Source organism: Vicia villosa, linkage group LG1 (assembly GCF_029867415.1).
Source record: "Vicia villosa cultivar HV-30 ecotype Madison, WI linkage group LG1, Vvil1.0, whole genome shotgun sequence".
Taxonomy (NCBI): Eukaryota; Viridiplantae; Streptophyta; class Magnoliopsida; order Fabales; family Fabaceae; genus Vicia; species Vicia villosa.
This window is the reverse complement of record NC_081180.1, coordinates 161556465-161628553: the sequence shown is the minus strand read 5'-3', so window position 1 is coordinate 161628553 and position 72089 is coordinate 161556465. Positions and strand designations below refer to the sequence as shown.

Below are 72089 nucleotides of genomic sequence, written 5' to 3'. Positions count from 1 at the left end.
GAACCATCACTGCAAAACTTGACCTCTCTGCCAAGAAAATAGCTGGGTCTGCCCAACTTCTTTAGAGGAAACACACTATGCAAATTGTTTATCACAGTTTGAATCAAAGTGGCATTTGATCCAGTAATAAGGATGTCATCTACATAAACCAAAGCATACAAAGAAGTGCCATGTTTAGAGTAAACAAATAAAAAAGTATCACATTTAGAGGATGTGAACCCAAATTGCAAAAGTGCTTGTGTCAGTTTCTCATACCAAGCCCTTGGGGCCTGTTTGAGACCATAAATGGCTTTGTGCAGTTTACACACAAGAGACTTATCAGTGTGCACAAAGCCTGGAGGTTGACTCATGTAGACATCATCTTGAAGTGTCCCATTCAAGAAGGCATTGTTAACATCTATTTGTTGAATATCCCACTTATATGTGATAGCAAGTGTGAGGATGACTCTAATAGTGGCAGGTTTCACAACAGGTGAGAAAGTTTCTGTGTAATCAAATCCTTGTTCTTAATGGAAGCCTTTGGCTACAAGCCTGGCTTTATATTTGCTGATACTTCCATCTGGATTTTCCTTTATTTTGAATACCCATTTGCACCCCACTGCTTGCCTATCAGGAGGAAGAGTGGTCAGGGACCAAGTATGATTGGCCTGGAGAGCATGGTACTCCTCTTTCATGGCTTTAACCCACTCAGGCTTGGACAAGGCTTGTTTAATACTGGTGGGTTCTGTCTCAGTGTGAGCTAGGAACACTTTGGGTTTAGATTTACCATTTTTGGCCCTTGTTAGCATAGGGTGAGAGTTAATAAGCAGTTGTGGAGGAGAGATGTTAGCTCCTATGGAAGGAGACATAGAGGACTGAGTAATGTTGTCTTCATCTGGAGTGAAGTTTATAGCATCCAGATCCTGGGAATTAGCAGTAGGCTGGGATATAGACTGGTGGTGAGTGGGAGAGGTACTCATATGACCAACCGACTCATGGGAATTGTTAGTAATAGGCTGCAGAGGAGATATGCTGGAAGTCTGAACTAGCTCATTGAAAGAAGAAGTAGGATGGTCAGAACCAGTAGGTGTACCAGGACTGCTAGACCTGTTACCAAAGCTTTGAGAGCTGTTCCTAGTGACAGTCTGTGGGACAGCAGAGTGTTGAGCTGGCACAGGAGATTGATCATTGTTCAACAGGGCAATAGTATTATCCTCTGGATTATTATTCAACAGGGAAATAGTATTATCCTCTGGATTGTGTGTGTCTATATTGGGAGTGGAGTTGGCAGCTAGCTCCAGCTCAGTAGGAACTTTAGGAATCCCTGATGGGGCAGTCACTAAAGGTACAGAAGGTGAGTAGCCTGGACTGGACAAATTACTAGTAGTATGGGATAGGGAGTTTGACCCGGAGTTTGTAGGATTAACCTTGGGAAATAGTTTGGGAAAAGGAAAAGATTTCTCATTAAAGGTGACATCTTTTGAGATGTAAATTCTCCCATTCAGACTTAAACATTTAAAACCCTTGTGTTGAGGGGAAACTCCAAGGTAGACACATTCCTGACTTCTAAACTGAAGTTTGTGCTTATTGTAAGGTCTGAGAAGAAGATAGCATGAACGCCCAAACACCTTCATGGTAGAGTATTCAGGATTTTTGGCATACAAGGCATGAAAGGGTGAGTTGGCTTGGAGTAAAGAGGATGAGGGAAGTCTGTTGATGATATGAACAGAGGTTGTAAAGCTATAATCCCAGTAGGAAATAGGAAGAGAGGCATGAGCAAGCAGGGTAAGTCCCATCTCTACTATCTGCCTGTGTTTTCTCTCAACTGAACCATTTTGGTGTGAGGTATGAGGGCAGGTGAGCCTATGGGAGATTCCTAAATGTGTCATGAACTTGGTAAAAGGTCGAAACTCACCCCCAAAGTCTGATTGTACAGCTTTAATAGTTGTCAAAAATTGAGTTTTAACAAAGGCATGAAATAACTTAAATGCTTGTAAGGCTTCTGACTTTTGTTTAAGCAAATAGATCCAGGTATATTTGGAATGACCATCAACAAAGGCTATATAATATCTGTAACCTGAGCTAGATGGACAAGGAGAGGGACCCCACAAATCAGTGTATATCATGTCAAAGGGCCTATGATAGATTGTGTGTGTGAGTGGAGCATGCAACCTATGTGCTTTCCCAAGATTACAGGCAGAACAGAAATGAAGACTTTTATTGGATACAGAAATATTACACAATTTTAGAATAGCATCAACAAAACTATAATTGGCATGACCAAGTCTATGGTGCCATAGTGATCTAGCATTACACACATCTAGTTTATTGACAGTAGAATGGGAAGCTATATAACTATGTATACCCGAATGAGGACTCAGCCTTTTTCCTTGGTTTGTACACTTTTGAGGCTCCAAATGTAGCTGGGGAAAATAGTACAGGCCACTGACATCAAGACTTCCTTCTGCAAGCACTTGTTTAGAATCCTGAGACATTATGTAGCATTTGTCAGGTAGGAACTGAAAGATAACATTATTGTCCTTAGCAAATTTCGAAACTGACAGTAAGTTTCTAGTGATAAACGGAACATGTAGGATATTGGTGAGGAGTAATTTATGTGCAGGATGTAATGTGGAGTGCAAGTGTGTGGATCCTACAGATGCTATGGTTAAAGATTGCCCATTTCCAACATACACCTTATTCGTGCCTACATAAGGTCTTTTGTTTTGTAATAAGTGAGCAAAAGGAGTTAGGTGATGAGAGGCACCTGAATCCGCAAACCAGGACTGAGATTCTAGTTCTGATGGTAAGTTGTACTCTGAAGTGTATCCAGATGCACGCCCAGTTGTGGCCATCATTGCAACAGTCTGAGTAGTTTGAGAAGTAGTAGCAGAATCATCTTGCTTAGTAGCCGTTTGAGCCGAGTTTGCAGGAACATTGTTGTTGGTGCTCGAAGGCATATAGTTCTCATCAAACCTATGCCAGCATGTAGAAACCTCGTGACCATATTTGCCGCATAGCTGACACGTTGGTCGATTTCCAGTGATAACTCTGCCTCGACCACGACCACGACTACATTGAAAGCGACCTCTGCCTCTAGTGCCTGAGTAAGCTCCTCTGGATCTTTGAGTTTCATGATGCATATGAGCCAAATTTTCAGCTATGGTCGATGCATTTTGCACCTCACGGAATTTATCCAATTGTGCTTCTTGCACATAGAGCAATGCTTCAACATCACAAAGGGTAGGAGGTGTGGGACAGCCATACATTTGCATTACAAAGGGATTATATTCCTCTGGAAGCCCTTGTAATATAGAATCAACCTGATCTTGTTCAGTTATGGAGTCACCAGCTGCTAGAAGTGAATTCGCAATTGCCTTGATTCGCAACACAAATTCAGTAACAGATTTGGTGCCTTTCTTGGTTGATTTCAATTCAATGCGCAATTGACGAACTCAAGCTTTCTTGGCTGATGAATTTTGTCCCAAACCTCAAATGCGTGTTTGCACGCAAGAACCCTAGGTAACACAGATTCGGAAATTGTAGACAACAGCCAAATGAATAGAGCTTGATCCTGTACAATCCAGTGTTCATACTCTTCAGAAATCGTACCTGTGACACGATCTTGAGCCGTCTTATATTTCTGCGGAATCACCGGATTGACCACAAGCTTGTGCATTTTCTGTGAGAGAATAACGCCCTCAACTTGTTGATTCCATAGGAGATAGTTGTTATCTTGAAGCTTGATTGAGAGTTTCGGTCCAAAGGTGTTGGTAGATTTTGTTGCAGCACCACCGGTGGAGAACTCTTGCGATTTGAGAATGGAATCGGAAGTACCATCAGACTCCATTGATGAGCTTCAAGAACGAGATCCAAGAACACAACTAGAGGACAAGAAGAACCTAAAGATTCGGGAAGCGCGGAAGATTGGAACAAGCGAATGATACCATGTTAAAGTTGAATCTGCACCATTCTTCACTCTGTGAAGATGAAGGGCAGTGAAGAAGATGAAGAGAAAAACGAAAAGAGAGAACGTGATTTTCACATTACATTGGCAAGGATCTAAAGCCCTGTACTTATACAATACGGTTTCCGTTAGTACACTTAACAGCTAACAGCTTTGCATATTACAAACATAACCATTAGTTAACAGTGTTAACTATATAACTAACCCATACACTTAGCTTAACCAATATCTCTAACAGCAAATAATGTCTTAAAGCACCTGTAGAAAATAAAACAAAGCATATGAATACAGATGAAATTAATCAATCCAGAAAAAAATGCATAGATCAACCTCTTTGATCTATGTGAATTGGAAAAGATTTAACTAACTTGATGAGACTTATTTTCAATCTGCAATATAATAGATATGTTGCTCATGTAGCTCCATTCTCAATAGTATGCTGTAGAAAACATACATTTGTTAGAACAAGATTTGTTCTGATCAATTATCTTAGTTTTGATGATAACAATAATATGAATTTTGCTTAAGATAATATGGTACTCTAATCCAATGCAATTTCCTTTTCAGGAAATATATAAAGAGTATGCATAAATCAGCGCTCAGAAGCTTTGACTCAGAAGGTTCAGCATGCAACATCAGAACATGGTCTGGCAAGACATCAGAAGATGGTCGAAGCAGAATCAGAACATGGGTCTATGGAAGCATCAGAAGAACATGAGATCAGAAGCACTGAAGTTCTGATGGTATCACGCTCAGAAGCACTTCAAGGTCAGAAGATCAGAAGATGCTTTGCACCAAGCTGTTTGACTCTGATGATATTCAAACGTTGTATTTACAAACATCAGATCAGAAGAAAGTACAAGTGGCAGGCTACGCTGACTGACAAAAGGAACGTTAGAAGCTATTAAAGGCAACGTCAGTAGACACAGCGTGAACAAGGCTCGAGGTAGTTGACAAAAGCGTATAACATTAAATGCAAAGCTGTACGGAACACGCAAAGCATTAAATGCGCTCAACGGTCATCTTCTCAAACGCCTATAAATATGAAGTTCTGATGAGAAGCAAGGTTAACAACGCTGAACAAAATTATTCTGAAAGACTTGCTGAAACGCTGTTCAATTCAAAGCTCAGAAACTTCATCTTCATCAAAGCTCACTACATTGCTGTTGTAATACATTAGTGAGATTAAGCTTAAACGTTAAGAGAAATATCACAGTTTGTGATTATAGCTTTTAAGAAGCATTGTAAAACTCTTATTAGATTACATTAAGTTGTAAGGAACTAGAGTGATCAAGTGTTGATCAGAATACTCTAGGAAGTCTTAGCTTGTGTCTAAGCAGTTGTAATTAGAGTGATCACGTGGTGGTCAGGATACTCTAAGAAAGTCTTAGCTTGTGTCTAAGCAGTTGTTCCTGGAGTGATCAGGTTGTGATCAGGATACTCTAGAAGACTTAGTCGTGGACTAAGTGGAAAACCATTGTAATCCGTGCGATTAGTGGATTAAATCCTCAGTTGAGGTAAATCATCTCTGCGGGGGTGGACTGGAGTAGTTTAGTTAACAACGAACCAGGATGAAAATAACTGTGCAATTTATTTTATCTGTCAAACCCCCCCTTTCTAAGTGTTTTTCTATCCTTCAATTGGTATCAGAGTGCCGGTTCTAAGGTGCAAGCACTTAACCGTGTTTAGAAAAGATTCAGGAAGAGAAAAACGCTTCAGTTAAAGATGGCTGGTGAATCTCAAGCAAATCCAACTCCATCTACATCTGGCTCTGCTGAGCGACACAACGGAAACAATGGTTATACTAGACCACCAGTATTTGATGGTGAAAACTTTGAATACTGGAAAGATAAACTGGAAAGTTACTTTCTTGGTCTAGATGGTGATCTATGGGATCTTCTGATGGATGGTTACAAACATCCGGTAAAAGCCAGTGGCGTAAAGCTGACAAGGCAAGAAATGAGCGATGATCAGAAGAAGCTTTTCAGGAATCATCATAAATGCAGAACTGTTTTGCTGAATGCTATCTCTCATGCTGAATATGAGAAGATATCTAACAGGGAAACGACCCATGACATATATGAGTCCTTGAAGATGACTCATGAAGGAAATGCTCAAGTCAAGGAGACCAAAGCTCTTGCATTAATCCAGAAGTATGAAGCCTTCAAGATGGAGGATGATGAAGACATTGAAAAGATGTTTTCAAGATTTCAAACTTTGACTGCTGGATTGAGAGTTCTTGACAAAGGCTACACCAAGGCTGATCATGTAAAGAAGATCATCAGAAGTTTGCCTAGAAGATGGGGCCCAATGGTGACTGCATTCAAGATTGCCAAGAATCTGAATGAAGTCTCTTTGGAAGAGCTTATCAGTGCCTTGAGGAGCCATGAAATTGAGCTGGACGCAAACGAGCCTCAGAAGAAAGGTAAGTCTATTGCATTAAAATCTAATGTTAAAAAATGCACTAACGCTTTTCAGGCAAGAGAAGAAGATCCTGAAGAATCAGAATCTGAAGAAGAAGATGAACTGTCCTTGATCTCCAGAAGGCTAAATCAACTATGGAAGAACAAGCAAAGGAAGTTCAGAGGCGTCAGAAGTTCAAAGAAATTTGAACGTGGAGAATCTTCTGATGACAGAAGATCTGACAAGAAGAAGGCTGTCTGCTATGAGTGCAATGAGCCTGGACATTACAAGAATGAGTGTCCGAAACTTCAGAAAGAAAATCCCAAGAAGAAGTTTCATAAGAAGAAAGGTCTTATGGCAACCTGGGATGAGTCAGAAGATGATTCAGACTCTGAAGATGAGCAGGCTAACTGTGCGCTGATGGCGACAGAAGATGACGGATCAGAATCTACATCAGAATCAGATTCTGAAGAGGTATTTTCTGAACTATCTAGAAAAGAGTTAGTTTCCAGTCTAACAGAACTTCTGGAACTCAAAGCTCATCTTAGTATCAAATACAAAAAGCTGAAGAAGCAATTTGAATTTGAAACTAAGAAGCTGGAATTGGAAAATTCTGAACTAAAGGAAAAAGTTTTAAATTTATCCAAAAACAGTGGATCTCCTTCTGAAACAGAAAAAGCCATTCCTAGCATGAATCATATTCTGAAAGAATATGACTTGAGCTTCAGAAATTTTTTATCTAGAAGCATAGGCAGAAGTCAACTTGCTTCTATGATATATGCTGTGTCTGGAAACAAAAGAGTTGGCATTGGTTATGAGGGTGAAATCCCATACAAGCTTGAATCTGTGGATGATATGAAAATATCATACAAGCCTCTGTACAACCAATTTAAATTTGGCCACTCCCATGATATTAGGCACACATCACATGCACAAAGCTTTCACGTTACACACACTAAGAAGCATGTGACACGACCTAGGAAATATCATGAAACTCACATTAAGAATAAGAAGTATCATTCTGTTCCTCCTGTTAAATATTTTGCTAAACCCAAGTTCCACCAGAACTTGAAGAGAACTAGCAAGAAAGGACCCAAGAAGATGTGGGTACCAAAGAAAAAGACTATTTCTTTTGCAGATTCTCTTGGTGACAAAGAAGATAACATACAACATGTCATGTCACCTGGACTCAAGATGTTCTCAACACTTGAAGAGAAGAAGGACTGTTTTCCAAGTCCTGATACTTAAATCTGCTGGAGAAGTTAAGTGTGAAGGAGATCAGAAGAGCAAGTTTATTAGATCTGGAACCATCTGTTTAAGTTTGTTTCTAAAGCAATGGTGTTTCGTTCTTGAGTATTCTGAATGCTCTAAAAGCTACAGAATATACAATAATTGAAACATTGATTGTAGAAGAATCAATCAATATCTGGTTTGATGATAAACTTGGTTTTTGAAGAATCAAAGCAGCTTAAGATTTTTGCAGATATAGTTTATCTTATCAGAAGCTGCAGAACAAAGAAGTAAATCTCCAGAAGCTATGTATATCAGAAGGAATGGATCAGAAGATCATTCAGATTTACATCAGCACACTTCAGAAGGAGCGTTTCCAGAAGAGAAACTTGATCAATCAGAAGCAGTGATCAGAATCAAAAAGGCGTAAAGTCTATTCATATTCTACAACTGACATCCATTATCTGATGATGAACACGTGTCTGTGCGGTTAGTACAAAGCGTGCAGTTGAAAAGACGCCGACCTAGGTAACTGCTTTAAATCATTTCATTTACCACGATCTCTCTCCTCACGTCACTCGTCATTTAATGAAAATGATTTCTTTTGATTTTGAAACTATTCATTCTGTCTATTTATTCTTTTTTATATTCGTCTCCTTATATTCTTTTCAAATCATATCATATATCTTTTTCGCTCTCTTGTTTCTCTTTCTTCTTGCATTCTCTCATTTGAAAAGTTCTTAGTCGCTTCCAAAACCCTAACCGAAAACCCAGAAGTTTGTTTTTTCCTAGATGTCCATTCTATTTCAATGGCTGCTTCTTCATCTCAAAATGTTGATTCATCTACCCTTCTCCATATTCAAGATGAAGTTAATCAGGAACTCACTCCAGTTATTGCGTGCTCCATTCCTAAGGAAAAATTAGATGTTTTATGCGAACTTATGGTTGATTTTGATAACATTGAAGAACATGGTTTTCATCTCAAAGAAGATATAATTTTTCAAGGATGGACTTCTTTGTTTGCTGAGTTCTGTGGACCAGTCTACCCAGATCTTGTCAAGGAATTCTGGGTACATGCAGTTGTCGCTCCAAAATCCATATTGTCTTTCGTTCATGGAAAGTTTGTGATAGTAACTGAGAACATCTTAAGGGTGATGTTTGATTTGAGAAACGCTGAAGGAGCTTTTGAAATCGATAAAAGGGAAGATTGGGAAGAAGTGTTATCTACTCTCTACCCAGACATAAATGAAACAAAGAATGTCAAGGATTTGAGAGATCTTTACAAAATCTGGACCAAAATTCTCCTTGGGTGTTTTTATCACAGAAAAGGGACACATGCTTCTGACTTCATCAACAATGAGCAAAAATACATTCTGTACTGCATTGCCACTAAGAAGAAGGTTGATGCTATCTACATTATCTTCAACCATATGTGGAAGGCTGTGAAGGAGTCCAGAAATGCTTTCAGAGAAAAAGGTGGAACAATCATTCCTTTTGGAAGGATTATTTCAAATCTTTTGGTTCATTCCAAGATTGTTGAGAACCTGGAATCTGAAGGTATTATCAAAGATCTTGCTGTCACAACTGGGGCCTGTCTGAATGCCTTCACTTTAAAGAAGATGAAAGTGATTAAGGCTATCATTAAAACTCCTCAACCTCTTGCTGGAACAAGAATCAGAAGAGAACCAGTTCTAGCTGAATTTAAAAACTTCTTCAATAGTGAGGTACCAAAGGTCAGAACTAGGTATCTGAAGTCTCAAAAAGAGGACAAAAGTCTTAAAGATCAAGAGAAAGGAGCTCCAATTATAGTGAATCGCAAGAAGGAAGAAAGGACCAAAAGAAAGTCTGATCATCCTGCTGCTACCACCGAGAAAGAAGTGGTTCCAGAAGAAGTCATTGCAAAAGTTGTTAAGGCTGTTTCTGATGACTTTGTAAAGAAAAAGAAGGAAGTTGAGAAAAAGAAGAAGAAGTCAAATAACAATGCTGAGATTGTTGAAGTTGTTGAGAAGAAGAAAACCAGAAAAAGGAAGATGATTCTTCAAGAATCTGATGAAGAAAATGTCTCTCAAGAGGCTAAGAATCAATCAGAAGTTCTGGCATATGTCAGAAGGAAAGAAATCTCTAGCGGCAAAGCAAAGATCATTGAAGAGCCGAAGAGTAAGAAGCAAAAGAAGACTGAGGATGTGGCCAAAGCTTTTCTGAGAGGTTCCAAAGGTATATGCATTTCTGAACCTGTTTCTGCTCCTGCTGTTCGTTCAGAAGTTGCACCAATAGAGGTTGTCCCTACACCTGAACCAGAAAAAGCCACATCAGAATCACCTGTTTTTGTCCATGTTCTTACATCTCCATCTTCTCCTATAACCATTCCTTCCTCTCCACCTACCACCAACCCTGTTCTGGATATACCACCCCTTCAAACTCTCTTTCCATCTCAATCTTTTCCCAATGCCACATTTGAACATACTCCCTCCACCTCTCAAAACAACCTTTGTGATTCTCCTCTTCCAACCTCTGCATCACATGAGCAGCTGCTCCGTGATTGCAACTACACTCCCAAGCCTCGTCCTGAAGCTGAAATGGTAGTGTTAGATTCTGATACTGAAGCAGAATCTTCTTATAGGTTGGATAGAGAACCTCATCCGTACTTCACTTCCAACCCTGTTTGTTCAAAAACCCAAATAAACTTCCGCCCTGAATACCCTATTGGTGTAGTTTTTGAAACAATAAAGAGGAATCTCAGAAGTACCTTTGATACTCTCAGAATTGCTGAAAGTTCTGGATTGAATGATGTTGCTATGCGGAACTTCTGGAGGATCTTTCGCAGAGAATCAGATGCTCTGTTTTTAGAACTTCAGGAAGCCTGTGTAGCTGCTGCCCCACGGCCTCGTGGAATTCTGAGGAATTTTGAAGACTTCTGGTTTGCTAGTCTCAAAGGAAGACATCTGTTGGAAGAGAAGCCCTTCTTGGATGAGATGGAACAATTAAGACTGGCTGTTGTAATAGAAGCAAATCCATGCAGGGATATGGTTATCTTTATTCCTGATCATCCTGTTCTGCTCGGAGACTTCAAGACACTCTTTAACTATCTAAGGGAAAACCCTTCTAAGAAAGGCCCAAGCGTGGTCATTCCGGAAGTTGTTGACCCACCAGAAGTTGAAGGTCCTTCTGCTCCCAGGAATCTAGCTGCCATTCTTCAGGCACTTGAGAATGGAGACTCGGAAATTCCTACTGCAGAATATGGAGATGCTTCTATGCAAGAAGCAAATGTTGAAGATCATGTTGCTGAATCAGATCCTGTTGAGGAAATCCCTGCAAATGATCTATCCATGGAAGCTACAGATCAAGTTGCTATTCCTGTGGTTGAAAGCGGTGAAACTTCTTCTGATCAATCTTCTCGTCTTGCAAGGACTCTGGAAGAAATTCAGAAGAGACAGGATGAGCAAAGCTCACTCAATGCTGAGTTTAGAACTTTCATGGTGAGGCAAGATGGACACAACAATGAAATTCAAGAGATGCTGGCCAAGATCCTGTCAAAGCTAGGGTCATAGATTGAGTCTGTGTTGTTTCTTTCTTTTTTGCTGCATCTGTTTTTGTGCATCTTGTCTTTCTTCTCTGTGTGTACTTCTGTACCTGGTGTTTGCACTTAAATGAAATCATCTTTTTCCTCCGTGTGTTTCTTTTTGTTTGTCTCTGAATCTTTTCTGTTTTTTGATGATATGACAAAAAGGGGGAGAAATATGTGATAAATGATTTGATTTAATCAGTTGCTTTTACTAACAAGAACTGCAAGTTCTATATGGTTTAAGTGTTTTGCAGGTATAAAGAAGTGAAGAAAATCTTCAAAGCAAACACAAGAAGCAAAACCATAAGAAGCGTTATTCTATAAAAAGAATAAGCTTATGGAAACTGAAGCAAGCTGAGTGCTGTCAAGCTTCAGAATCAGAAGCACCAATAATAGAATTTGATCCAAAATTTGTCTATTTGCTGTGACAAAATTCTATTTGCTCTGATACATTTTATGTTCTGACTCGTTCATGCTGACTTTTGTCGTTTAGTTTTTGTTCTGTAACATTTCAGGATGTAGAGATGCTCTGATGATGCTCTGGTACATTCAACAATGTTCTGATACAAATCTAGCATGAAGAGATGTTGGTAGAAATTCAAAGCTCTGAAGCTATCCGAGGGAAGCAGAAATCAGAAGCTGTGAATGTTCTAAAGATCCAGAAAACTCAAGTTCTGAAGCTGTCCTAAACGGAAGCAGAAATCAGAAGCTGTGAATGTTCTGAAGATCAAAGAAATTCAAGTTCTGAAGCTGTCCTAGATGGAAGCAGGAATCAGAAGTTGTGAATGTTCTGAAGATCAAAGAAATTCAAGTTCTGAAGCTGTCCTAAATGGAAGCAGGAATCAGAAGCTGTGAGTGGTCTAAGGATCTAATGAAATTCAAGTTCTGAAGCTGTCCAATGGAAGCAGAAGTCAGAAGCTATGAATTCTCTAAAGACAGAAGCTTATGTGATCGTCTCTACCGAAATAATCAGGGAAGTCTTTTATTAAAGTTCTTCGAGTATTTATTTCAGGGGGAGATTATTTATCTCAGGGGGAGATTGTTAATCTCAGGGGGAGACATATTCACATGCTTATGCTATAGCTGTGTAATTTGTCTTTTGCCGTCTGCTCTTTCTGATCGCAAATTCATATCATTTATATATGTTTTTGTCATCATCAAAAAGGGGGAGATTGTTAGAACAAGATTTGTTCTGATCAATTATCTTAGTTTTGATGATAACAATAATATGAATTTTGCTTAAGATAATATGGTACTCTAATCCAATGCAATTTCCTTTTCAGGAAATATATAAAGAGTATGCATAAATCAGCGCTCAGAAGCTTTGACTCAGAAGGTTCAGCATGCAACATCAGAACATGGTCTGGCAAGACATCAGAAGATGGTCGAAGCAGAATCAGAACATGGGTCTATGGAAGCATCAGAAGAACATGAGATCAGAAGCACTGAAGTTCTGATGGTATCACGCTCAGAAGCACTTCAAGGTCAGAAGATCAGAAGATGCTTTGCACCAAGCTGTTTGACTCTGATGATATTCAAACGTTGTATTTACAAACATCAGATCAGAAGAAAGTACAAGTGGCAGGCTACGCTGACTGACAAAAGGAACGTTAGAAGCTATTAAAGGCAACGTCAGTAGACACAGCGTGAACAAGGCTCGAGGTAGTTGACAAAAGCGTATAACATTAAATGCAAAGCTGTACGGAACACGCAAAGCATTAAATGCGCTCAACGGTCATCTTCTCAAACGCCTATAAATATGAAGTTCTGATGAGAAGCAAGGTTAACAACGCTGAACAAAATTATTCTGAAAGACTTGCTGAAACGCTGTTCAATTCAAAGCTCAGAAACTTCATCTTCATCAAAGCTCACTACATTGCTGTTGTAATACATTAGTGAGATTAAGCTTAAACGTTAAGAGAAATATCACAGTTTGTGATTATAGCTTTTAAGAAGCATTGTAAAACTCTTATTAGATTACATTAAGTTGTAAGGAACTAGAGTGATCAAGTGTTGATCTGAATACTCTAGGAAGTCTTAGCTTGTGTCTAAGCAGTTGTAATTAGAGTGATCACGTGGTGGTCAGGATACTCTAAGAAAGTCTTAACTTGTGTCTAAGCAGTTGTTCCTGGAGTGATCAGGTTGTGATCAGGATACTCTAGAAGACTTAGTCGTGGACTAAGTGGAAAACCATTGTAATCTGTGCGATTAGTGGATTAAATCCTCAGTTGAGGTAAATCATCTCTGCGGGGGTGGACTGGAGTAGTTTAGTTAACAACGAACCAGGATAAAAATAACTGTGCAATTTATTTTTATCTGTCAAGTTTTTAAAGCTACACTTATTCAACCCCCCCCCCCTTTCTAAGTGTTTTTCTATCCTTCAACATTAACAGTCACTTTCTCTTCAAATTTCATTTCATCTACAAAATTGATATTATAGAGTTTCAAAAGCCTAACTTATAAAAACTGGGATGTTCATTAAACTGTTCAGAACCGCATCACAATATGAAATTGAAACTGAAATCACAATATGATGAATCGAAAACCTAAATTGAAATGGAAATAATACATGAGTAAAAAACCACATTATTAATCACAATCAACACATGGACGAAGAACAAAATCGTCGAAGCAACATTATCGTGAAACCCATAGAAGCAACAAAATCGCATCTTGCCGAACAATGGAACAAAATCGAAGCAACATATAGAAGGATTAGAGGGACACAATAATTCTGAAAAGGAATTTGTCATATTTATAGACGGGCACAATAATCAGGAAATACCAATAATCAGGAAGAAACAATAAAAATTGGGAGATAAATAATTACCATTAAAGAGAATGAATCGTGAAACAGAATCGTCGAAGAACAATGGACGAAATGAATGGTCGGTTGAAAGGATTGAGAAAGATACATTGAATAAGGGGAATGAATTGATGAAGAAAAGAATAGGGTTTGTAGGCGGCCGATGTTTTGGGAAAAGCTAATGGAAACTGTGTGGTCATAAATCAATTAAAAGGGTGTTATCCAAGAGAATAGGAATCAATAATAATTTGAAAAATAAAATTGAATAATATAATTAATAAATTAAAAATAATGTTTTGGGAAAGGATAATGAGAATTGGGTGGTCATAAAACAACTAAAAGTAAAATTGAAAAATAACGTCCAAGAGCATAGGGAATAGAGAGTGAATAATAATTTGAAAAAAAATTGAATTATTTAATTAATAAATATTAAATAAACAAAAATAGAAACATTTCTTTTAATAGAAACAATTAAAATAGTAAGGGGTCTAGAAATTTGCCACTTGTCAAAATTGCCAATAAACTCATTTTGCTTTATTATTATGTATGATACTTTATAGTTAATTTATTATGATAATTTAACATAATATTTTTAATTATGATATTTAATTCTTTATAAATATATTTAAAAATAATTCTTATTTTTATCAACATATTCAAATCTTGATTTTTTTTTACATATCCGCATCAACTACTACCATATTTGTACTTATGTATTAGATTTGTAGCATATTCATTATAGAAACATTTATAAATAAATTGTTTTTATAATAAAAAACAAAATAAATCAATTTCATTTTCATAGAAGTTAAAACATAATTTTATAAATTATTTTGGAGAGTTTACATTAAAATTTGAAAACAATTTATATACATGTTTTACTTTTTAAATAAAAAAATTGTTTAATTAAATATATGATTGATATTTTATGCTGTGCATCATCCATTTTCTCATCACAATTTTCAAATACTTATATCAAACGATAAATTCAAACGGCTGTAAATAATTTATGTCTATTTTCATTTAAAACAAAATAAGGTGAAGTGTGAAAGTGGAACACAACTTGTGGCTTAAGTATTAGACATAAGTTAACTATAATTATTAATTCTATAGCACATCACATCATGTCGATGGAACTAGAAGTACCACAAACCAACAAAACAAAACTCCTAAAACAGAATCATAAACATGAGCTTTGGGCAAAGATGCTTTTCATGCCCTATTTGTCCTTATTATTTATTAAGCCTCTCTTATATAATAACCCTCTCTCACACGTGAAACTCAATAACACTCACAAATGGATGCAAAAATGATTACACATAACATGAGCCTAACACCAACTTTAGCTCATTGGAACCTAAGACTCAAACCAAAACCCACTTTTGTAGTTGGAGTTCTTGCACGTCCTACAGAAGAAACATTAAGCAAAACTCATGTATACAAAGATAATTGGTTTGATAAGTTAGCTATAAACCATTTATCAAAAAGTGTTCAAGCTGCAACAGGTAGTTCATTTAGAGTGGATTTTGTAATTTTTTTATTTTATTGTTGATGAATTTGTGATGAGTTTTGAATCCTGTGTGCAGGAATCAGTAATGATAAGAGTGGTTTTGATAGCCTTGTTGAGGCAGCTACTGTGGCTTCGAAGAAATTTAGTCCTGTTCAACAGCAAGAAGTTGTTTTAGATGCACTTGATAGAGCCTTTCCAAAGCCAATACTTTCGGTGGTGAGTTCTTTTCAATTTTGTGTGATCTTCTTCTTGTGCTTTCTCATGTCTCATGTCTTTTACAAGTTTCAAACTATTAATGATTAATGTTGGAATCTAAGTACGAATGATTAACTCCTACATCAACTAGTAGAGAAAAAGTTAGATATATAAGAGATTTCACCTATAATCCCTTTGGTTTGGAATATATTTGAATATCATAAAATTAACAAAAACATAAACGGAGCAAAGTCGAATGTAGCGGAATGAAATAGAGCGAAAAGAATATTCCATTCTATTATATGAAAATTTTATAATAGAACATTAGAAAGAAAAAATATAGTAGTAAATGATGGAATGAAGCGAAATTCTTACCACTCTATTCTAGTATGTTTTAATCGATTTTAAATAATTCAAATATTGAAATATCACTCCATTTCTATCTCATAGTACCCCCTTCATTCCGATTTTATCAATCCAAACAAAACTTTAAAATTTTAAATAAATATAAAGTCTTTTAGATCTTGAATGCTTAATTCATTGCCACTTCTAATACTACTCGGATTCCTAAAAAATATAAATATATATATATATATATATATATATATATATATATATATATATATATATATATATATATATATATATATATATATATATATATATATATATATATAGTGTGTGTGTGTGTGTGAGGTTGTTGTTAATTTGAATGTTTGAGCATATAATATAATGAAGTATGATGGTAATTACTATGTTTACAGATAAGGAGAGTGATGCCACCATCAAAATTAGCAAGGGAATATTTTGCCGTCTTCACCACTTTGTTTTTTGCTTGGTTACTCGGTCCCTCCGAGGTAAAATTATATATATTTTTCATGACTTCTTTATATATTATATACTATATGATGTCATTTTTAATTTATAAACTAAGTGTATATTATTGACTTGAACAAATAATTATTCAAAATGAATTATACTGTCTAATCAGAATAGTTCGTTACACAATTTCAACAAGAGAAAAACATACCTTTACTTCTAGACCCATTAAAAAAATAGACCAAAATAAGACCAATTAAAAAATGTTACAATTTTTATTTAGGGTTGTCCTCGTTGTTGGCAAGCATGGTCTCATTTTTAATTAATTTTATTTTTTTACACAAGAAAGTGTATGGTTTGGGAAGGCATTATGAGATTCAATTAGGTAGAGCAGAAATAACTAATTCCATTGTTTGTGGAAAACTCTCATCTTGGCCGCTATTTACTATCCTAATCATTCCAGTGTCATTTGCCGACATAATGCTCTATTCTATGTTTCATAAGCTGCCACGTTGAGTTGTTACAATTCAAACAGTTTATAATCACTCACTCCATTTGGTAAAAAATAAGAACACTATGGTAGGCTTTCAATAAAATAAATAAATTTACTCAAGAAACAATTTTTTTTAACTAAAATGCATATTCTTAAAATAAATAAGCAGCCTCCAAGAAAGATGAATATAGGGTAATGGTTCTATGTTGAAGATGTTGACATGTGAAATGATAATCATTATCAATGTGTTTGGTGCATTCATCAAAGAGTAAGTTGTGTGAAATTTGAATAACGCTCTTGTTATCACAATACAGAGAGTTTATTCATAAAGTAACTAAAACAATCAAAACTATTTTGGTAGTGGTAAATATCATAGTATACTACTCAACTTTTGTAGAAGAGTGGAAGATAATATGTTGTTTCTTACTCTTTTAAGAAATAAAAGCTACAAAACTCTACAGTAGACACGATTTAAGGGTTACTAGTTTAATCTCCATAAGAAAAACAAGTAACTCTAGTGAAAATTATGAGAGAAAAAGAAAAATATAAAATTGGGTTCTCCGAAAATAATGAATGATACAAGTTTTAGTTTTTCACAGTGCTAAGTACTATAGTGGGAGAAAACGACATGATAAAAAACAGTAAGTTTTATTCCAGAGGATCATACAAATAACAACCCTTTTCAACATTTCAATAATCAAGAAACACATATATGAAAGAACGAGAAGACAACTTACCACATTTAACTTGTGGACGAAGAACAAATCAAGTAGAACCAAAAACTTTCAAAGAAGAAGAATCAGAGATATAATCACACAATTTTTTTAAAAGGAGACAAATTTGATGTGATATGCGATGATATTATATTAATATCATCAACAACATAAAGAACCACTTAACTCTAAAGTTCATTAAAACCGATGAAAACCGAAACTAGAAAACAAAAGAAAACGACTAGTCTGTCAGAATGCTTCCTTTCAGAAATTAAATTTTGTTGAGGAGTAGGGATGATAATGAGTACCCATTAGCATAAGTATTAGTCCCACGCTACCCGCTCCGTTTAGTAAATATGATACCCGTACCTGTCTCATACTCGTGAGGGTATCCGCGGGTTTTGAGATACCCACAGATATTTAGGATATCCATGAATACTATTATTTATTTTAAAAAAAATAATATAACTAATTAATTTTTTATTGCTAAAAAATATTTTCAAATTTTACCCATAACAATAATAACAAAAATAAATGACATTTATTTTATTTTTTTTCTTTTATTGGTTAGATTCAACAAAATAATAATAATAATAATAATAATAACAATTATAATAATAATAATAATTTTATATTTAACATAATAATAATAATAATAATAAATTTAGATTAAAAAATTAATATTTAAGTAATTTTGTTAATTATTAACGGATACGGATACCCGCAGATACGAGTATTATCAAAGTTGTATATGTGCTCGTAAGGAAACGGATAACTAAATATCTATTTATTTTATCAGTGGATCCATTAAGCTATCCAACCCATGCTCGTGACAGGACTTATCCGTGGGTACCTACGGATACATGTTTTTTTTGCCATTCCTATTGAGGAGTATTAGTAAAAGATATACGGTGAATACTTCCACAACAAGCAAATAATCTATAAAATCTATTAGAGGTATATTCACTTTAACCATAGCATGAAATATTATTTTGAGTCTTAACCATAGCATGAAATATATAATAAATGTAAAAAAATTAAGAATGGTTTTTTATATGATAAACCCCAAACAAAACGAATATATTCTTAAATAAACAAAATATAATATCTAGATCCACCTTTAGTAAGTACCGCAGGTGGACCCAATACATCAAAGTGAACTAAGTCAAAAAATGCATATGAAATTGAAACACTTTTACTAAAAGGTAAATCTAAAATTTTAGTAAATTTAAAACCATAACAATTTGAAATATCATTGGTTTCTAACTTTCTAAATCTTTAGTAGAAGTCAACTATTTTAATCTAGAAGAAGAAACATGTCTAGGAAAACAACTCTATAAATAAAAACTAGAAGATGAAGAATTCAAACAAAAAAGGATGATAAATAAGGAGTGAAAGTAAAAGGTGGCACATCCCAATCAGTCTCAAGGAATGTAGATCTCGCAAAAAACATAAAGTAGAAGAAAACATAACTGACTAACCAGAATATGATTAACTAATAGAAGCAGGACTCAAACTGAGGTTAAGAATATAATAAACATTAGATAATGATAAATTATGTCCTCTTTGATTCTATAAGAGCCAATTTAACCTATAAACTAGTCATGATCGACTAAAATTCTTGAATAATCATATTATTTTTTAAGAGCTATAATGCCACTCTTCAGTTGACAATATTTTGCAATATTAGATTGATTAGACAAATATTTTAAATGGTCTGAAACCTCTTTAGCAATATCATATTTTGTTATTTGCATACCTATTAACTGAAAAGCATAATTATTGATCAAAGTTTCTTTGAATTACTAACATTTCATGTTTCTAATTCTTTCACATATTTTACTTTATATTTTTTCCGATGAACTTAACACAAACTCGTTCAATGTAATTCTCCATTCTCTTTCCTTTTAAAAAAAATTCTTTACATAATTTCAATAAGAATAAATTTTTTGGTTGAAAGGGATACTAAAAAATTTAAAATATTTGTGTCAATGTAAGCGTTTTATTTCTTTGAGAAAAATAGTTGTTTACCTCAATAAAATAACATAAGGTAGAAGATGCTTATGGATATTATATTTATACTTTTTAAAATGTCATTGTTGATGACTAAAACATTAATCTTATTACACTATGCAAAGGTGAGAGAATCAGAAGTCAATGGAAAAAAAGAAAAAAATATTGTCTACATAAAAAAGTGCAGGTACCTTTACTTTCCTTCTTTAAATTTTAATCTTTATTAAAAAATTGTTCATAATATACTAATTATTTTCACATGAATGGATCTTGTCCTAAAATTTGTTTAAACAATACATGCAGATTCTTAGAAGAAACAAATTGTGTTGGAATGTGTACTAATCTCTGCAAAATGCCATCTCAAATATTCATAAAAGACTCCTTTGGTATGCCAGTCAACATGGTCCCAAGTAAGTACTATTCCCACAAATATTTTACTAGTAAACAATAATCCAAATTAGTTTTCGAAATATACAATAAATATCATATGTACAAATATACATTATTCTAGTTCTGAAATTGAAGATTATTTTACAGATTTTGATGATATGAGTTGTGAGATGATATTTGGCCAGGAACCACCACCATCAACTGATGATCCTGCACTCAAGCAACCCTGTTATAAAATATGTAATAATATAATTATTTTCACAATATTGCTTATATTTATTTTGAGAATAATGTAACTAACCTCTTCACATATAATGCAGGCAAAGCAAAGAAAAACCATGCAACAAATTGTCTTAGCTAATGTACCAAGTATGGAGATAGCAATTACAAAAACATCAAATTTGACAATAAACACTAAGAGCTAAATGAATTAAAGTTGTTTCACTATGGACAAATTATGTCGTTCATTGTTTATCAAAAAAAATTATCGTTCATTGCATTTGTATTTTTTAATAAAGTAACAATTTAGTCCTTAGATTATTATTTTGTCTAATTTAATCTTAAAATATATTAAAATGATCAATTTGTCTAATTTGATATGTATTTTTTAATAAATTATCAATTCAGTCCTTAGACTATCATTTTACAAAAATGTCAAATATAGAAAGATCTAATGAACGCAAATTTGTGTTCCCATACCAGGTCTTTAATTTTTTTTGTTGCTAAGTGTTGTGAAATTGATTGTAGCATTTGTGGTTTATCCTTTTTCTTATAAGAGGAAGTTAGCTCTATTTTTTTTACGTGGACTACTCTTTCCCTTGCTTCCATATGCTAGGTATTTGGAGGTTTTGAACTTATCACATATATCTTCAATACAAATTTTCCCTCGCCAAAAAATGTCCTTATTTATAGGTTATTGTATTGTATGTAGTGTTAGTGTAAGCCTATAAGTCAGTAGTTTCGGTATTTGTATCGAAGTATTTATTAATAATAAAAGTTTTTATTTTATTTTGTTTTTTTAAAGTAATAAAGTCTCTAGAATAGTTAGTCCGTTTAATGAAAAACAAGTATGGCTTAATCATGAGGTCCCATTAAACATAAGGTTGCTATTATTAAAGTATAAGTAGTCAAGCTTTGTTGTGAAGTAAGATAAATTTAAAGCATGAGACTATTATGTGGATTGACTGATGATCACATCTCATAGATCATGGATAAAGAGTTATAAAGTCCTCACATAGGTATGAATATTAAGAGTAATATTTATACTTGATTGACCTGCTATGATAATACTACATAGAATATTATGCAAAATTTCATAAGTTATTCTCATGATGATAGTTGTGTATACCACTGTTCGACCTTAAATCACGATGGACCCTAGATATGGAGTCGAGTACTTTATTACTAATCAAAACTCATTCGTAACTTGATGACCAAAAAGACAGTTGATGGGTACTCCATAAATCATGCTAAGGGACATGAGTTATCTATATGGAATTTTCCCATCCTGCATAATAAGATAAATGTATAAGGATCCAATATTGAACTGGACAAGGGTGGCACAGTCTATACTTTATGTTCAATATAGACATGATTAGGGATGACAATTTGGTCCATACCCTATGGGTACCCGTAAAAAATGCCCACAACTGGTGAATTGTAGAACATCATAAAATATAATGCATTGGAGTAGAATATATAATACTTTAAGGTACTGTGCACTTAAGTGAAATACAAAACAATGTAAGCTACAGTGTACTTAAGTTGGTTTTTTTAGCTTGTAGCCTAAACAAGTGGATCTATAAATAGAACCTTTGGGAAGAAGCTAACACACTTGATGAAAATTTGTTTTGAACTCTCTCTCTCTCTCTCTCTCTCTCTCTCTCTCTCTCTCTCTCTCTCTCTCTGTTAAGGTCTTCATTCGTAGCAGCTAGCACTAAAATTGAAGGCACTTTATTCATGTGGACTGAGTAGAGGTGTTGTTCTTTGATCAACAAATGCTTTCATTCACACCTTCACCTTGAGTCTTCACATCTTCAAATGCTCAACCATGGTTACAAACAACACCATTAGCTATAGCAATATCAACCTCAACATCTTCATGAATATGATTATCATTATCCTTATGCACATGAGGCTCTATCAACATGTCGTACATGATATCTGTCACATCCTTATCACCATCAAGATTTCTCAAGTTTGTTTCCTGGATATCTTTATTATGATGATTTCTCATAGACCTAAACTTGAGTGGAACAACACTCATACTTCCACCAGTAGCTAGACCAGACTTATCAACAACTGGAATGTTTAGAGAACTAGTTGATACATATATCTTGTGACTGGACTTCAACTCACCATCTCCAACTTAACGAATCATCCTATCATGTCTTTGGTTAACCACATTTTCCGACATATGGGAAGTCATTATATTTGGATGAATTATGCCATAACCATCCTTCTTTAGCTTTTTCTTCCTAACCAAAGTAGGTTGTTCAAAGTTAGGAGGACCTACAGCCTGACTGCCAGCCTTCCCTTCAATGACCCTTTCTTGCTTGGGTTTCACACCATTCTCAAGAGGTAACTCAAACTCCTGAGACAGATATCGGGACACTTGTTTTGATATCTAAGTTTGTCGCACGCTCGCGAAAAATGAACAGAGTCGCCACCAATATATTTATCCCATAAGGGAAAGGAATATCAGGAAACCTAACAAAGGAAGGAACAGGGTCTTGCGACCAGAGAATCAAGGTACGGGAGTCGGTTACGCAAGGGGAAGGTATTAGCACCCCTCACGCCCATCGTACTCGATGGTATCCACCTATGTTTGTTTCTATCTAAAGGGTGTGTACTATGTCTATGTCTAAATGCGAAATGAATGCAAAATGTAGGGAAAACAAAGAATTGTACTCGCACGGGCCCTACCCCGCTGCCTACGTATCCTTTTCAGGAATCAGAGTTACCGTAGCTCGGCTAACGATTTTCCGTTTGTTTTTGTGTTTTTTAGTTGGGCGGAGTTAACGCTCACGCTCTTGCATAAGGGATCGACCTAGGATGCAGTGGAGCGGAGGTAACGGTGCCCTTAGGTGCCAGGCAGGCAAAAGAAAAAGAAATGATTGGTTTGTGTCTTTTAGGGTAATTCCATGATGACGAGAACCTACTACAAGGTCTCGCATCACTTCCTCACTTTTGTTTTAAGTCTGAACATTTATTAGGTTTTTTGAAGTGTTTTTGGTTGGTGTTTTTTAAGGGGATTTTATTCAAGTATTTATTAATGTTTTATGGTTGTAAAAGAAAAAAGAATGCAAAAAGGGGGAGACTAGCCTATTTTCTATATTCTATGTTGTTCTAATTCTACAAGAAAATAAGGGAGGAAAAAGCAATTAAATGGAAAAGACAATACTAAGGATCAAGGGCATTTTAGACATTTCACATATATGGAAAATATTCACAAAGAAAGAAAGAATTAAATCTAAACTATTTGTGAAAATATATTCATGAACTATCTCATTTTTATTTCAGAAAAAAAGCTAATTTGAATTAATAAAGAAGACTATTATCTATTTATGGTTTTTTTTTTGTATGAAAAACTATTTATTAAAATTCTACAAAAATACTAATTAAAAGTCACTTAAAAGAAATTTAAAAAAAAACTAGTTGGTAGGAAAATTATTTTTGTTGTTTTTTATCTAAAAGAAAAAAACAATTAATCAATCAAAGAGAATAAAAGAAAAAAACTATTTTTATTACCTAGTTTGGTGAGGGAGGAGAGAGAGAGAGTAGTGAGAGAAAGGAGAAAGAGAGTAGAGAGAGAGAGAGAGAGGAGAGAGAGAGAGGAGAGAGAGAGAGAGGAGAGAGAGAGAGAGAGAGAGAGGAGAGAGAGGAGAGAGAGAGAGGGAGAGAGAGGGGGAGAGGTATAGTGATATAGTGAAGAGTGGAGGTGAGAAATGGTTGATGTATGAGTTTCTATTTATATTGCCAACCATTAGTTTGTGATTCTCAATCCTTGAATGTGGGACTTGGAATAGTTTGCAATACCTCTTTCTCATTTTTCCAATGTGGGACTTGTAGCACAACTTTTTCATCTTTCCAATGTGGGACTTTAATGTGTGTGTAGTGCAATTGTGTGTTGTTTTGTTTTTTTTTTTTTCATGTTGTGGTGCTTACTTTGGACACTTATATCTCAAGCCATGGGTTGTTAACTGATGCAAGAATGGTGTCATATCAAAGAGGGCATGGGATAGAACAAGATTGGTGTTGAAAATATCTCAAAATAAAGCCTAAAAGTATGAGAAAAATGGCCTTGAATTCATGCGAATACCACTGCACACGCCCAGCAGCTTGCTGTCACATGCGTATGGCCAGAACGTGACTCTGCAAGGGTGGTACTTTGAGCCTCTCTATCTCGATCAATACATGTCCAAAATCAGTGATACTGGTCTCATTGGATAGAGGACATGGCAAGGAATAGCTTAGAACTGGGCTTGTTTAAGATAGAGACTTGTGGAGGAAGAAATAGGCTTTGACATTTGGTCCACCACGTGTTTGCTGAAATGCGTTGCGTGCCCAGAATTCTGTGTCATGGCTGCCTGCAGAATTTGGTCAGGGTTGGGGCACCACTTTGAAGGCTTGTATCTCACTCAATATTTGCTCAATTGTCCCAATTCTTGTTTCTATGGATAGATGACATGGCAAAGAAGAGAATGATACCAAGTTTGCGTTCATATCACTTCTGTACAGCTCTAAAAATGACTGGAGATTTGGCATGCCATGTGTTTGTGAAAATGCCAGGTCATGACCTGACTGGTGACCTGGAATGTGACTTGATTCAAATGAGTTTCCAGCAACTTCACACCACTTTAACTCTTCATACAAGCTTCAAATGAAAAAGTGTCCAACTACAAAGTTGTTCTCCTCCATGAGAGGAACAACTTTGATGTTGGAAATTTCTCCGAAAAATGCCGTTTGCCACGTGTAATCTGGTGCTGAAGTGGACTGCTCAACAAGATTTAAGACATCAAAAATTTTTCTAAGTGTTGGAATGTCCTTTTTTCTATTTTTCCCAACTTTTTGCCGAACTCCCGATTTTATCCATTCTTCGACTTTTCTTGATTAATTTTCCACCAAAAGTCAATATTTGAATAATTTTCCCGATTTTGACCCAAAAGTCAACTGTTCTGATTTTTCCGACTATTGATGAAATTCCCGATTAAATCTCTTCCACTCACATCCAGTCAAACAAACACGTCCACACAGTCATTATGAGAAGTTTTCCACACATAGAAGCCACTTCTGATTAAATGTTGACCAGAAAGTCAACTGGTTGACTTTGGTCAAAGAAACCCTGATTTAAAGAACCAGATGATTTGCAAGCTTGTACCCTCTAATCAATGCCCTGATTTGAAGCAGAGAGACACCCCAATCCAGGAGGACTTCAATGAACATAGAGCCACATGATTATACTTCAGTTTTCTCATTCTCTGATCATACTTCTTTGCAATAAAGCTCCTCCTTGTTAATCTTTGAATAGTACCAATGGTATGAATGCATGCATGTGAGTTATAGCCTAAATGATGTATGTACATGAACGCAAAGCCTAAGCCAGTTAGAAGTAAAGGGTAGGACAAATTTGGGGTATGACAGCCCCCAGCCAGTGGTAGTTCCATCTTTTACTACTTTCACTGCCTCTTTGTAAGAAGAGATGGATGCTTTCTTTTTGGAAGATTCGTCTTCCAAAGAGAGACCTTGGAACCACGTTCCTTCCATATTATCAGCGCCAATGAAAGAGAAAGTGGATAAGTGGCTCACCATCAAGGCTTGCTCCCCACTTATTGTTACCAATTTTCCATTTGTTACAAATTTTAACTTTTGATGGAGCGTAGAAGTTACTGCCCCTGCTTCATGGATCCATGGTCGTCCTAACAGACAGCTATAAGCAGCTTGAATGTCCATGACCTGGAAGGTGATTTGAAATGTATGTGGACCAATTGTCATGGGAAGGTTGACTTTGCCAATAACAGATTTTCGAGATCCATCAAATGCTTTGACTACTACACCACTGTACTTCATAGGCATTCCTTGGTAAGATAAACGAGCAAGAGTCGTCTTCGGCATCACATTCAAGGAAGATCCGGTGTCTACCAGCATGTTGGACAAAGAGTCTGACTGGCAGTTCATAGAAATGTGCAGAGCAAGATTGTGATTTCTTCCCTCCTTGGGGAGTTCTTCATCACAGAAGCTTAAATTGTTGCAAGTTGTTATGTTGGCTATTATCCCATCAAAGTGGTCAATAGTCACATCGTGGTCTACAAAAGCTTGATCCAAAACTCTCATCAGGGCTTCCCTATGGGCTTTAGAGTTTAAAAGCAACGAAAGTATTGAGTTCTTTGAAGGAGTATGCATAAGCTGATCCACAATTTTGTATTCGCTTCTTTTGATCAGTTTCAGGATTTCATCAAAGTTAGGATTGACATTGGTTCCATTGGATTGGCCAACATCAGTGTTTGTATTACTGATAGGAATTTCCACAGGATTCCCCACCGGCGTATCAACAGGATTTTGCCTGGTTGCAGGAGCAACGGGCTGCTTTGAAGGTAGTGGAGTGTACACACATCCACTTCTTGTTACTCGACTCACATCGGCGATATTCACGACAGGTGAAAGAGTAGGTATGGGAACTTCTTGTCCATTCTTTATCATTGTTGCATTGTAGTTGTAGGGAACTGCCTTGTCAGAGTCATAAGGAACAGGTCCAGGTAGACAAATGATCAAAGAAGCAACAAGAACCCTTGGCTTGTTGTAAGTAACCTCTAGGCGCTCAGGCATGCTGAAATAAGGAATGATGATGTTAACTTCAGGCGTTATCGAGTTGATATCTAAGACTAAATGCTCATGCGGACAACATTCTATCATGTTAACTTCATCTTCATTCCTATTTCTGAAGATTTGAATAGTACCATCATCTAGCAAAACTTGAAGATCTCTTCTCACAGTCGAACATCCATGAGGATCTACGCAACATATGCTACAGGAACCATAGTGATGTCGGCGAAAGTCTCGCATTTGACAGAGAGTGGCGTGCATTTGTACCAAATTTGCTCTTGATAAGTTTATGTCGTAGATTCGGTATTGCCCAGGGCCTTCACGAACTAGGTTTACAGCATGCCCTCCATGATTGGGCAGCGGATTTGCTTGCACATTCGGATTTAAATTTATGAAAGAGAGAAAATTTGATCTAACCAACCTCTGAACTTCATGTTTCAAAGCTATGCAATGCTCGAGATCATGGTCGGGTGCTCATTGATGATAAGGGCACGAGATCTCAGCTTTGTACCACCATGGGAGTTTCTCAGGTACTGGTGGTGGTGCTTTAGTTTGAACAAGACCTCTTTCAATCAAAGCAGGATACAACTCTGTGTAGGTCATTGGAATCAGATCGAACTGTAAAGCTCTTTGCACACGATTCTGATTGTTGTTGAACTGTTGAGCCTGTTGTTGAGGCTGTTGTTGTTGAAACTGCGGGGTAAATCCCGGATTCGGTGCTGCATTAACGGCTGGTGCGATAGCAGCAATCTGTCGTTGACGATTGACATTTCCTCTTGGCTTTCCTTGGGATACCATATCAACACTTGGTTCTTTCTTCTTTGGGAAACCACTTCCAAACTTTTTGGTTCCACTTGAAGATCCACCTTCTTTAGTTAGTCGTCCGATTCGGACTCCTTCTTCTAGACGCATCCCCATGTTTACCATTTCGGTGAAATCACATGGAGCACTAGCAATCATGCGTTCATAATAAAATGGGCCAAGAGTATTCAAGAAGATCTTTGTCATCTCTTTCTCTTTTAACGGTGGATTAATCTGAGCAGCAGTTTCTCTCCATCGTTGGGCATATTCTTTGAAAGCTTCATGGTCTTTTTGAGCCATGGATCGGAGCTGGTCTCTGTCTGGAGCCATATCCGATTTGTATTTGTATTGTCGGACGAAGGCCTCGCCTAGGTCGTTGAAAGTCCGAATGTTGGTGCTATCCAATCCTGTGTACCACTTCAGTGCGGCACCAGTCAAACTATCTTGAAAGTAATGGATGAGCAACTGATGATTATCTGCATAAGTAGACATCTTCCTAGCATACATCAGGAGATGGCTTTGTGGACAAGAAATACCTTTGTACTTCTCAAAGTCAGGGACCTTGAATTTAGCTGGTATTTGTACACTGGGAACTAAACATAGCTCTTGGGCATTCTTCCCGAAGAAGTCTTTCCCACGAATAGCTTTGACTTCTAGTTGTATCTTGTTAAATTGCTCTTGGAGATCTTCCATGAGGTTACGCTGATTTGTGCTATCACCTTGATCGTGATAAATCTCGTTGCCCTCATAAGGAACAGTGTGAACCATAGGAGTTGCAACCGTCATAATGGGTTGAGAAACCGACATAGTGACTTGAGAAAAGGTTACCCCCTGATTTGGAGTGAACACTGAACTTTGTGCAGTAGGCGCTTCAGTTGTGGTTGCTTGAACCCCAGAAACATTATGGCGAAAACCTGTACCGAAGCTGAAAGGCGTGCCCCAACCTTCTGGCATGGAGAAAGATGGAATGCTGAATGCAACTGTAGAGACTGGAGTAGTGATCTCAGATATCACTGTTGCTTGACTGTTGGGTGGTGGCTGTTGATTCTGCGCAACCACTAAGGAGTCAACCAGAGTAGTGAGACTTTCCAACTTTTCTTGAAGGGTGGTCACTATACCACGGAGCTCAATATTCTCTTGTTCAGAGCTTTCCATCACTCTTCTTTTGCTTGAACGAGTATTGTATTTGTGATCTGATTGCGAGCGCGATCGAGAAACTTTGAGGCGCGACAGCTTGACAGTCTAATGGAGGAAAATCCAAAAGATGAGACTCTAGACAACAGACTCAAAATGCAGAATGATGTATGCAAAAAAGTTTATGATTTTTTCAAATATTTTAAAGATTATTTTCTTGCAAACATTTGAACACAAACTATCAATTTATTGAAATGCTGGGAAAGTGTTACAACATTGGAGCGTGGCTCCTACAAAAGCAAATGATAAATAAAAGCTAAACATTCCTAAGCATCCTCATCGGATGAAGAACCAAATGCGTTATACAGCTTGAGCTTCATGATTTCTTTCCCATAGTAAGCTTTCAACTCGGCCTTTTCGGTCCTTAGTTTGTCAACAACATTCTTCTAATCGTCAGGAGTTGGGGCGTTGCTTGTTGAGCCTTCAAGCTTTTTCTTGCTTTCTTTAATATACCTCCTGATTGCAGCGTCTTTTCGACGGATCTTCTCATCTTTACTCATGAGCCATCCATCTTGACAGTAGAGGGTTTCTTCGTGATCTTTCACCCGTTTCTTCAACTTTTTGTTTTCCACATCAGTCTTACGAAACTTGTCTTCCCAAGCGTCTTTCTCTAACCTTATCTTGGCCAGAGTCTCTTGGTATTCCTCCATAGTGTCAATTCGAATGTTGGGTAGTTTAGATACCACAGGGAACATGGGTTTTTCATAATCATAAGGCATTTGAAACTCCTTTGCTCTTTTCTTTACCCAACAGGTGTAGGCATCCATGGCAATGCAATTCCTTACCCCACCTTTTTCTTTCCTTCGGATGTCGTACCAAGCTCTCACCATTCTTGCTTTTAACCCTTGAGGATCCTCCCCCTCTTGATAGAAGTAGCTTTCCACTATGAGACCAATGGGTTTAACTGAATTTGCATATCTGAGTTGTCGTCGGGCTAAGATCGGATTGTAGTTAATTCCTCCTTGTGTACAAATGAGGGGTACGTTGGCGAACTCTCCACAACTGTCAATGGTTTTTGTACCACAGCGAGCCAAAGTATACCAATGAATATCATTATTAGTAAGGTACATAAGTCTTCGAGGCCAACGCAAGCCTTCTCGGTTTTCCTTGAAGATAGGAGACTTAGGTAAGTGTGAAACAATCCATTTGAACAACAGAGGTGCACAACACACAATGATCCCATCGCCTTGGCGATTTCTGTGATGGACAGAGAAATACATGTCACCAAGCAAAGTCGGAACAGGATTTCCAATCAAAAAGATTTTTATGGCGTTGATATCAACAAAGTCGTTGACGTTGGGAAACAGAACCAACCCATAGATGAGCAAAGCTAATATAGCTTCAAAAGCTATTAGGCTACCAATTTCGGCGAAATCAAAAGCTTTCTTCATTAAGAACTTCGAAGTCAAACCTGGGAGATTTCCTTTGGTAGCCCAATTACTGTCTACTTCGGATTTCTTCAAGTGAATACTTGCTGCAATGACTTGTGATTTAGGAATGGCTTCCAAACCATTGAAAGGTATTTTGTCAGACAAAGGAATACCCAACAGATTGGCATATTCTTCTAAGGTTGGTACCAACTGGTAGTCTGGAAAGGTGAAACACCGGTAGACGGGATCATAGAACTGAACCAGAGTTTTGAGAAGTCCTTCATCAACATGAATGTTCAAGATAGGCAAAAGCTTTCCATGGCTTTTCCTAAAATCGGAAGGATCTTGTACCAAAGATGCTAACTCTCTCAGTTTTTCCACATTAGGCATTTTGAAACCGTACCTTTTGGTATGCCTCTTTACCCATTCCATAACTTAATCCTATAATGTTTGCAAAGAAAATTCTCTAAATTTTTGGAAAAATCATGTTTTTATGAAAAGATGGATTTTCAATGAATGTATGAATGCATGGATGCATGAATACCACATATACAAACATGGTAAAGCAAACATGATAATGCAAACATGGTAATATAAACATGGTACACATAGGCTCAAAGGTTCAATGTCACGAGCATGAGGTCAGAGAACCAAACATGGGATAGTACTAGGGGTTAATCACCTGCACAACATGTTCTACTGATACGTTAGAGCCTACATTCTTCTTTCAGATATTACCGGCTTGCACAACTGAACTTGTGAGCTAGCAATATTCTCAAGAAAAACTCGTCTGAGTGTGGCTCTCCGCATGACAACTAATCCAAGTCTTCACCTGAATAGTTTCTGTGCCACAACCTAATAAGGCCAGGATGGGTTAATAGGTTCTACGGCCAACTCAGCTTCTACGGTTCAATGAAAGCAACAATATCTTCGCAACTGAACTTGCTAAACATATACTACCAACAAGGAACCTCCACTGAGCGGAAGGATTCTCATGACAGCTTGTTAAGGACTGAACTCCTTGTATGCCATACATGACTATACCCTCCACCTAATTCTTATGTGTACTTAATCCGGGTTAGGATTTGTCCATAATGTATCACTTGTAACAGAACCACACAAGTAACAGAACCACTGAACCACACATGTAACAAGAATGAAATGAAAACATAACAATTAGAATTAACCCTTTCTTTGGAAACAATAAAAAGATAGTCCCCAGTGAAGTCGCCATTTTTCTGTCGCGTGAAAATCGAGATGAGACACCGGATGCCTTCTCTGGGCTCGGGCTCAAGAAAATGATTTTTGTTTTTGTCACGACCAAACTTTTTATTGTTTCCAATGCAGGAAAAGGAAAAAAGTTGCACAAACCTTAAAATATATGCAATGTAAATAATACAAAATTAAAAGCAATGCAAAAAGGGGGGAGAGATTCCGGGTAAGAGGGTTGGTTATACGAAGGGAAGGTATTAGCACCCAACGTATCTATAGTACTCTATAGGTTTCTTTGTTATGTTTGTCTGTTTATTTCATGCTATGCTATAAGGGAGGTTTTCTGTTGTTAGATAGGTGGGATCTAAGGTATTTGTTTGATTATGCTCGCAAAGATCATCGCAATCTTCTGCATACATATCCCTTAGAGGGAATCAGAGCATCTGTAGCTCGGGGTCTACGGGTGCTAAGGTTTGAGTGGTTTGAGGGAGATAGAAGTTTTGCTCGCCAAGGATACAACCTTGTGCCTACGTATTCTCAAAGGGATGTTGAGAAAGTCAGAGCAATCGTAGTTCCCACTTATGCTAGTGGAAGCAAAGGATAAGAGACAAATGTCATCTAAATGCTCGATGTATTTAATCTATTTCATCACATACATCTGTTTGATTTTTGTTTGAATCTTTTCATTATAAGACATGGGTTGTGCCACTTATGGTTCTTAGAATGATAAAGATGTTTTGTTTAGCCAGCCTTGTGGCAAAAATAAGTTTTGATTAGCCAGCCTTGTGGCAAAAACTTTTGATAAGTCAGCCTTGTGGCAAAAAGTTTTGATAAGCCAGCCTTGTGGCAAAAACTTTTGATAAGCCAGCCTTGTGACAAAAAGTTTTGATAAGCCAGCCTTGTGGCAAAAAGTTTTGATAAGCCAGCCTTGTGGCAAAAACTTTTGATAAGCCAGCCTTGTGGCAAAAGGTTTGATTGATTAGCCAGCCTTGTGGCAAAAAAGTTAAGTTTGATTGATTGTGATGATATAGATGAGATACTCCTATCATAGAGATGATAAATGTCTAATCTCCTAGGGTATTTGATTTGGATTATGGGGATGCTTTTAAGAAGCCCGTGGGTCCTTGTACGAAGCCCAAGAGGAGGCTATCCGAGGGTCCTTGCATTGTAAGCCCAAGAGGAGGCTATGGGAGGGACAATCGGTCCTTGCATTGTAAGCCCAAGAGGAGGCTATGGGAGGGACAAGTCGTTTGTATGAAGCCCAAGAGGAGGCATGGTATAGTTGGTTTGAGCTCTTAGAGCGATTTCACCGGGAAACCATACTCTATGTCCTAACCTAGCTAAGGGAGATTCTTTGCACGAAGCCCAATAGGAGGCTATGGGGAACCTAGTGTTGTACTAAGTTGAACAAGCATATATAACATGAACAAGCATATGAACAAGTATGAACAAACATGAACAAGTATATGAACAAGTATATATATGATAAAGTGTGTGTGTACATTGGAGTTTATGAAGGAAATATACCTTTAAGGATGAACGACTTGTCAAACAAGGTTATGTACACGGGAGTTGGGACTTATACTCGGGGAGAGGCCCAATGAGTTTATTCAAGGCTATGTAAACAAATATTTACAAAGGGGGTTGGGACTTATACCTTGAGGGAGGCCCAGGAAGATTTGAAGAAAACCCTAATTTTTAATTTGTTATTCGAGGGTTTAAATCAAATTGATCGAGGTATAAAAAGATAGGTATATATACAATGAGAAAAACCTAATTTTATACAAAGGAATGGGACTTATACCATAAGGGATGCCCAAGATGTTTTTTTGAAAAGGTTTTGATTTAAAACAAAAGTTTTGCAAAAGTTATGTACAAAAAGCATTTAAGAAAATATGTACAAAAGCAAAAAAGGAATGGGACTTACAACTCATAAGGAGAGGCCCATGTTTTATTTTATAAAACATGGTTGATTGTTTTTTTTGTTAAAAAGACGCGAGGTTTCATCGTTTTGAAGAACTTTGATCGTTTGTTGAAAACAGTTTGAATTTTGACAAAAGTCAACTTAATTAAGATAAAGATAAAGCTTATACCTTATTAAGACCTAAGTGATTAGGGTTTGATCACAAAATATTTACAAGTGATTAGGTTTTGAAAATCAAGTGAAAAAAACTATTTTTAAAGTATTAAAACACTTAAAAACAAGTCATTTTAAACCTAATAAAAATGCATCAAATAAATATTTTTTTTGTGATTTTTTTGGATATTCATAAAATATATATGTTAAATGAGAAGTGTAAAAAAAATGAAGTGAAAATAAATGAATTATCAAATATTTTTTATTGAATGTTTGAGATCAGAGAAAATATTTTTATTATGCATAAAATTTTATTGAATCTTTTTATCTCGTGTCTCGCACGGAGACGATCCAAGGCCGTGAGTATACTAATCATTATAAGGTTATTTTTAATTTCGTTATAGTCATACTGATTGAAATCAATCATATTAAATTTAAACCCGTGCCTCGCACGGGTATACACACTAGTATGTATATATATATATATATATATATATATATATATATATATATATATATTAAAAAATAAAATATTTAATCAATAAATTTATATAAATATATTTTTCCTTTTAAAAAATTGTTTATTTCAATAAGTTTTTCTTAACATTTGCACTTTTGTTATTTTACCATTCGATAAATTAAATAGTTAAGATGTAAGATTGAGGAAGATTGAGAGAAATATATATGGAGATAATCTAAATCCGAATACAACATTAGAAATTTTAAATATGGTAAGGTGTCTTTGATTCTTTTCTTAGATTGAAACCCTTTAAACTATCTGAAACAAGAAATTAGTACATTACGCAAAATATGTAAAAACGTATTTCCTTTCTTTTCTCTTTTAGACAATCACTAAATGACCATTAAAATCGACACAAAAATTGGGTTGGTCACAAAATAAGTAATCATGTATTTTGTTCATATGTTGGAAAGTTACAAAACGCTAGATGAATCTGACACAAGAAATTACTTCATCGCGTAGAATACGTAAGCGTGTTTTTATTATTCTATTGAATAAACATTAAACCAAACGATTGTTAAAGCTTGCACAAGAAATTATCTCGTCACATGAAACGTATCTTGCAAAATATATAAATATTTATTTTAAAAATTAAAAAATTGGACAATCGCTAAACGACAGTCAAAGATAACATGATAAATCCCTATTTACGAAATATATAAACATCTATTTAAAAAAAATTAGACAATCGCTAAACGACGGTCAAAACTGACATGAGAAATCTCAATTTGCAAAATATATAAATATCTGTTTTAAAACATTTGAACAATCGCTAAACGACAGTCAAAACTTGCACAATAAATTCTTACTTTCTACAAAAAAATATATATTTAAGTTACCCAAAGCTAATTTAAAAAGTTAGTTGCATCAAATAAATACATACAAATGTCTATTTATTTATTTATCAAATTAGACAATAACAAAACGACAATCGAAATTTACTCAAAAAAATCACTATGTCATCAAAAAAAAAGATTTATACTGTATTTTAGGTTATACATATCCAAACAGATAAGTAATCTCGACTACCATTAATTAATATTAACATTGTTTAAGAAGAAATTAATTAAAGCAAATTAAGAAAAACATATTACATACTAGTACTAGTTAGATGTTTTGAATTATTAGGCTAAGTTATGATATTAAATTCTCCATTAATATCATGATTAATTGTTTGGCTGATTTTAGATCCTCTTGTGTATCCCCTGACAAGTGGTTAGTTAGTCTTCAATCATCCTATGTGTGTCATAACAATCCACGCGGAAATCTCCTTACTTTATAGGACTCATCCCAACATCAAAGTTACCTAAAAACCTCAAGATTATTGCTTAAAAAAGGTGACATATTCAACACTCTTCAAACACACACTCTCACAAAACCAAAGTCATTAATTACAAAGGACAGGAAATAAAAGAACCAATGTCAGACTATATTGTTGTTTTTTTAAAATAAAAAAATCTCTCTTCATTTTATTCATCATAGATCTACAAAATCCTTCTCTTATATCTCATTGTTTTTCTTTGGTCACTGAGATCACAGACCAAAACTGCCATATAGAAAGTCTTATATGCTTTTCCAGCTAAACTTGTTTGTCAAACATGACACAATCACTGAATTCCAAGACACATTAGGCTCTTATTTAAGCTACATAGTGCCAACAAAATATACACCATCATATTCCATGAAACTTGCATGAAAAACAACTTTTGATTCACTTTTCAAGGTGCTTACATCTCTCTTAGTTAGTTTACCCCATACCCTTTTGGTTTTTACCTCAAAAGTTTGTTCTTATTCAATTAATGTTTGCTTCTGCAGGGTCTATAAATATATAGAAGTTGAGAAAGTGAGAAAAATCATTCAAGGGGTTTGAGAAATATGGTGAGATCTTGCTGGAAGCCTGCTGTGGATGGTGATGAGGGAGATGGGAGTGGAAGTGGGAGTGGTGGGAGAGTTGATGGATTGTTGTGGTATAAAGATTTAGGGAACCATGTTTATGGTGATTTTTCAATGGCTGTGATTCAAGCTAATAGTTCTTTGGAGGATAGAAGTGAGTTTGAGTCTGGTCCTTTGAGTTTTAACCATTTTGGTCCTCAAGGAACTTTTGTTGGTGTTTATGATGGTCATGGTGGAGCTGAGGCTTCTCAATTTGTCAGTGATAATCTTTTCTGCAATCTCAAAAGTATTTTTATTCTCTCTTCTTTTTCATATTCATGTTAGTTTTCATATTCATTTTGAAATAGTCTGGTCGATCATCTGTGGTCTCTTCGGTCAAACATCAGTCATTGAATTAATCTAATGGCTGATGTTAGACCAGAGAGAGACTGCAGAGGATTGAAGTCGCTAAACCTCTCATCTTATTCTAACAACACTCCTGTTAGATTAAAAGATAAATTATGTGTATGTGACTAGAGTCATCTTAAACTTTTAGAGGACCTGCGTAGGTTAGTCATAGTTTTGCTATGACAAAATCAACAAAGGTCTTATGTTACCACAATTTAACCGTGACAAATATTTTATGAGGTTCAACTTTGCCTCACTTTAACTGTGATAAGTTTTAAGTTTTGTGTGATTGTGCGCCTTGCATTATCTCAAAAACGGCTTTTTACATGACCCTCACATGCAAATATACCCTTTATTCGGATATTTTACTAAGTCAATTTTCTTTGTGATCCAGGGCTTGCAGCTGAAAACCAAGGCTTATCAGAAAATGTTATTAAAAGGGCATTTTCAGCAACAGAAGAAAGTTTTCTATCACTTGTGAAGAAACAGTGGCTAAGTAAGCCACATATTGCATCAGCAGGTACATGTTGTTTGGTTGGGATAGTTTGCAACGGAATGATATATATTGCGAATTCCGGTGACTCGAGGGTGGTGCTGGGAAGATTTGAGAGAGCAAGAAGGGAAGCATCAGCTATACAATTATCTACAGAACATAATGTTAATCTTGAAAGAGTTAGAGATGAACTTAGATTAAAGCATCCCTTTGATTCGGAAATTGTGGTTCTGAGACACAATGTTTGGCGCGTGAAAGGCCTCATTCAGGTAAAAATTTGGTTAAATATGTTTTTAGTCCTTATATCCGCGGTCTATAAAATTTACAAAACTACATGCTTTTGCAGGTTTCGCGGTCGATCGGTGATGCATATTTGAAGAAAGCTGAATTCAATAGGGAGCCTCTACCGGCTAAGTTTAGGCTAGCTGAAACATTTTTCAAGCCAATTCTGAGTTGTGAGCCATCAATTTCGTCACACAAACTTCATCCTGATGACCAGTTTCTCATATTTGCTTCTGATGGATTATGGGAGCATCTTAGCAACCAAGAGGCTGTTCATATAGTCAGCAATAATGCACCTAATGTAAGGTTCCACTCCATTTTGTTCATTCACACACAAAATCACCGTGTTACAGTCTAGACAGTAAAATCTTGATCAGACGTCTAATTGTTCAGATTGATTTATTTGAACGTATCTACTGATATAAATATCAGTGCGATTGTCTAAGCTTATGAATATAACTTATGACATGTTTATACGAAAAATATGTTGACTCGACTTTATTTTATTTCATGTTAAAGGGAATTGCAAGAAGACTTGTGAAGGCAGCACTAAGAGAAGCAGCTAAGAAGAGAGAGATGAGACTAGCAGACCTGCAAAAGATTGAACAAGGAACAAGGAGACACTTTCATGATGATATAACAGTGATTGTTGTGTTTCTGAATCACAAAATGATTGATAATAGTTCTCTTTGTGGTTCTCCTCTTTCAATTAAGGGAGGTGGATCTGGTAATCATTAAGGTTGATGATGATCATCATGCAAAGAGAACAACAATTTATATTTGTATATTAAAATTAAGCAATTATTAATATTAATATTTATTATTATTATTATTATAATAGGCAAGAAAATTTTAGACAATTGTCATTGCCAGTCCTACCTTGTTCTGTCCAGTTTATGATCTGGTTATATAGCATGAACATGTAGTTTGTACAGATGCAATGTGTCTTGAAAAGATTATATATATGAGTTTAATATGGAAAAATGAAATATTCAGTATTTGGAAATATCTGTTCGTTTGAGCAATTATATTTTTATTATTTTACGAAAATTTGAAGATAAAATATATAGGTTGTTCATTACATCCTATATGTTTCTTTCAAATTTTATGAAAATTCAAAAATACCCCTTTGTATCCATGTTGGAAAGTTAACTTCCGATTACACATTAATCAATCAAAAGTGATTTATTTATTTAGAATGGGAAAAAATGTGTGAAAATTAGTGTTCGGATGTTGTCTTTTTTTATAGCAAGTTATCTAGTCTGAATGTTAACTTTCATATTGTAATATTTTTTATATGTTTAGTTTCTTAATTCTTAAACCCTCTCAGTCACGGCCTTATATCATATTTCCTCAATCTCTCTAAATAATTCTTTCATTTTTTATTCAATTATTGTGTTTGATAACACAATTAAACTCTATTTAACATCATAAACATGGTTAAATTACAGGTAATGTATTACCCATGTATTTCTTTTCATTGAATTTCAATCTAATTTTTCATCCATTCATGAATATGTTGGCCACATGACATCATATGAAACCGTTTAAACTTCCCCGATATTAATTTTCAGACTTTGAATGGTTGAAGGTATAATATATCTTGATGATGTAAACTCAACTACTAATGTATTAGAGGATCATGTGTCGAAAGCTCCCCAACCCCGTGTTGTATACGTGATGTCAGAAAAAAATTTAACACCAAACAAAAGTTTACATTACATGATGAGATATTTAAATGAGTTTGTGCGAGAGTTGTTAAATTAGGTCCTGGGATAATAATCTAGAGGTCTAATTTTGATTTCTAAAGAAGAGTATCATTCCCTACTATTAGATTTAGGTTATACTATGTTGTAGTTTTTTTTGCATTGCTTACATCAGTCAACCCACGTCAGGAAAAAATATCTTATTGGTTCTCCCAACCAGATTTGTACCTACACCCTTAGTTTCAGATTGGCCACACGCACCCATGAGTGTTGTTTGTGGGGATACTTTGCAGACCCCTACAATTCTAAATCCAGTGATTTTCAAAAAAATAAAATGAAATTATTAATCTGGATCTTTTTATAAAACAAAAGAATAAAAAAATATTATCAATAAAATATCCAAATATTGGTCTGAGTGTGCTTGTGCTGTGACCACACTCCTTAACACAACAAGGCCAAAAAAAAAAAAAAACAACTTATCTTTTCTACTTCTGGCGCAAACGAACAAACATTGGGAGAACGAGAAAATAAGAGGTTCATTCATTCGGTTTTACTTCTTCTTTCTCATCTCTAGAATTATGGGCTTAGCTTCTGTGGTTCACAATGGCGTTCAAATTCCGCTGAATCACAATGGTGTTGTCAGAGTGAGGGTTTCATCTTCCAAAGCCTCTACACTCCATTTCCTTCACAATCCAATCTCTTCTTTTTCTTCAGGTATTCTCTATCTCTATCTCTCTCCTCCAAATTCACCTTAATTACTTCTTTACCCCTTATCACTTTCGTCTTCTATGTGCTTTTGTGGTGACAGTTGATCATTTTCATCGTCCTATCCACCTTCAACTTTCATGCTCCAAACCAATTCGTCAGGTTCATCCATTTCATACTTCAGGTAACTCTATTTTCAATGCTTAGTGTTTTCTTATCGATAATTAATTAATTAATTATGTTGTTAAGCCATAATTAGTTTGTTTATTAATTTTATGAGTGATGTTGCAGAAGTGAAGAGAATTGCTGCTCAACCAAAGGATGAAACATCTTCTACTGAGGAAACACAGAGCTCTGCTGTTAGAACTGTAGCTTTATGGGTGGGAGAATCTATGCTAACTAAGCTTTTACTGATTTTCTTTGGTTCCTTTTATTTCTTTTACACTTATCTAGTTATGGTTTCTTTTAGGTTTTCGCCGCAGTAGCATTTGGTGTTGGCGTGGGTTTTAAAGAAGGTTATGACAAGGCGTCTGAATTTTTCGCTGGGTATGCAGTATAGTTTAATTTTACTAGAATGTGTGACCTCTTGGGAAGTTCTCATGTTTCTTTCGTATTGTTTCATATATCTAACCAATCTTACCGAGTAGGAAAAAAGCTTTGATAATTGAATGCATAATATTTAGTTTATGTTTTTGTATTTGCGAATAAGGGTTCCTTCCTCTGCCTATGTGAAGAATGCAGTATTGCTTTTGATATTTAGACGAATATCTGAATAGTCAATGATCCCTCCCAACTCTAGGATCGGTGTATTTATAGCCATGATCCATGTGCCAATTGTGGGTGAAGAATCGATTCCAACCTAACTGCGTAGCTATGGTGTGGGAATAGGAAGACTTGATCTTCTCCCAGAATAGGAGGAACAGTTTCTTCCTTGGAGAGGTGGCAATAACCTTTCCTTTTGGAATATGTTGTCTGTCTGACACGCATTGACGGGGTTGCCACATAATGGATATGGATTTGGGTCGGGTGATGCAAGCCCTAGGCGTGACGGATTGGATCAGGCGACCCATGACCCGCCATGCCATTCATGTCTGATTCATTCTGTAGCCTGTTATGATGCTTTTAGACTGGTTGAGCTATGAGTCGTTCTCTTCTAGGATCCAATTAAAGTTATCTCAGTCCAGTTATCCAATTTTACACTGCCAGAGAGTATAGAACAACTAATTGTTCTGGATGAGGCAAAGTATAAACACATAACTTAATGGACAATAAATGCAATTTTTCCATATTTTACAAAGTTTCTTTAAGCTTTTCAATCGTTAGGAGTATTTTAGATTGCTTGATATCTGTTTTGATAACCTACACCTCATTTTTTTCATTTTACTTCTGCATCCCGTCGAGATATGGCCTTTGGTTAGTATATCACAAAGAGATTGATCAAACACTAATATTTAAAGTTATAGTATATATTGGATGTTTATTTTGTAGTTCACAAGTCATGACCAGTAACTTAAGTGGTTTGAATATTTGAAGTATTTTGGATGTTCATATCTTTTTCACTTTTGCAAACTTTGTACTCAATACTCAATGGGGTTATGGCCTTTGTGCACTTTTATAGATACATATTGGAGCAAAGTCTCTCAGTGGATAATCTCTTTGTCTTTGTTCTAATATTCAAATACTTCAAAGTGCCAGCTTTGTATCAGGTGATGTATAAACCTTCTCGTCAAGGGTAAACTTTGAGCAATTTAAACTTTATGTTTTTTTAACAAGTTATTATTGGTACTGCATATTACAATAGATCGAATGCAAATAATTGATCAGTTTGCTTCTACTTCTTATTGAACTTACAGAATCGTGTACTTTCCTATGGTATTGCCGGTGCAGTTGTTTTTCGCCTGACAATAATACTTCTTGGAACAGCCACCATTCAGGTGTGTTCAAGATGGATATATTTTTCATAATATTTTTCTTTTTTTTTTCTTTTTAGATAAAGTATGTATGCTTTTTATTGTTCGTCATGTCTTGATTAATACTATGATGTTTAGAGGTTTGAAGCAGTCAACCTTCTATTGGCGGCGATATTACTCTTCTCATCATTTAAGGTGACTATTCTCATTATCCAATATTTAAGTATTTCTTACTTGGCACTTGCTTGGTATAATGCCTTCTAAATACATATTTGTCAAGAAAACATTGTTCCTTAATGCTGAAGATATTAGAACACGGGTCCTTTCATATAGCTCATATCCCTGTCATGCTAAGAACTTCAAATTTCTTATTGTTGTATTCACAATTCTATGTACCGGCTTTGATCGCAGCTTGTTTCTTGTTTCATGAATAGCTATTTGCTAGTGAAGAAGAAGAGTCAGACTTATCTGATAACTTTTTGGTGAAGACATGCCAGAAACTTATCCCTGTAACAAGTAATGTTCTCTAATCATATTTATGCATCATATGGTCTTTTTGTTTGAGTGTGTATATCTCTGCTGAGTAATATCGCCAATCCAAAATCTTACTCTGAAAAATTGCTGCAGCAAATTATGATGGAGACAAGTTCTTAACAAAGCAGGATGGGATATGGATGGTAAGATCTCGCAAACTGAAAATACTTCCTTATTCTCTTGATTTATGCAACTTTTATCTTTTCTCACAAAAGCATTGAAGTTTTTGTACGATTTGCATTTGTTGCTTTCTTGTCAATAAGTAAAAAATGTTTTCTCAATGAGTTAAATTAATTTCAACTTGATTTCTAACAGGGATCAAACATTTTGGGCAGGCCACACCTTTGCTTCTTACAGTAGCAGTTATTGAACTCAGTGACATTGCATTTGCTGTAAGATTATCAATTCCTCGATCCTTCTATTTTATGTGCAATTTTATGGTATAAATCTTGACACATGTGTTCTTTTCCAATAGGTGGACTCAATACCTGCAGTTTTTGGTGTAACACGGGATCCATTTATAGTGTTTTCTTCTAATCTTTTTGCCATTCTGGGTAAGTTCTCTTGCTTCTGTGCCCTTTGTGATGTAATACTAGTACATTTGAGTTAAATTTTAGAATTTGAAAAGTGTTCCTTAAAGTTTGATACCTGGAAAGCTTGGAAGTAAAAGTGTAAAACTTCTGTTTTAAGGTAGTTCATCCATTTGCTTGCTGAACATGTGCTAATGAATAATTTTATAACGAAATTTTGTTGCAAAGTGGTTCTTTTGTAACTTCTATCTGTCTGATTAGTTCATTAAATCATTATTAACATGTGGACCAGGAGAGACGGGATGAGTTCATTCTTTGTTATTATCTGAGATCAGATGTTTTTCTTCTCAACAATAGTCGTTGTTTTTTCTTACAAATTTACTTGCATTTGAAAAAGCTATGAATAAACAATTTTTATTTGGTAAATGTAGGTTTGAGGTCACTTTACTTGATAATTTCGGAAGGGATGTCAGAATTGAAGTACTTACAGGTAACTGTTGACTTAGTTTGTTGCTACTGAGAATAAGCTTCATTTTACTTATTCTTCCATTGATATCCATATTTTGTTCTTGTTAGCCGTCCATTGCTGTTGTTCTTGGATTTATCGGGTTTAAGATGATTGCGGACTATTTTGGTAAGTATGCACTTCTCATTTAATCACCAATCATCATATCTTCCACTGTACTTGAAATTTTCACATGTTTTCATTCTTACAGGATTCCATGTCTCAACAGAAGCATCTCTCGGTTTCGTAGCCTCAAGTCTTTCCATCGGAGTGATATTAAGTCTGGCTAACAAATCCGACTAAGCTTATAGACCAACTCAGAATGAGTTGAGCTCTGCATGATTGCTTCTATTTTACCAAGCAATCCAATTCTACCCCCACCCCAAATAAAAACATCCATATATTCTTCCTTTATCATCTTGTAAACTTGGTAAGAATATGTATTTATTTGTTGGTGTCAATAGCCAATACCCAGTTGAGAATCTTTTGTAGCCTCTGATATGGCTCTAGTTCATGTTCAAAGTTACATCATAATGGCAAATTGTTTATCAAAACATCTTTTAGCAAAAACTAGCTATGTTATACCCGTGTCTGAAAAAAAAAAGGTCATAAACACGTGTAAGAGTCTGAAAATTTGATTTGTCTAAAGATAAAACTTAGATGCATTTCAGTAAATGGTTTGCGTACGGTTCTTAACTTAAAGTTCATGTTATGTGGTTAAAACAAATTATGGATTTGAGGAAATCAAAGGTACTCAAGTTAAAAATCATACGAAAGACACCTAAAAAATGTAGCTAGGTTGTCTTTTATTTTTTTAATTAATGAAAGTTTTACAGTGTACATATTATGGTTTTATAAATTTAATGAAAAGAAGATAAACGGTAGAAAGTAGACATAGAAAGAAATGCGTGCACAAGATAGATAGGTGTTATATAATGTAAATTTTTGTTCCCTTGACTGAATTAGTAGGTCTCACATTTTGATTTAAAATCTCGTGATATCACATATATTTGTATGAAACAACTTTGTACTTTAATAGTTTCTTAAGTGTGCAAATTCATTATTTTGGTTGATTAGATTGATGTCCAAATAGTCATCAGAATCAGCATCATCATACATTAGAAGAACTATTCATCTAAATTCTGAAGTGACATCAGCAGTTCTGAAGAATGTTGAATGACTCATAAGAAAAAGGATTTACAAATGTTATGAAGCTAAGCGACTACTCAAGTTAAGATTGCGTCGTTTAGATAGGTTGTTGCTTTTGACTCTGAAGACTTCTTTCTGAATCTGAAAAATTGTTTCTCTTGGAACGTCTACGTTACTTGATCTCTTCACTGCTTTCTTTACTTCATTGTGAGAAGTCTAGTTTCTAAGAATCTATAAGAACACAAGAGTTGTTGCTCATAGATTGTGTTAACATTTGAGCTAAACTATTTATGTTTAAATCTCTTTTTTAGAAGCAATATGTTGTAAACATTTGATTTGTAAATCTGTCGAGATTTGTATTCCTCAAGTGACTAGGTTGTTAGTCTGTATATTTGAGAGAGTTAAGGTGTCTTTCTAGACTCTTATAGGTTGTTTGTAATCTTTCAAGATTAGTGGATTAAGTCATTTTCTAAGGTGAAATCACTTTGGTGGGTGGACAGGATTGGCCTTTTCTAAGGTGAACCTGGATAATCGAAAGTGTTTTTTCTTTCTTCCTTTGAACTATCTCTCTAACCACTTTAAACCTTTTTAAAAAAAGATTCAAAGTTTAGAAAACCCAATTCGAACTTCTCCTTTCTTGTGTTTTTCTCAACCTTCAATTGGTATCAGAGCTGCGGCTCTTTGTTGATTTTTATGAAACACTTAACCGTGTAGAGAGGTTGAGCGTGAGAAAAGCTTCTTAATGGCTGCCGCTGCTAACACTCATGGAAGAGATAGTTACAATGCTAAACCTCTAATCTTAGATGGAGAAAAATTTGACTATTTAAAGATAGACTAGAAAGTTTCTTTCTAGGATATGATATTGATCTCTGGGAGATTGTCATAAATGGGTATGTAGAATATGTTTCCGAGATTTGTATCCCCATTCCCACAAATGAAATGGATGATGAACAGAAACATGCATTCAAGAATCATCACAAAGCTAGAACCATCATTCTTAATGCCATATCTTACAATGAATATGAGAAAATTACAAATAGAGATTCAGCTAAAGATATTCTTGATTCGTTAAGAATGACTCATGAAGGCAACACCCAAGTTAAAGAAACTAAGACTTTGACCTTAATTCAAAAATATGAGGCTTTCAAAATGGAAGAAGAAGAAGAAACTGCGGAAACTATGTTTTCAAAGTTACAAACTTTGGTCGCAAGACTTAAGGTTCTGGATAAAGGTTATACTACTGGTGATCATGTTAAGAAGATCATCAGAAGTCTACCCAAGAAATGGAGACATATGGTAACTACGTTAAAACTGACTAAGGATTTAAATAACATAACTCTTCAAAAATTGGTCAGTTTTTTAAGGATTCATGAAATAGAGCTAGAAGAAGATAAGCCTCAGAAAAGAGAAAAATCAGTTGCTCTAAAGTCCAAACCAGAAAGGACTAAGTCAAAATAGAACAAGGCTCTCCAAGGCCAAGCTGAAGAGAAGACAAAGCGACTTTCGAGGATCTAGAAACAGAGAAGATCGTCCAGAGATATCTGGAAAAGGAAGATCGAGTGAAGAAGTCACGTGTTATGAATGCAAAGAGCCAAGACATTACAAAAATGAATGTCCAATATCCTGGTGCCTTTCCTTTTTTTAAAGGATAAAACTTAGATGCATTTCCATGTTCTTAACTTAAAATTCATATGGGGGGTTCAGGAGATTCTCTCAAGAGGTAGGGAGTATTAGAGATCAAAGTGATGAAATTGATAAATTATAATATTAGGGGTTTAGGGGGGCAATCAAGAAAAAATAATTCAAACACTGATTCAAGAAATAAAGATGGAGGTAGTTGATAGGAGAATATATCACACTATGTGGGGTACCAATTATTTCGGGGTTTGCTTTTAAACCTGCAGTCGGTATTTTGACGATTTGGGACAATAAAGTGTTCTCAGTCTAGAGAACACTAATACTATCTGGGGCATTGTGGGTGGAAGGAGTTTGGGGGGGAGCTAGGAGAAAAATCATCATAGTCAACGTATACGCTCCTTGTGATGGTCGTAGAAAGTGCGAGCTATGGGCTGAGATGAACGGTATGACTGATATAAATAGAGAAGGTCTCTGTCTAGTGGGAGATTTTAATGCCATCAGATCTGATGAAGAAAGAAGAGGATCAGTAGAAAACAACAGAAGTGAGGAAATGGAAGCTTTTAATGACTTTATAACAGGGGCAGAACTGATTGACTTACCTTTACAAGGTAGAAAATTCACTTGGTCGAGATCGGGGATGCTTCCATGAGTAGAATAGACAGAGCCCTTATGAATGAAGAGTAGCTCCTATCTTGGCTAGCATATACGCAATGGGGGCTAGATAAAGGACTCTCAGATTATCGTCCCATATTGGTATGCGAAATGTTGCAAAAGTGGGGAGTCATTCCGTATGTTAAATTGCTGGAAAGGGTTTGAAGGGTACCATGAATTTTTTAGAGAAAGGGTTAGAAAGAGCCCTTCATTTGTGCCACATAAACGAGGGTGTTGTGTTGTAATAAAAACAGAATCATTGGGCCGTATTGAAACTGGCGATGTAGTGAAAGATCCTGCTTACCATGTTGATTAAGTTGAACCAATTAATGATGTGATTGCAATTGAACAAATTACAAGTTTGTCTGATTCAACGGTTGAGGGGTATGAAGCTGATGCGTCTATATTGTTGGTTGAAGATAATGTGGATGAAGAGCATGAAGGCGTTGGGTCCGAGGACAATATCACATCAGATGATGCTAATGATATGGATGAAAAGCATGGAAATTTAGAATAATGAATGTATATTGATGAGAATGTGTTCTTGTAATTTTACTTAATGAACTATCTATTGAATGTGTTAATGAATATATATATATATATATATATATATATATATATATATATATATATATATATATATTGATGAGAATGTGCTTTTTAAATTTATTATTTGTGTTGATGAATATATATATATATATATATATATATATATATATATATATATATATTAATTGTGTATTCTCTATAAATAGGTAAAATTTCACCTTGATCTGAGAAGGGTAAGGGTAAGAAGACCCAACGGCCGAGGATAGTAGTATGTTAGTCACCTCAGTCGACATTGTTTCCTCCCCCCGCAGAGTGAGTTAGATCACATGTCCATGGCTAGTACTCAGACTCTTATGCCATTACTCTCCTCTCATAGTATCCTATGTTCCCATATAGAGAACCATCTTTTATTAGCCCATATCGGAGACCTAACTATCTATTCCAGCACACTAGAGGACCTAGTTATTCATACCAACAGAGTGCGGGATCTAGCTTTCCACATAGCTTTCCACCTAGCTTTCCAACTACCATACAGGTGCCCCTAGGCTTCCAACAAACTGGGGGATCTCGCAGTCCCACAGCCCACACAAGTGCCCTCAGGCTTCCAACAGACTAGGGATCATGCACTCCACATCCCACACAGGTGCCCTCATCCTTCGAGCAGACAGGGGATCCCGCACCCCACATTCGACATAGGTGCCCCATCCTTCTAGCAGACTGGAGGATCGCGTACCTCTTCTACCACACTTATACTTGCACGTGAGAATGATCATGTGGAGCAGGGTGGGGACGATATTGATGGGGGATGAGGACGATATTCAGTTGGATGGCGACGATCTTCAGGGGGGATGATTCCTGTGAGATTCATATCATTGACGGAAGATATTATATTTGACCCACTGGAAGTTCGTAAGTATCTTATTTATAAATTTTTAATTAAGTATACATTTATTTTTTTAATATAAATTTACATTTAATGCATGCTAATTCAAATTATTGTTGTTTAGTTTCGGGCAAAGTCGGACTGCTGCTAGGTGTATAAATTATGTGATTCAACAAATGTATAAAGAAACTTGGAAGAGTTTTGGAGAAGTTTCAAATAAAGATGATTGGTTTAAATTGTTTAAGGTATAATTAATTTATTTTTTGAGTCATTTATTTAAATCTTTTTTATTATAATTTTCTAACTGTTTATTTTAATGTCATCAAGAAAAGTGTATGTGGGATGAAACGAACGAGAAGGTTATTAAAAAAATTATTATAGCAGAACATCTAAAAGATTTTCTAACATGCTACGGTGTGCTAGAAAGCATTGGAAATTTGATGGTAGTCGTCCCGAATGGATAGGCAAAGAAGTTCTTGAGGTTAAAGCTAAATCTGAAAATGCAAAAAAAAAATGAGGGCATCTGAAAAAAAGGGTAGCCTTAATGCAGTTGGAAGTATAAGTACTTACGAACATTCTTGACACATGGTAATTATTACCACTTTTTAAAGTTATGTTTTGATTTATTATAACTTTTTAATTAAAGTTAACTTTATTATATAAGTTAAGAAGTTGGGGAGACTACCACTCATGGTCGAGCTAGTTAAAGAGACTCGGACAAAAAAATTGTGTGATCTTGTTGACGAGCGTACACGAAAAGCTTTGGTAAATTATTTAACTTACATTGTTTATATATATTTTTATTTAATGGAAACTTTGTGACGTGATTTTCATGTGACAACTAAGAAGTTGCGGCGTGATTTTTATGTGGCAACTGATTTTCATATTATTATTTAAATTAATTTAATTTAAATTACTAAGTTATATTTAACTTAATATTTTTATTGTATGTATAGGAGGATTACCAAACATTGCTTGTACTATTTTTGATCAATAATCCTCAATATACTCCTAAAGAAGGAGAGCCGATTCATCCCGATGTGAATTTTTATATTTGGAGTGAAGTCGTTGGCAGAAAGGGCCTAATTATTATTTTTTGGATGGTGGAAGTTTGCCCAATAATTCTCAATATACTCCTAAAAATAATTCACCAACAATAAAAAATGATTAAAATAATAAAATAATTTTTATAGAACAAAAGAAATAAAAAAAAAGTATGGAAAAATTATAAATATTACGCGGCAAAATATTTCATTCTGAGAAGAACACGTAATATGGCAAATTGGAAAAAATATCATAATTGCTTACATGCACCCACCCCAAATAGTGCAAATTAATATGTTATATACTGTATTAGTTAGGAAAAACATTACAAAAAATCAATAAAATTGGTAATAAATACTATAAATATGAAAAATAATAGCAATTACTATTAATTTTTACTATATAAAGATTATGTCTTTAGAAAGAAAAATAATATTAATTGAAAATTTTGATACCTCAAACAAATGAGAGTGAATATTATATTTAAGAAAAAATAAATAAAATCTAATACAAAAATTCAAAAATCATAAATAAATATACTATGTATTTATTTTGGGTAAAATAATAATTTGTTGAGTTTAAAGATAGTGCACTGTCAGTGTAAATCAGTTTTACACATACAACCAATCAAAATGCTTTAATTTGCCATGTAATTACAATTTTTTAAAATTAAAAATGGGCTTTATTCTGATGCATGTCTCTCATTGGTTGACAGTGTAAAAATATTTTACACTGTCAGTGCATTTCCTTTTTTCCCTAATTTATTTATAATATAAAACTTTTTTTTCTTTGTCTTTAATATATGGGATTGGAGGAAATATTTATTTTTAAAATTTATTAAATAATAGGTACGTTTATATATAGATTAAATAAATCAACTATTTAACAAATTTAAATAATAAAGTTGTGAAGTACGGCGGGGTCACTTGAATGAACATAGACATATTATTTATGATCCAGAAACGTAAACATCACTCTGTCAAACTTTTCTTCATTTGCTCATTACATTTCCCACTATAATTTCAAACTTTCTAGAACTTTCAACCAACCGTCATCGCTGACACACTACAATATAATCCGGTGCTATAAAACACTAATTCACTTGATTCAACCAACACTGCATTCTGAATTTCTGATTTATCAAATCAATGACTTCTATGTATGAATCAATCAAAACTTTTTTATTTCATCAATTTTCTTCTTCCCTTTTCTTGTTCCAATCTCTAACTAACTTTCTTCTTCTTTCTTTCGATTTCTTAGCACCGTTCGTCCTCCCGCGCTAACTTCAACTTCGGAGCCACCTCCGATTTTTGATGGCACCACAAGGTTTTTTTCATCTTCTCCTAATTTCACCTTAATTTTCCTTCTACTATTTTCCAATTCTAATTTTATTTTACTCTTAGGTTGTACATCAGTTACACTTGCCCCTTTGCACAACGTGTATGGGTCACTAGAAACTACAAGGTTCTTTCTTCATATTTTATTCATTTCTATATTCCATAATGATCCGATTCACGTTTTTCTATTTTTCATTTCTTTTTTTATTTTCAGTATCTGACACTATTTTTAAATTTTATTTGTTGTAATTGAACTATAGGGACTACAAGACAAGATTGAATTGGTTGCTATTGACCTGCAAAACAGGCCTGCATGGTATAAGGAAAAAGTATACCCTGAGAATAAGGTTTGTCAATATTTTATACTATAAATTTACTTTACTATTATATTGGATGATATAGGTTAGGTTGCAATGGTGGTTATGTTTGTTTTGATATTAATATAGGTGCCATCTTTGGAGCACAATGGCAAGGTATTGGGAGAAAGTCTTGATTTAGTCAAATATGTGGATGCCAACTTTGAAGGAACACCTCTCTCTCCCAATGTAAGTTACAATTCAACTTCAACATTAACTAACTCTCTTTATGTTTTTGCAAAATGGTTTTGTATAGTTGAATTAGGATTTACGAAATGGTTTTGTATGGTTGAGTTAGGATAAACTTAAGTTCCAAATTGGTATCAAAGTCTGGTTCGAAATTCATGAGCCAATAGATATTGTGTGTATTCCACTATCGGGTCATTCAAGTCATGCTCTAGATATTCGATATGTGCGGTAAAATGTGTGTTAAGAGTGATAAGTTTTCGTGTGCCTCAGCTCATGGTTGAAATCTTTTTTATTATTAAAATTGATTTTTAGTACAAATTTTTGTAGGATCCTGCCAAGAAAGAGTTTGCTGAGCAGTTGTTATCCCATTCTGATACCTTTGTCCAAGAGTTGTTCGGCTCATTCAAAGGGGATACTGTGCAAAAAACCAGTAAGATGTTTAAGTTTTTAAATGGAAGAAATTTTGTTCTTTTTCTACAAATGTAAAATAGATATTTAAATTGGTTGTTTTGAATCAGGTTCTGCTGTTGACTACTTGGAGAATGCCCTTGGTAGATTTGATGATGGGCCATTCCTTCTTGGTCAATTCAGTTTGGTGAGTTTAAATCAAATCAACGGTCTTGGAAATTTTCTTTTTCGTTTTAAATTTAACGCAATTTAGTTAGACTACTATAATGTTCTTTATGATGCATCTGATGAGAAAAGTTCTTTAAAAAGATATTGAAATTAACGATTTTGATAGAAGCATAGTCTTAGATAGAATATTACGGTAGAAGTTGATTTATGCAGCTGATTCTACTTAATGGGATAAAGCTTGATTGTTGTTGATGCATCTGATAATATCAATGTCTTTTCCCTCATATTTAATTTGTAAATTCTTATGGTGATCAGGTGGATATTGTGTATATTCCGTTTGTGGAAAGATTCCAAGTTTTCCTTGCTGAGTTGTTCAAGTATAACATCACAGAGGGAAGACCTAAACTTGCAACATGGATTGAGGTACGCCAGAAAAACCGCTTGTATAGAATTTCTTACCTTGATTATGAGAGTTGTACCAGTTTAAACTAGAAGAAAATTTCTTCATAAGTTTAGCAAGTGATGACAGACAATAATGCATTTTAAAAAGAAGCGCTCTACTATCTCGTTAGACATAAGAGAAACTCATTAGTGAATGAAAATGTTTCTTTTGTAGGAGCTGAACAAAATTGATGCTTATACACAGACAAAAGTGGATCCTCAAGCACTTGTTGATACTTACAAGAATCGTTTTCTGGTACTATATTCGTTGTGATGAATCTCTCACTAATCACTATTGATTTTGAAGAACTGTGATTTGATTTTGAATTTTAGCAAGTGATGACTAACAATAACGCATTTTAAAAAGAAGCAGGACAACTTTCTCTTTAGACATAAGTGAAACTCATTTGTGAATGAAAATCTTTCTTTGTAGGAACTGAACAAAATTGATGCTTAAGGCCATGGTTTGTTTCACTTTCCAGCTTCAACCAAATATTGGTGTTATATAGATTAAGGTCATGGTTATGTTTCACTTTCTAGCTTGTTTGTTTGGTGTTGTAATAAGGATGGTGTACCAGCTTGTGATCACTGATCAGAATATGTTGTTATCCTATGTTGATAATAATACATAATAAACTTTGATACTGTCAATCCATATTTTTGATTTTTTTTATTATTATGCTAAAATTTTAGACATGGGTCGTGTATGTTAAGAGCAGAGCATTTTAAACAATATTGATTAAGTTAATCTTTGATTTAAAAAGTACTTTTAAATTCTTAATCAGTGGGTGGTGGTTGTATAGTGACTTTAAGGAAACAACAAATTCAAGTCACCAGACATAAACTTCAGTATACTTAGTAACCAAACATAAAAAGTTTCATAGAAGTCTACCAAAGCTAAGGAGCCAATCAACAGTTTGTTTCAGATCTTGAGCTAGGAAAGTATACTCGATATCTTCTTAGCATGCAACGTAATAGATAAATAATTTTTTACATATCATTGTTCAATTTACTCACATCGGCTAGAATAGTAACCAGCATAGAAGAATAAAAAGAAACGAAAGTAAAACACAATGAATACAATCGATTTTTGTAAATACTATTCTGTCAATGATGTCTATTTCCGCGACTATAGGGCAACTGTAGTTTCCTTTATTTATGTCTAATGAATTAGGATTCTTTAGGATTACTATGTTACAATATATATATATATATATATATATATATATATATATATATATATATATATATATATATATATATATATATATATATATATATATATATATATATATTATGCTATGGCTAAGTTTACAATAACTTCGAAGCCCCCACACCTTCCAGTTACCTATCCATCATAATCTCCACAATATGAGTCATATTCAACAATACTGATAATAATCTCTACAATGAGTCATACTCAACAATTTCCACTTTGGAAAATATCAAATCCTATGACGATCACATTTTGAAAATTGGGAAGGTATACCTCCTGATTAACATTGAGAAACATATAACAAGTTCAAGTAATGTTTGAATTTGTTACTGATAACTAGTTTGGTCTAGATGCAAGTAAATTTTGGATTTTGTGAAATCTCACATCAATATGTTTGGTCTTGACATGATACACCTAATTGTTTGCCAAATAAATGACACTCTGATTATCACAATACAATTGAACTTCACCTTTCTCAATTCCCAATTCTCTAACCAATCCTATAAAATTCATAAGGCTTCTTTGGAAACTCACTTGTCGTCATGTATTCTGCTTTAGTTGTCGACATGATCACTAAGGATAGATTCAATGATTTCCATCTTGAAAACATATCATTATTATAGTCTTAATAAACATGTCCCGCAACTGAAAAATCACCTTGTTCACTTCTAAACATGATATCATGATCTATTGAACCCTTCAAGCACCTGAGAATCCACTTGACTGCTTCCAAATAACAATTGCCCGACTCAGATATAAACTTATAAACTTGACTTACAACCTGTGTCAAATATGGTCTAGTGCAGATGATATCATACATTAAGCAACCAAAGTCAACGAGAGTTTAACGTGATCCATTAATGGAGTACTCACAACTTTCGAATTATTCATGTTAAACTTGTCTAACACCTTTTTAACATAGGTTTTTTACAGAGCCATAATTTTCTAGCACTTCTATCCACGGGAGTTTTCATACATGATTTTTAGTTCATTTACATCATGTAAATGAATAGCAACAATCAACATATCATTAACATACAATAATATGGAAATAAAATATTCATCATCAAGGCCCTTAACATAAACACAATAGTCATACTCACACCTTCTGTGTGCAATCTGAAGTATGTATGAATCAAAGCGCTTGTATTATTTCCTTGGAGACTACTTTAACTACACTCCTCTGGATGCTCCATGTAAATTTTCTCATCTAGATTACTTTGAAGAAACATTGTCTTTACATTCATCAACTATAAAGGTATGTCTTATCTAGCCACCAGGGCTAACACAACCCTAGTAAAATTATGTATGGTGGCTAGAGAGAAAATATCATCTTAGAGAATCCCTTCCCGCTGTGAGTACCCCTTTGATACAAGACGAGCCTTGAACTCTTCCCCTTCTTTTTCTATACTGCTGGTTTTTTCTTGAACACTATTGCGACTTAGCAACAAGTATATATTTTTATCGTCTTTATAGTGGTTGGGTGTGTTTCAAAGATCGCTCAATAGTTTCTATGACTTTAAGCATGATTTGTTAAACGTTTGATTGTTTGTGAATATTGTACTGACAAAAAGTAAAATAACATAAAATTAAATGAACTTTTGTGTTTAACATTTGAGAAAACTTGACGGGTGTTGTACCCTAATTTTTTACCACTGAGATCCCACCCTATCTTGTGCATAGTAGGATCATCATTATTATCATTATCATCATGCATACATCATTTGCTAACCAAAATACCAAAAAATATTGTTGCTTGTTGCTTGTGTTCCAAGACAAGAGACTTGTCAAAAGGAGACCAGGCAAAATTAGGTTTTTAAGGCCCACAAATAAGTTCAAACATTCTCATATGTCCAAGTATATCCCTTTACCAAAATCAATGTCCAAGGATGGCTCAATTCAAAATCAACAACTTTCAAATTCATCTGGTGCACAAATTAGGGTTTTGACCTAATTCATCTGGAGAGTTGACTTTTAATCAGGGCATGACTCCATGGCTCAAACTATGATTCAATGATCTCCAAATAAAAAATTATAATCCATTCATATCATTTATTTGAAGAGGAGGGCTTGATTCAATTAGAATCCACAAGATTGCATTTCATTTGGAAAAAGTCAATTGTGTGGGTCAACCTTTGACTTTTGAGAAATTTGGTCAACTATGGACTTTTGAAGATCAAAATCATCAACATATGATTATTAAAGTCATTTGACCAAGGAAAATCAATCAAAGATCAAAAAGTCAACAAAAGTCAAAATTAGGGTTTTAGGTGATTTTGACCTCATTTTGGGAACTTCAAAATTCACCTAAAAACTCAAAAATCTCCCAACATGAAAGTTGTAGATTTTGATCAAGCAAACAAATTTTTCACTTATAGCATTTCTTCAAAAATGATTTACTTGGAAGATATTGGATCAAGAAGTTTATGTTCAAAAAAACTTGGAAAAATTTCAAGTGTTTTAACATGGATTTCTTCCAACTTTATGACCATTTTTCACCATGATCCAAAATGAGTTTGAGAAAACTTTTAACAAGTGGATTGAAGTATGTAGCAAGGGCTTTCCAAAGAGACCATTAGCATGGAATTTCATCACTTGAGCTATGAGATATGATTTTTCAAAGAGGGCACCATAGCACTTGAATTCAAGCTATTTCTATGAAGAATTTTGAAGAACCAACTTGCAAACTTATCCAAACCAACAAGAATCTTGGCATTACAGGTCCTATAACTTGTTCAAGAGACCATAATAAGTTGATTACACATTCTTTTGTGCTATGATCCAATTGATTTAAGCATTGTCCAAGCTAGAATTCCATTAATGGCACAAAGGCACCACTTCCATTTTAGAAAAACAATACTCTTTGCTTTGTCAATGGATTGAGTTACTCACTTGTTTCTTCTGCACCACTGATCCGCTGTCGCGCGCGGGTCAAAAATGAGTTAATTTTATAAAATTGTAGTACGACGGTAACGGTAACTCGTGTATCGTCTCTCAAGGACTCTTGATTTTATTAACTAAAAGCAAAGTCGAAATTATGGGGGTTGGTTTGGTGGTCGAAAAAGTGATTATCAAAAGCAATTATTGAAATAAGTTGTTTTGTGAAATAAGTGATTATGGGATAAGTCAATCTACCGATTCGATTCCTACCAATCATCGATTATTATAAGATCACTATCCTAAGCGGATTCCAATCCCGTACGATTACAATATAATTGACAAGCGCAACAATATTATATGAATTATATTTCCCGTTTGCCGAATTAAGCATTCGGTTAAACATACAGCGGATTAACGATTAAGCATACGGTAAAACGCGAATAAATTGGGAACATAGATCAATCGAACCGAACAAACTACTCTATGAATAATCAGATTAAGCAAATGATAAACATACATTCGAATTGAAGGAATAGGAATTAAGCAAAATTATATTAATCTCATAGTAAATTGGAACCTGAATACGGCAGATTAACCAAAAGTGATTAGTTCTCCATAGCCATTCGTACTAGCCTAAAAAAACGTGAATAGTGATGAAGATGAACAGTGTTTCGGCTGCTGCCCTAGGAGAAACTAAGACAACCCGTTTTACAATCCAACTGGGTCAAACATACGACCCAGGCCAAAAACTAAATGACCCGAAACTTAACTAAAACTAGTTCTGCAACTTCAACGAACTTTCTGGCCCTTCTACAGTCCGATTCTGACTTTGACTCCAACATAATAATTGTAGCTCTTTCTCTTAGCTTTCCGTCGATTATTAGAACGCCTCAATTGGACTCCTAGAACTCCAGTTATGATCGTTTCCGTGCAGACTGCTAAAGCTGAAAATTAAATACGAAAATCAAATAACAATAAAAATAAATTAAAATATAAAAACATTATAAAATACAAAAATAAGACAAGCAAACCATGGAAATGTATAAGTACAACCGTAGAGGAATGTGCATCAAAATGCACTGATCAACCACACTCCATATACAAGATTAGAAGTAACATGTTTAAAGTGATTACCAACTCTAAACATGCTTGTACTATGCATTAGAATCATAATTGCAACCTTGCTTCAAAAACAAGTCATCAAGCCTTAAGTCTCTATGTGATCGGATTCAAACCCTAATGCTCCTCTATAAATAGAGACCATTTCTACACTTCAAAACACACAATAAATCACTCTCAAACCTCTCAGAAACTCCCTTAATTAAGTAGTGGTTCAAAAACTCCATTTTTGAGCTTTGAAGTCCATAACTTCGAAACTCTTCACCCTTGCATTCTCTTTGTAATCTAACCACCCAAACATCTTCTAAACATCATATAGAACCTTCTATATGCATTAGAACACAACTGTAGCTCATAAATTCAGACCTCCATATTCATCTTGCTCTCCATTGTAGGTCGAGGTCTCCAGATCAATCCAGGTGTTTCCAAGCCAAAGTAAGCATTTCCATAGCTTCCTAGGGATTCACTGAAGCTAACTGGATCATTAGAACACACCCAGAATCACTCTAAATCCATTTTCAATCTCCAGTTGTAGAGGTATGAAGCTCGACCCCTAACTCTATGATTTGAGCATCAACTTTTGTGTTCTTGATACAAGTCCATTCAGAATCATGTGAGGATAAATACCCCTAAGGTTTTAGGGATTGATGGTGTACATTCACCATTTAATTTTTGTTTGAAGTTTTAGAGTTCTTGACTGATTTCTAGAAATTCGTGTGTTTTAGTTTGAATTAACTTTTGAAAGTTATGTGGTTGAATTCGTATGAAAAAATGACACAACTTTGATGTTTATATCTTTGAAAATAATTGAAGAAGTTTGAATTTTGAAAATCATTGTTGTTGTTGTTGTTCCAACGAAGAAGATGAAGTTCATCTTCAGTTTTTCAAACATGTTTCATTTTATTTTTAATGCAAGGCGTGTTATTGATGACTACATCATTTGACTAAGTTAGTTTTTGTGTGTGTGCAATGCGTGTCCCTAAGGGCGTGGGTTCGATCCACCCCTTTTGCACTTTTTGAGTTTTATTTTTCATTTTAGCCATTTATCACTTGCTTTACTATTTAATCAATTGGTTGGGCCTTATGATCACAAACTGACGCTTGGCCCAGTGGTCATGTTTTGAGCTAGTGAAATGAAGGTCATGGGTTCAAGTCCTACATGGACCAAAACCTATTTTTTTTATCATTTTTATTAAACTTTGAAAAATCATAAAAAATAGTAAAATTAATTACTTTGATCTGATTTTTTTGTGTTGTTTATTTATCTTGTCTATTTTTAAAATATGATTAAAAAATTCAAAAATATTTTTTGTTTTATCATTTAAAAAATTAAATCAAAAACAAGTATTTTATATGTTTAAAAACCCAAAAAAAATCATTTTCTTTTTGATATTTTCACCAAGTAAAATCTTGTATATTTTACGTGAATTATTTTAGGGCTAGGTTAAGTGTCTCTTTGACCATACCATGTACCTTTAGACCAACTCTCCTTTAGGGTCTGGTATCTTAATCATTAAAAATTAGTTTGGTTTAAATGTAGTTCTAAAACCCTAATTTTCAAAACCCTAATTTGAAATTCATGATCTTTAGCTTAGTCATGTTAATATGACTTGTTGCTTTGATCTCTTTGTCTTATCTACTTGTACATATACTTGTTGATTTTATCCTTGTACACTTATACTTTTATCCATGGAATTATCACTGTGTACTAACCATATTGCATGAGATATTCATCATCTTCATTCATACATGAAATGATCCAAAGGTATAAACATTCCTTTATCCATAATCATTTGAGTTTACATTGATCTCTTTGTTATACTCACTTGCTTGTCTTTTGTGACACATGTTATTACACACACACACACACACACTTGAGGTATCCATTAATTGATTGCTTGAGTTGTTGTTGAAAGTCCAAAGGAATGGGAATGGTATTGACTAAAATTGTCAAGGTACTCAATCTCTTTTCCAAACTCTTTTACTTTGTGCTTACTATTGTTAAAGCTTTGCACCCACTTGTTTTTGAAAATGGTTTTGTATTGTTAAAGCTCAACCTTTTTAAAGTCAACCCTTGGTTTTGTATTGTTAAAGCTCAACCAACCCTTTTTAAAACCTTGGTACTAAGAGGAGCATTACTCCCGGTGAAACTGCTCTTAAACCAATGGGCCATGTATTGTTAAAGCTTGGCTCTTTTTATCAAAACTTGTTAAGTATTGTTAAAGCTTAAAATTTTAAAAACCCGTTGAGTATTGTTAAAGCTCAACACCCAAAACGATTTTGGCCACTTTGGCTCTTTTATTTTTTCTTTTAAGAGGAACTACAAAAGCTCTGATTTCTCTATTGCACTTAAAATGGTATGTAGGCCTAAGATGTGATGTCTTATCGAGCTCACTTTTAAAACATTATTTTCTCATCTCCCCACTCTATTTAAACAAAATCACAAAAGCATTTTAAAAATAACAACAAAAATAACAATATTTTCAAAGAGGTTCCTATGGAGTACCATAAATGTGAGGGGTGTTTAAAACCTTCCCCTTGCATAACAAACGCCTCGTACCTAAATCTCTATTTATTTTATTAGTTTTTATTTTAAAAACTTCTTTGGGTTTTATTCGCTCTTTCTCCCATTTCCTTTGGAAACAATAAAGCGCGGTGGCGACTCTGTTTTAAACATATGAGCTAAGTTTATTCAATGGCTTTAGCCTCACAAATTTCACCGCTACAATGGGGTTAGATTTTATCGACTTGTCCTCATGTATGATCAGGATTAATATGCAATTCTAATCAGCTATTAATATTAGCATTTATCACTCTCATTGCAGCTTATGTTCGAGTCACCAACGTGAGATTGATCGTATTACCTAATAGACGATCTCTTAGCTTATTAACAAATATGATAGAATTAAGTTTCAACAACAATTCATATGGATGTTGGACCTAAATTTATCTTTAAATTTTAGCATATCCAATAGTTGAAAAGCTTGGATCTATTAATGACCAGTACCTTTCAAATATCAAATCATACCATGAAACCATGTTTAGGTAGCTAATATATGAATGTTGCTGCTAAGAACATTATTTGGATAATCCCCCGATGTGAACCAGGCAAGACCGCAATGTACTTGTCCTCTTTGCATCAACAAATGGTTCCAAAGGATCCGGTAAAATCAAAATAGGAGCAATTGTCAACCTTTTCTTAAGTTCTTGAAAATTAGCCTCACATTGTGAAGTCCAAATAAAAGCTTGACCCTTCTCAGTCAATTGCGTCAATGGAAAAGATAACTTAGAAAATCCCTTAATGAACTTTCTGTAATAACCAGCCAAACCAAGGAAACTTCTAATCTCAGAAACAGATTTCGTAGCTTCCCATTGAGATACAGCCTCAATCTTTGACGGATCAACCGAAATACCTCCACTTGAAATAACATGCCCAAGGAAACTCACTTCCTTCAACCAAAATTCACACTTAGAAAGTTTCACATACAACCTCTTCTCTTTCAACACCGATGAAACAATTCTCAAATGTTCAGCATGATCATCTTCGCTCTTTGAATAGACCAAAATATCATCAATAAACACAACCACAAACTTATCAAGATATTAATGAAAAATCCTATTCATATACCCCATGAATACACCAGGTGCATTAGTCACACCAAAAGGCATAACATACTACTCATAGTATCTATACCTCGTTCTAAAAGCAGTTTTCTGAATATCTCCCGCCTTCACACGAATCTAATGATACCCAGATCTTAAATCTATCTTAATAAACACACGTGCAACCACCAATTGATCCATTAAAGCATCAATACTCAGAAGTGGATACTTGTTCTTAATCATCACCTTGTTCAGTTGTCTATAGTCAATACAAAATCTCATAGAAGCTTCAATCTTCTTAACCAACAAAACAGGCGCACCCCACAGCGACACACTCGGACGAATAAACTTCTTCTCAAGTAAATCCTCAAGCTAAATCTTCATCTCTTTCAACTCAGAAGCTGACATCCGATATGGAGCCATCAATGCAGGACTAGTTCTAGGAATTAAATCAACCAAAAACTCGACTTCACATTCCAACGGTAAATCACTCACATCTTCAGGAAATACCTCCGCAATATCACGAACTATTGGCAATTCTTCAATTGTTCTCTTTTCATGAACATCCAAGATTGCCAACAACATAAACAATGTTGATCCATCTTGCACTGATTCATCCACTTTACAAACTATTAAGCTTGCAAGACAAGGCTATCTTATCCAATACGATACAGTATACTATTAACAAGATATTAAGGGTAATCAGTTCCTCAATTTGTCAATAGATAGACGACAACCATAATGGTAGCATAAACCATCGTCAATCAACTACATTAGTGTCCTCTATCTTATGCTCAAAGTTACCTAAACATAATGTCGCACGTAGCAACAACTTCTCACCCACTTGTCTCAATCCTACTTCTGCAAGCAAACAACTAGAAACACACGGAATATCGACAGTATTTCACACACATGTCGTATACCAAAGGGAATAAACTCAATAATAACCTGGCCAATTGGCCGACCATACTCTGATACCACTAATGTAACACCCCTTTGCTAACCCCAAATATTCAAATAAATATACAGAGTAAAATAAATGCATAAACAAAAGGACGTCACATGTTGTTTCCATCGCAATGAAAACCTAAAATAAAACATAAAAATTAAACAAGCATTGATCACCTTATAACACAATTTGAAACTTCATGCTTTCATACATTATGCATATCGCACACGGAATAATAAATCTCAAGTAATTTCAATGAATATATCCCATACTATATCCATCTACCAAATCATATAACATAACCAACTCTTATATATACATGTCATATGAATTCAACAACTACGCAACATAGCCTTCAACTTCAAGTATCCAAAATATCATGCCAAATATAAACAAGATAACAATATCCAAATATTAAAACATGAGTTCAAAAACCCCCAGTGTTACATGATCAGAGCATTTGACTCACTACCTAATAAAACAATAAAACCGAAAGACTCCTCAGTTAAATCTTCGTACAAGCACGCTACTCGTTAGAACCTGCGCGATGTCACAATGAACATCATTCATACAGAAGGGTGAGAATTCACATCATAATGAGTACATAATATATGTACAATGAGCATAGCATACTATAGTATAATCATTCATCACACTTCATAATTTGAACAAGTTTCATAAGTATTGCACATATCAAACATACAATTATCACACACAAGCAAGTACATCAATTCAAACATTCACATATCAACAATGTGACTCGAAATGCAATTAATGTGACTCATGCATGTGGTATCATGTGAGTATCAAGCTCACCGCTCCCGATTAAAAACCAGAGGCACAATTTAGATTCGAACAAGATCAAAGCCCTCAAAATATGAACATATATTTCACCGCTTCCGAATCCACAAAAGGAACAAAGCCGCTTATGTTTCCACACAAGGATCAAAGCCAACCGGAGTACAATCTCCCCATGAATGCATTTACAATTATCACAAAACATATGCAATTAAGATTATCCATACAATCTTAACATACAACATACCACAATAATTCCACACAATGAATTATCCACCAATAGCATATACATATTCACCCACGTCATGTATATCATATCACATAACATGCCAACAAATGCTATACACAATTCACCAAATCAAAAATACACATAACGATAATCATATGTCATTCATACAACAACATCTGAATTAAATCATTAAGTGCTAACCAATCCAACCCTATCATATAGATAATTACATTAGCTTCCTAATGCTTCGAACGACACATAAAACGGAGTTACGGTTCAAAAGTTATGCACATTACAATTTTTACCAAACAGGACATATTCGCCCGGCGGAAGGATCCACTCGCCCGGCGCTCCAAGACAGAAACTTGGCAACCCCTCGCCCGCTATGCTCGCCTGGCGTAGACATGTGAGCGTGCACTCGCTCGGTGAAGCAAGATGCTCGCCCGACAAACAACACCATACCTAGAAAAATATGTGCGTTTTCAGGACCTTCAACACCAACCCAAATCTGATTCTAAGCAACCAAAACTCATTCCAACAGTGATTTAACACACATATAAGGTTCCTAAACATATTTCTAACCGTGGGTCCATATACAAACATCATCAAACATGATTACTACCACAAATTCCATGGATTTAACCTAAACCCTAACATGTGAAAATCTATGAAATGAAGAGAAATGAAATACCTAGCATAGTACTACTCATTGCACACTCGTACATTCAAGGTAATGAAAATTCTCCCCCTTACCTCAAATCAAAATCCTTCTTCAAGATTCCCCAATTTTCTCTTTCTCCCTCTTTCTCTTCTCTTCTTACCAAATGTTAATGTTATGAAATGACCTAATTCAACTCTTACTATCTCTTTTCTCTCTAATGGGCTTAGCTACTCATTCTATCTTAACTAATTAGGCTCATTAGCTATTATTTCATTATTCCACCAATAATTATAATAACTCAATTAGCCAAATTAACACAACAATACACATTTAAATAATTATCACCCAAATAACAAGCAAATAATTATACTAATAATAAAATAACTATTAGATAAATAAAATAGAAAACTTGGGATGTTACACGTAGAGCTGTCAAATGGGTCGGCCCGGTCCAGCCCGCTTCGGCCAGGTGGGCCAATGTATTTAAATGGGCTGGTCTGGTCCGACCCGATTGCTTAATGTGCCACATAAAATGAGCCTGACCCATTTTTCAAAGGCCCGTGCGGCCCGATAGGCCAGCCCGTATTTCAATATTATAGTTTTAATTTTATAAAAAGATGTAATGGATAAATGCAACACAACATAAGTAGAGAGTCATCATAAACGTATATAAGTGATGTTTAAAATATTTATATATATATATATATATATATATATATATATATATATATATATATATATATATATATATATATATATATATATACCACAAAATCATGTAAAAGTAAAAAGTAACTTAATATTATCACTTACTTATCAAATTTTCTCTCCATCTCACAACCATTTCCTTGATCACATCATCTTGAAAATATATTTCATGTTCTTTAACTTTTCTTTATCACTTGAAAACACATTTATGAAATCATATCTTATCTCAATCTTTTTTCTCCAAAATTGACCAAAATATTTTTTTAATAGGCCGCCCAAAGCCCGCTTGGCCCGACCCAACCCATAAAAAACATAGGTCTGATGGGTTGGCCCAAAAAGACACAGTCGTGTTTTTTTAAGATATTTTGCGGCCCAGCCTGGTTAAATTGTTGGACTTATGGGTCGGTCCGATGGGCCGAACCCATATTGACAACTCTAGTTATAAGGAGTATTTAAGATATTTCTTAAGAGATACGAGTAGTGACAACCATTGTTGGGATGCTCTTTGATCTCCCTGCTTCCATTCTTTTTTGTGTTATTCGCGCGTTTCTGTCCACCTTAGTAGTCATGATCAATAGGGTTTATGACCATAATACACGTAATTGCCCATTAGTATTGGACATAATAGGCTTTATAGCCCTACGTTGCCGCCTATTTATTTTAAATATAATGAATAAATGACCTTTGACTAATCTTGTAACGTATGCCTTTTGACTGCTTGATGAAATGAATAAATTATTTGGGTTGAAAGAGTTAAAGAATGAACATAAAGAAAGAAACAATATTAAAATATTAATAAAAAATATTGGAGATAAATTTACATGTTATTTTTTATTTCTTAAGAAAATTGATTTATACAATAAATTTACATATGTTTAAAATCACTTTCATCCTTTATTTTTAAAAATTATGAAACATTTGTCCTCTTTATAAATAGAAAAACAATGGAAATTTCATAATAAAGTAGAAGTGGAGACTGGAGAATTAGAAAACAGTATTTTTAAATGGAGGGTCTAAATTTTAATATTTCAAAAATTTAAAATTTAAAAATATATTTAACCATAATTAATATATTAATATATTATAGTGTGAATCAATACAACTTTTTCAATCAATTTAAAAATAAAAAAATTAACATAAAATTTGAACGGACTGAAATGATACTAATGTGGCACAAAATATTTTAACAGTTCTTTGGCATTTTGACAAGAAAATAATTGCTAAAAAAATAAGAAGATAAATCTGAATTAGAAATAAAAAAAATATATATATATATATATATATATATATATATATATATATATATATATATATATATATATATATATATATATATATATATATATATATATTCATTGTTCTCATTTCTCATAATAACCAAATGTTCTCACTTGAATAGTCTCATATATATATATATATATATATATATATATATATATATATATATATATATATATATATATATATATATATATATATATATATATATATATATATATATATATATATATATATATATATATATATATAAAGAAAATTTAAAGTTTGGTAATGAAAAAAATACTAATTATTAGTTTATTTTAGAAATTACAATAGAAAATATAATTAAAACTTTTCTAACCGATGTCACTTTGGGTTTAATAAAATCAAAATAAATAAAAAAATTAAAATAATACAATATTTTTTTATAGAACAAAAGAAATACATAAAGTATGGAAAAAACATAAATATTACAGAGTAATCCAAATCTTTCTATCCGAAAAAAACACATAGTATCGCAAATTGGAAAAAATATCATAATTGCTATATGTACATGCACCACTCCACATAGGTGCAAATGCAAATGTAAAAAAAAATAAAATTTTAAATATTAATTAGGGAAAACATAAATAAAAACAAAAACAATAAAATTGGTGATAAATACTATAAATAACAAAATTGAAAAATAAAAGCAATTACTATTAATTTTTACTATTTAAAGATAATGTCCTTATAGAGCAAAATAATATTAGTTATAAAATTTGACACCTTAAACAAATGAGAGTGAATATTATATTTAAGAAAAAATAAATAGAATTTAACATAAAAATTCAAAAATCATATAAATATATTTGTCTTTAGTTTTATTACATTTTTCTTTTCTTTTCTTTGTCTTTAATATTAGAAGATGATTTACAAAATTTAAAAGATATTACGTAATATATTTTAGATGTATTTATTAATTAATGTATTTGCTTTTAAATATAAATTAAATATACTGATTGTTTAAGAAACTTGAAAATAATATTTTTATGTTATTTTCTATCTTTTATAATAAATAATTTATTTATTTTCTATTTATTAAAAATTAATATATTTACTGGATATATTAAAAAATAGAGTAGTGCTATTTAGTACGAAATAATTTGAAGAAGAAATGCAAGATTGAATATGTGTCACTATTTTAATGGTAAATTTTAAATAATTATGAGGTTGTGGTGATAATGAATGTTTGGGATATATTCTTGCTAATAAAGATTATTAAAGATATCAATTACAAATTTAAATACTCCCTCTGGTCCCATTTATAAGAAAAGATTCTCTTTTTAAATACATTGAATAAATAATGTATCTGGACAATATACTGCCTAGATACATTATTTATTCAATGTATCTAAAAAGAGAATATTTTCTTATAAATGGGATCGGAGGCAGTAATAAGTTTTAATTTATGATAACGACGAGAATAATACTTCCCTTCAGCGTAGACAATTTCCTGATTAAAATGGCGGGGTCACTTAATGAATGTAGACATATTTCAGATTTGGATTAATGTCCTGAAAGGTAAACATCAATCTGCCTACCTACTCTGTCAATCAAACTTCTTCATTTGCTTATTCCTCCAACACTTCCCACTTTTATTACAAACTTTCTTGAACTTTCATAAATGCCCAACCGTCATCGCTGACACCACAATATGCACCGGTGCTATAAATACAAGACCAATTCATTTGGTTCAACGCAACTCAACACTGCATTCTGATTCATCAAATCAAATCAATGGCCACTGTGTATGAATTATGAATCAATCACAATTTTTTTATTTCGTCAATTTTCTTCCAATCTCTAACTAACTCTCTTCTTCTTTACTTTCAATTTCTTAGCACCGTTCGTCCTCCCGCGCTTACTTCAACTTCGGAGCCACCTCCGATTTTTGATGGAACCACCAGGTTTAGTTTTTTCATCTTCTCCTAATTTCCACTTTAATTTTACTACTACTCTTTTCCAAATCTAATTTTATTTTACTCATAGGTTGTACATCAGTTATACTTGCCCCTTTGCACAACGTGCATGGATCACTAGGAACTACAAGGTTCTTTTTCTTTTTATTCTATCATTTGCATGTTCCATAATCCAATTCACATTTTTCTGTCTTTTATTTGATTTTTTATTTATTTGTTTTCAGTATCTGACACTGTTTTTAAATTTTATTTGTTGTAATTGAACTATAGGGACTACAAGACAAGATTGAGTTGGTTCCTATTGACCTTCAAAACAGGCCTGCATGGTATAAGGAAAAACTATACCCTGAGAACAAGGTTGGTTATTATTTTATATATAAATTTACTTTACTATTATATTGCAACGGCGATCAAGTTTGTTTTGATATTAATATAGGTGCCATCTTTGGAGCACAATGGCAAGGTATTGGGAGAAAGTCTTGATTTAGTCAAATATCTTGATGCCAACTTTGAAGGAACACCTCTCTCTCCCAATGTAAGTTACAATTCAACATTAACTAACTCTCTTTATGTTTTTAGTAGTGTTAACATTTTATAAATGAGTTTTGTTCCGCACGAGAATCAGAATTGTGAATCATGATTAAGATCGTACCTTAGACTGCACACCTGGTGACTCATTACTAGGTGGTAATTGGGCTTATTTCGCAATGGGTCTGTGGCTGGCCCATAACAAGTTTATAAGAGAGGAAATTTTCACTTTACTAAATGGTTTTATATAGTTGAGTTGGGATTTACGAAATGGTTTTATAAGTTAAGTTAGGATAAACCTAAATTCCAAGTTGGTATCAAAGTCTGGTTCAAATTCCATGAGCCAATAGGCATTGTGTATTTAACTATTGGGTCATTCAGGTCATGCTCACTCTAGATATTCGAATATGTATGTGAAGGTGTGTGTTAAGAGTGATAAATTTTTGTGTGCCACAGCTCATAGCTGTAATAAATTTTATTATTAAAATTTATTTTTATTATAATTTTTTTGTAGGATCCTGCCAAGAAAGAGTTTGCTGAGCAGTTGTTATCTCATGTCGATACCTTTGTCAAAGACTTGTTTGGCTCATTCAAAGGGGATACTGTGCAACAAGCCAGTAAGATGTTTAATTTTTTAAATGGAGGAAATTTTTTTCTTTTTCTACAAAGGTAAAATAGATATTTAAATTGGTTATTTTGAATCAGGTTCTGCTGTTGATTACTTGGAGAATGCCCTTGGTAAATTTGATGATGGCCCATTCCTTCTTGGTCAATTCAGCTTGGTGAGTTTAAATCAGATCAATGGTCTTAGAAATTCTCATTTTCATTTTAAATTTAAAGCTTTATAGATAGACTGCTATAATGTTCATTATGATACATATGATGATTTCTTGTGCTGATCAGGTGGATATTGCATATGTTCCGTTCGTAGAAAGATTCCATATTGTCCTTGCTGAGTTGTTCAAGTATAACATCACTGAAGGAAGACCAAAGCTTGCAACATGGATTGAGGTACGCTAGAAAAACCAATAGTATAGAATTTCTTACCTTGATTATGAAAGTTGTACCAGTTTACTTTCATTTGTTTCTGTTCACCATAATCTTCAATCTAAACTAGAAGAAAATTTCTTCATTGGTTTAGCAAGTGATGAAAGACAATAATGCATTTTTAAAGAGAAGCATGACTACCATCTCTTTAGACATGAAAGAAACTCATTTGTGAATGAAAATGTTTCTTTTGTAGGAGCTTAACAAGATTGATGCTTATACACAGACAAAAGTGGATCCTCAAACACTTGTTGATAGTTACAAGAAAAAATTTCTGGTATATATTCGTTGTGATGAATCTCTCACTAGTCACTGTTGATTTTAAAGAATTGTGATTTGATTTTGAATTTTTTTTCTTTGTTACATGGTTCAAACTTTTGCATTTCTAATGTGCAGCTTCAACAGTGAAACTTGAATTGCAGCAACCTTCATTTGAGATACTCCAATAAAGCATCTTTTGTATTATGGGATGCATCTTCAGCCAAATATTGATGTTATATAGATTCATGCCATGGTTATGTTTCACTTTCCAGCTTGTGTGTTTGGTGTTGTAATAAGGATTGTGTACCAGTTTGTGATCATTGATCAGAATATGTTGTTATCCTATGTTGATAATAATACTTAATAAACTTTGATGCTCTCTACTCTGATTTATTATTATGTTATGTTAAGATTTTACACATGAGTCGTATATGTTAAAAGCAGAGCACTTTAAAAGTATTCACTTAGTTAATCTTAGATTTAACAACACCCATAATAATCTTCTATATTCAAGAATATTCATAATAATTTTTACCTCATATTTAACAATCTCCACTTTAGCGAAATCAAACATTATGAAGATTTTGTGCAAGACAGTCACATTCTAGCAATTGGGAAGGTACACCTCCTAATTAACATTGAGAAATATATAACAAGTCCAAACAATGTCCAAACTTGTCACTAATAATTGGTTTGGTCCAAATGCAAGTAACTTCTGGATTTTGTGAAATCTCACATCAATATGTTTGGGCTTGACATGATACACCTGATTATTTGTCAAATAAATGACACTCTGACTATTACAATATAAGTGAACTCCATCTTGCTCAACACTCAATTATTTCACCAATCCTATAAGTCATAAAGCTTATTTGGCAGCTCACCTGCTTCCATAAACTCTGCTTTAGTTGTCGACATGATCACTATGGATGGATCCGATAATTTCCAACAAATAGGTCCTCCTGCTAAAGTAAAAACATACCCTATTGTAGACCTATTTTCATCCATATCACTAGAATAGTCATATTAACATATCCTGCAATCTAAGAATCACCCTGTTCACTGCTAAACATGATACCATGACCTGTTGTACCTTTCAAGTACATGAAAATCCACTTGACTGCTTCCTAATAACGATTTTGCAATTTAGATGTAAACTATAAACTTGACTTGCAGCTTGTTTTAAAAATAGTCTAGTGCACACCATAACATACATTAAGCAATCCACATCACTAACATAAGGAACCTTTGATATATCCTCAACTTCTGTATTTGTCTTTGGACACTAATTTCATGAGAGTTTAAAGTGATTCGCCAATAGAGTTTGAATTATTCATGTCAAACTTATCTTACACCTTTTCAACATAGATTTTTTTTAGAGAGCGATAATTTTCTAGCATTTTTATCCCTATGAATTTTCATATCAAGAATATTCTTAGCAACACCTAAGTCTTTCATGTCAATTATTTTTCTCAACATGATTTTTAGTTCATATACATCATGTAAATGGTTAGCAGCAATCAACATATCATCAACATACAATAATTTGAAAATAAAACAGTCATCATCAAGGCTCTTAATATAAACACAACAATTATACTCACACCTTCTATAACCAATATATAACATGTATGAATCAAAGTGCTATAACCAATATGTAGCATGTATGAATCAAAGTGCTTGTATCACTGCTTTGGAGACTGATTTAAGCTATACGCATACCTAGTCTGTCATGTCTAGTGCAATTGAACCCCTCTAACTATTCCATGTAAATTTTCTCATTTATATTACAGTGAAGAATCATTGTCTTTACAATCATCTGCTCTAAATGCATGTCTCATCTGACAACCAAGGCTAACACAACCCTAATAAAACTATATATGGTGACTAGAGAGAAAATATCATTATATCGAATATCCTTCTACTGTGAGTACCCCTTTGCTACAAGATAAGCCTTGAACGTTTCCGCTTCTTTTTCTATTACTGCTGGTTTTCTCTTGAACATTGTTGCAACTTAGCAACAAGTATATATTTTTTATCATCTTATAGTGTCTTATTGTGTTTCAGAGATCGTTCAATAGTTTTTGTGACTTTAAGCGTGATTTATTAAATGTTTGATTGTTTGTGAATATTGCAATGACAAAAAGTAAAATAACAAAAAATAAAATGAACTTTGGTGTTTAACAATTGAGATAACTTGATTGAGTTAGATTTCATTTGTTAGAGCAAGATTTGTTTCTACAATAAGTCTCTATGTTTTGACGATAACAATACATATATTTTGTATGTAACAATTTAGTTTATAATAGTTTCTTGAGTGTGCAGATATTGTGTTCTAAGAGATTATGGATTGTTGTGCGAGAAGAATCATCATAAACAAGCAAGGCGTCTCAGAAATACTATTTGCATCTAATTATGAAGAAACAAGAAAGTGGAGTTACGGTGTGCTTCTGGAATAAGCTGTTGCTTCAGAAGTCACAAGTAATCAGAAGAAAGAATTCTGTTAGAGCTTCTGCTCCAAGATCAGAAATCAACGTACAAGAGTGAGCTTTCAAGTTAAGTTCAGAAGCCGAGAGTTGTTCATCCGAAAAGTTGTTGCTTCTAATTCTGAAGACAAAGTCAAAGATTTTGAATACATTAAAGGTCAAGCCTTGAATACAAGATCAGACTCAAGGATGTAATAAAGATGATAATTGAACTAATCAAGCAAAAGATCAGATACCAAGATCCAAGAATCATAATTGCTTTCAATAATGAAATAACTTGTTTTCAGATTGGCTGTTGCCTATATATCTGGAAAACAATGTTCCAATTCTTAAAGGATTCTGAAACAAAATCTGGACAAACTACAACATTATAAGACTGATCCAGATCAGAAGTCGAGTATCACACTTCAAATGAGCGATTGTTTCCATACGAGATTCTGACTCCTATGAGTTAATGATTCCATACTAAGCAGTATATGAACTACACATCAGAATCATTATCAGAAAGATGAAGGCAAGTTGATCTCTTTCAAACTTACTACTTCAGAA

General features: G+C 34.2%; 5 protein-coding genes across 6 annotated transcripts; all 5 read left to right on the top strand.

Moving 5' to 3' along the window:
* The first annotated feature begins 15203 nt into the window (after positions 1-15203).
* LOC131619787 (beta-carotene isomerase D27, chloroplastic-like) lies at positions 15204-20652 on the top strand. Its single transcript, XM_058890849.1, has 7 exons — positions 15204-15452; positions 15534-15673; positions 16417-16509; positions 19816-19877; positions 19994-20100; positions 20228-20320; positions 20401-20652. Exons 1-7 carry the CDS (start codon positions 15245-15247, stop codon positions 20439-20441), a joined length of 744 nt encoding a protein of 247 aa, XP_058746832.1. The 5' UTR covers positions 15204-15244; the 3' UTR covers positions 20442-20652.
* Positions 20653-35357: 14705 nt separating this feature from the next.
* Positions 35358-38128, top strand: LOC131644550 (probable protein phosphatase 2C 38). The gene is made up of 5 exons (XM_058915080.1): positions 35358-35799; positions 35892-36255; positions 36751-37118; positions 37196-37432; positions 37651-38128. Exons 2-5 carry the CDS (start codon positions 35952-35954, stop codon positions 37867-37869), a joined length of 1128 nt encoding a protein of 375 aa, XP_058771063.1. The 5' UTR covers positions 35358-35799; positions 35892-35951; the 3' UTR covers positions 37870-38128.
* A 1138-nt stretch (positions 38129-39266) lies between these two features.
* Positions 39267-43575, top strand: LOC131644551 (thylakoid membrane protein TERC, chloroplastic-like). 2 transcript variants are annotated; one of them, XM_058915082.1, is made up of 14 exons: positions 39267-39551; positions 39646-39726; positions 39837-39922; positions 40012-40088; positions 41161-41248; positions 41396-41476; positions 41591-41647; positions 41887-41968; positions 42080-42129; positions 42322-42378; positions 42462-42540; positions 42948-43006; positions 43093-43150; positions 43233-43575. In XM_058915082.1, the coding sequence occupies exons 1-14, from the start codon at positions 39416-39418 to the stop codon at positions 43322-43324; spliced, it is 1083 nt and encodes a 360-aa protein (XP_058771065.1). In that variant the 5' UTR covers positions 39267-39415; the 3' UTR covers positions 43325-43575. The 2 variants fall into 2 exon arrangements, with proteins under 2 accessions (XP_058771065.1, XP_058771064.1); XM_058915081.1 differs by having other exon boundaries at positions 39269-39551; positions 39834-39922.
* Positions 43576-50003: 6428 nt separating this feature from the next.
* On the top strand, positions 50004-52485 carry LOC131644547 (glutathione S-transferase L3-like). The gene is made up of 10 exons (XM_058915077.1): positions 50004-50094; positions 50196-50261; positions 50339-50399; positions 50533-50619; positions 50719-50817; positions 51145-51247; positions 51336-51412; positions 51709-51816; positions 52010-52090; positions 52268-52485. The coding sequence occupies exons 1-10, from the start codon at positions 50084-50086 to the stop codon at positions 52289-52291; spliced, it is 717 nt and encodes a 238-aa protein (XP_058771060.1). The 5' UTR covers positions 50004-50083; the 3' UTR covers positions 52292-52485.
* A 14406-nt stretch (positions 52486-66891) lies between these two features.
* LOC131644549 (glutathione S-transferase L3-like) lies at positions 66892-69433 on the top strand. The gene is made up of 10 exons (XM_058915079.1): positions 66892-67047; positions 67141-67206; positions 67289-67349; positions 67489-67575; positions 67655-67753; positions 68261-68363; positions 68452-68528; positions 68650-68757; positions 68990-69070; positions 69190-69433. Exons 1-10 carry the CDS (start codon positions 67037-67039, stop codon positions 69199-69201), a joined length of 705 nt encoding a protein of 234 aa, XP_058771062.1. The 5' UTR covers positions 66892-67036; the 3' UTR covers positions 69202-69433.
* The last annotated feature ends 2656 nt before the right edge of the window (positions 69434-72089 follow it).

Bases quoted from the DNA above. Each gene is read 5' to 3' on its own strand.
- LOC131619787 (XM_058890849.1), top strand. From the start codon at position 15,245: ATGGATGCAAAAATGATTACACATAACATGAGCCTAACACCAACTTTA. The intron at 16,510-19,815 runs GTAAAATTATAT...CACTATGCAAAG, and splicing joins GGTTACTCGGTCCCTCCGAG to GTGAGAGAATCAGAAGTCAA. The intron at 20,101-20,227 runs GTAAGTACTATT...ATTATTTTACAG, and splicing joins GCCAGTCAACATGGTCCCAA to ATTTTGATGATATGAGTTGT.
- LOC131644550 (XM_058915080.1), top strand. From the start codon at position 35,952: ATGGTGAGATCTTGCTGGAAGCCTGCTGTGGATGGTGATGAGGGAGAT. The intron at 36,256-36,750 runs GTATTTTTATTC...TTTGTGATCCAG, and splicing joins TCTTTTCTGCAATCTCAAAA to GGCTTGCAGCTGAAAACCAA. The intron at 37,119-37,195 runs GTAAAAATTTGG...ATGCTTTTGCAG, and splicing joins GCGTGAAAGGCCTCATTCAG to GTTTCGCGGTCGATCGGTGA.
- LOC131644551 (XM_058915081.1), top strand. From the start codon at position 39,416: ATGGGCTTAGCTTCTGTGGTTCACAATGGCGTTCAAATTCCGCTGAAT. The intron at 42,541-42,947 runs GTAAGTTCTCTT...TGGTAAATGTAG, and splicing joins TAATCTTTTTGCCATTCTGG to GTTTGAGGTCACTTTACTTG. The intron at 43,151-43,232 runs GTAAGTATGCAC...TCATTCTTACAG, and splicing joins GATGATTGCGGACTATTTTG to GATTCCATGTCTCAACAGAA.
- LOC131644547 (XM_058915077.1), top strand. The intron at 50,620-50,718 runs GTTTGTCAATAT...ATATTAATATAG, and splicing joins AAGTATACCCTGAGAATAAG to GTGCCATCTTTGGAGCACAA. The intron at 50,818-51,144 runs GTAAGTTACAAT...AAATTTTTGTAG, and splicing joins GAACACCTCTCTCTCCCAAT to GATCCTGCCAAGAAAGAGTT.
- LOC131644549 (XM_058915079.1), top strand. The intron at 67,754-68,260 runs GTAAGTTACAAT...ATTTTTTTGTAG, and splicing joins GAACACCTCTCTCTCCCAAT to GATCCTGCCAAGAAAGAGTT. The intron at 68,529-68,649 runs GTGAGTTTAAAT...TGTGCTGATCAG, and splicing joins TTCTTGGTCAATTCAGCTTG to GTGGATATTGCATATGTTCC.